This window comes from Sceloporus undulatus, chromosome 7 (assembly GCF_019175285.1).
Source record: "Sceloporus undulatus isolate JIND9_A2432 ecotype Alabama chromosome 7, SceUnd_v1.1, whole genome shotgun sequence".
Taxonomy (NCBI): domain Eukaryota; kingdom Metazoa; phylum Chordata; class Lepidosauria; order Squamata; family Phrynosomatidae; genus Sceloporus; species Sceloporus undulatus.
This window is the reverse complement of record NC_056528.1, coordinates 23,771,134-23,833,262: the sequence shown is the minus strand read 5'-3', so window position 1 is coordinate 23,833,262 and position 62,129 is coordinate 23,771,134. Positions and strand designations below refer to the sequence as shown.

The window sequence follows — 62,129 nt, the reverse complement described above, 5'->3', positions numbered from 1 at the left end:
CCTCTTCCTCTTTGCAAAACTAGTTATCTGTCCCTTTCCTCTTTGCAAAATTAGTTACTTGTCCTCTTCCTCTTTGCAAAACTAGTTATCTGTCCCTTTCCTCTTTGCAAAGGCAGTTACTTGTCCTCTTCCTCTTTGCAAAACTAGTTATCTGTCCCCTTCCTCTTTGCACAACCAGTTCCTTGTCCTTTTCCTCTTTGCAAAGCCAGTTATTTCCCAAGCAGCCCCTGCTTCCTTTGGCCTCCCTTCCTCCTCTCGGCTCAAAGCCCTGGAAGGACTGACAAATCAGGTTGACATATGGAGCCTGTTTTCCGAGCTTTAATGGGGAGGAAGGGAGAGGGATGGCATTGTTTGGTTTGGGTAGCATTCTCCCCGTCGCCGGGCAACCGGCCCCCTGGATACGGGAGTGGACCAGCGTCGCTGGGGCAACCGTTGTTACTGGATAAACAATGCGGTCCAGGCCCCAGTGATTAATGGAACATCTGCAAGATGCGCTCTTCTTCTTGGCCGTTGCCGCCTCCTCCTCCTCTTCCTCCCCAGAAAGAAAACTGGGGAAAGACAGATATTGGTTAAGGTGGTTATCTAAGTGCGCCAGCGCCTGGCTCCAGTCCATCAACTGGAAAGATCCTGGAATAAACAAAAGTTTTTGGGTTTGGTTTCTTTCTGCAGGGCGCATGCATGCTCAGTTTTATTTCTGCAGCCGATAATCCCAGGGCAACGGAGGTCTTTGGAGGATAAGGAAGGATTTGGGGCAAGAGGCAGCGGCGGGGGGGGGGGGGGATTTTGTTTTCTGCTTTTGCAAAGGAAACTTTTGCAAGGAAACTAGATCTCCCCCGAGAAGTTGGGAACCGAACCAGAATCAGAGAAAGAGAAATCCAGTGCAATCCAACTGGGAAAACAAAACTGATAGGATAATACTATTTTCAAAAGAGACTCCAAGAGGTGCTCCCAGCTTTGAAAAGTTTGGGGGAGAAAGATTAAATTCTTTCCTAGTAACTCAGTTCTTTGGGACAGCGGCCTTCTCTTAATGGGTCCAGAGAGGGCCCCTGATCATGTCCAGAGTGCTTTCTCCCTCCAGCAAGGAGTGAACTTCAACACATCCATTACTTTCTCTTCCTTACTCCAGTTTGCTTCAAACCATCTCCGTTTTCAGATATATGCCCAAACCGGAGCCCTTCCTCCATTGTGGACACAGAACTAGGTTTAATCCGAACTGTTTGTGTGTCTTTTTAATTCACGAAAAGCTCCCTCGTATTTAGTTATTTGCTTGATTTCTGTCCTGCCTCTCTCCCAAAACGGGACCCAAGGCAGGTTACAATACATGCTAAACCAAAACCACAGCCATCCAAAAGATCAACAGCAATAAAGCAAGCTTTAAAAATGGGAAAGATTCGCTTCCAACAGTTTTTAGAAGGCAGTGAAACCATGATAAAAACCTCATCGCCATCATCTTCTTTATTTACAGCTGGCCTATATCATCTCCTCCCAAGATAATAACGCATCTCACAACTAGAGAAAGAGTAATCCAGGGTTTCTTGTCGCAATTCCCAAAGACCGAACTGGGGATGGATGCGCGGCAGTCCCAAGTTCGAATCCTCCCTCGGACTGTTCCTTCCTTGACCCAGGCCAGGCGAGGGGCAAACGTTTACAAAAACCAAAGGCTTTGCCTGTTACTGCCGTGAGCCTTCAAGTTGCATCTGATGTACGGATGTATTTCTTGGCATGGTTTGTTCGGAAGGAGGTTTGCTTTCGCCTTCCTCTGAGGCTGAGAGAGCGTGACTTCTCCAGTGGGCTCTTGTGGCTGAGCATGGATTCGAACCCTGGTCTCCACGCCACACTCGCTCAAAGGCTTTGCATGCAGTCTAAAACAAGTTGAGGACACTTCCAGACACACAGAGAGAGCAAGAGACAGGGTTGTAATCCAAACCTCCCTTCTTGGCAGCTTTCAGGGCCCAGGAAATGGGAGATGGAAGTTGTCCCTGGGCCAAAAAGCCATGTTTGATTGTGGGTTGCCTGGGTGAGGAGGCAGACAACACTACCCCAACTTTTCCTCCTCTTCTTCTTCCTTTTCCGAAGCCATTGATATGGAGCCAGTGGACCCCCAGCTCCACCAAGGAACCAAAGAATTGCCACAAACTGCAAGGCCTTCTTGCATTTACGGTGGTGCATTCCCTCTTTCCTTGGAAGGAACCTGGTTGCAGCTTCTTGGACAGGAGGCCATTTCCAAACACTCTCCAAAGGCCGCCCCATGGAGAGCGCATGGCAGCAATCCAAGCAACCAACACAAAGCCAAACTGGGGGTCCTGGGGAACTAAGTTTAACTGTCCAAATGCACTCTGGCTCAAGCCATGGACCCACATCTTCAGGGGGTCCAGCACAGGATGAACCCCAATTCCCCAATCGCCCTTTTAACTGACCAGGAGCACTCCCCACTTGGTCTGGATTCAGCTCCAGTCTGACCGCCTTCATCCAGTCCCTGACGGACGTCAGAAACTGGTTCAGAACAGATGCTTTTGGCTAACGTGGAAAGGAGAGGTGGTAGGTGCATCTACATTGTGGAAATAACACAGTTTGACCCCCCTTCGACGACTGTGGCTCCATCCTACATAACCCTGGGATTTGTAGTTCACGGAGGAGCCAGGACTCTTAGCCAGAGGAGGCTGGAGGCCTTGTAAAAACTACACAAATGTAGGACTTAAAAGTGGGGCCAAACTGCATCACTGACATGCAGCACATGGGGAGCAAACAAAGCCGAGCCAAGAACTTTTGAGATCTTAAGGAAAGTACTTTGGGGCCTAAATACCTTGAAGGCACCAAGTCTTCAGGCCAGCTTGTGCTTGGAAAGGAGTCTGCCAAGGAGGAGCTAGTCCTCTGTTTCGGAGGATGGCCACGGCGGAGCAGCTTTGGCTTTCCCTTGCCTACAAAGGCCTCACGAAACGCATGAGAAAATGTCATTTCCATGGGGTCTGAGGGTCAGTCTGGACAGGAGAGACCACTCAGTTGGGATACAGTCGGCCCTCCGGATCCACGGATTCTGCAGCCACCGGTTCAACCATCCACACCTTGGAAAGATTTCTTTAAAATCCCAAAAGCAACCCTTGATTTTTGCCATTAGAGAAAGGAAACCATTCTACTGCAAGTCCATTGGAGCAAACATGGACTTTGATACCTGCGGGGTTTCTGAAATCATGACGACAACAACAACAACAATAATAATACCCCATCGTATATAATGGGACTTGATCATCGATGGATTCTGGTATCTAAAGGGGTTCCTGGAACCAAACCCCAGCAGATACCAAGGGCCCACTATAATACCTCTACTACTACTAATGATAATAATACCAGTAATAATACCCCATTGTATATAATGGGACTTGAGCATCCATGGGGGTCAAGGAACCAATCCCCAGTTGATTCCAAGGGCCCATAATAATAATAATAACAACAACAACAACCCATTGTATATCATGGGACTGGAGCATTCACAGATTTTGGGAGCCATGGAGGGTCCTGGAGCCAAACCCCAGAGATACCAAGGGCTCACTATAATAATAATATCCCACTGTATTTAATGGGACTGGAGGGGTCCTGGAACCAAGCCCCAGTGGATACCAATGTCCCACTGTAGTACTAATACTAACAGTACTACTAATCATAGTACTCCAAGGGCCTTGGGGGTCCTGGTCCCAAACTGAGGACCCTCTGTCCTCAAATGGGGAATGTAGGCCATCCATTTTCCAAGTCCAGAGGATCAGGCATCCCAAGCCTCCAACTTTCAAAATGTCCCCCAGCAACTAAGTAATGGAAAGTTTCTTGCAGGCTGCATCTACATTGGAGACTTAACCCGGTTTGGCAGCGCTTTTTTGTGTGGGCTCAAGGCTATGGAATTCTGGGAGTTGGAGTTTTTTGTGGGGCCCAGAGCGGAGCCCCACAACAAACCCAACTCCCAGAATTCCATAGCCTTGAGCCAGAAAAGTTAAAGCGGGCCAAACCGGTTCAATTCTCCATGTGGATGCAACCAAAGAGGCTCCCTCCTCTTTCTCCCGGTCCCCTCTAAATCCGGAACGACTCCGCTTTACCTGCCCCGTCCCTTCTCCTTCCTGCTCTGAGGCTGCTGCTGCTGCGGTTGGCAAGGAACCGTCTCCAGGGCTACGTCACTATGGCTCCTCCTCCTCCCGCGCGCGGGTCTCGAGGCAACGGTTGCTATGGCTCCGCGTGACGTCACGCCCGGGCACGCCACGCCCCTCCCGCTGAGGTCAGGAAAGAAGAAAGGCCCTCACTCGGCGCTGATGGGGTACAGCTAAAGGGGGCGTGGTTTAGGGAGATTGCCGCCGGAGAGGAGAGCAAGCCAATGGGGAAGAGTGGGCGTGGCTTCCAAGTGGAAGAGGGAAAAGGAGGGTTCCTGAGCGTGTGCAGAGTGATTTTATATTTTTTACAATTAGACAATTTTGAATTAAATTAATAAAGTTTAAACATTTAGTTTGTTTTAATGTGTTTATATGTATGTCGTTAAATAAACGAATAAATAAATAAAAAGCAATTGGGGGAAAAAAACCCCTACAAAGCAATTAAAGCCATTCATTCCTTGGAAAAACAGCTCAGAACAGTAAGGAAAATCGGATTTCTCTGAAGGAGGCCCATCATCCCCACATTGACAGCAAAGGAAATGCGTATTTTTTGCACCGCTTCAGGGACCCAACTTTGCAAAACGGTCTTTTTTGGGGGGGAAATAATGACCCCCAAAACATGTGAAATGCTCCTATTTTACTCCGAAGCTGCTCCAGAACTGTAATTTTAATCCTGAAAAAATAAGGAACGGAGACCAAAAGCTGTTTGGATCATTTATTTGAATGCTCCTTCTTCCAACAAGCAAAATAGAGCAATCAAACCTTTCATTTCATATCAAATATATTATGGATTTATATTTATTTTTTGGTTTTCATAATATATTAAAGACTACTTTTCCTATCACATCGTTTCCCTCCGGAAAAAAAATAAACACCCATTATTCACGAAATTAGTTCGGGGCAAAAAGCGGCTTCTAAAAGCCACCCCTTCCTGCCATTTAACGGCAAACCACAAACACGCTTCACAAGCCACAATTCCTTCCCTTATTTTTTACATTCCCCTCCATAATTCCGCCCCACTTTTGCTAATAGTCTCTTTGCATGATACAAAACAAGCCCCTCTCAATCCAAGACAAAAAATAGTGCAAATCTCCACCCAAACCTCTATTTGCCCTCTAAAAGTCTTATTTCTTTGCACAAAAGGGGAAGCACATCAGGAAGATTCGAACTGCAGGTGGCTGTTGCGTTTGCAAAACCAGCAGTTCAAACCCTTTAAATATATAATGGTGCATGTATATAGTATATAATTACATTTCTAACAGGAGCACATGGACTGACTTCAGAGAATGAGAGGAGATTCGAACTCTGTTCCCTTGGTGGCCCACTTCCTTCAGTGGAGATGAAAGCAAAGAAGTGGATTAAGGGACCCTTTAACCCTTTGAAAGGTCTCACAGGCAGCGTCAAATTCGCACGCGGTGCCAGAAGCCGGAGAGGAAACCTCAGTTGATCCTGTGAAGACTGTTGCGGAGTTCAGCAAACAGCAAGTCAAACTCACAACCAAACAAGAATTGGACACGCACCACAAGTTGTCGAGTGCACACTTGCGCATGTGTAAAGCGCCGGCATCCATTTTGTGCACATGGGTGAGAGTGCGCATGTGTGGTGTGTGGAATGGCTCTGGCGCGTCCGGAAAGGTGGCAACATTCCTTGGGATATATAGCGCAAAACGGCAACTATGCGTCACTCCCGGGAAAGGAATCCTGTGCATTTCACCCGTTCGTGGTTTATGGTCCACATGTTTCTGTGGCCAAGGATGGAGTGCACCCAGTGAAAGTGAGGTGGGTACTCAGTTTTATTGGGGTCCATACGTGGCTTGATGGACATGGCGCAAGTTCTGGAAAACATTTAGGGGCGAAATATCCCCAAAATCACAACCCCACCACCGTTGTGGAGCATGGCAGGCAAATTCTGGTGGAGGCACAAGACAGTGGCGGAGGATGAATGCGACCGTCTCCAATGGATCCCACGAAGACGGCTGCATCTGTACCCAGATCGTCGGCCACAACGGGTGAACTCGCAACCCATGAAAAGAGCCCTACAATCTTTGAAGGATTATCTGGAAACGCGGAGGATGGAGAGAGCGACAGAACGTGCAAAAGAGAGGGAAGTTTTCACCCTGGAGAGGAAAAGTGGAAAGACAGAAAGCAGAGAGAGAGAGAGAGCGAACTTTAAGGAGCTGCCCTTTATTGAAACCTCGTTTGTCACCGGAAAAGAAGAGTCGATGTTTCTCTTTGGAAGAGGCTCCGTGCAAAACCAGGGTTCGAGAGCGAAAAACAGGGGCTTCTGATAAAGACAGGCTGGAGGTTGGTGTGGATCTGGTTTGCCGTTTCATGTCTCGTTGTAAATCTGGTCTATCTGCTGCTTGTACATCTGCATTACTACCGGTCTCTTCAGCTTCATGGTGGGACCTTTGGAGAAAAGGAAAATGCAAAATAATTGAATAAAGGGAAACTAGAAGTCGGGTGATGGGACGAAGGGTGCGATCGGACGGCTTGGCAGAAATACGGTGCCAGGGTAGATCACTGGATCCTTTCTCCAGGAGAGATTCCTGGAAGGGCTGTGATCCTGCTCTAAATAATCTTAATTTATCTCTGTGTGCCTCCTTGCAAAAGGCAAAGGAAAGAGCAGCTGCTTCCAAAATTGCTTACCGAGCATGCATGAAAAGCCAAATGCAGAGAAAAGAGGAGATAAGCCTGCAAAGAGCCACTGAGGTTTGGGACTAATACTCCGCAAGCCACACTCTCTCAGCCTCAGAGGAAGGCCATAGTGGCCATCCTCTTCTGAATAAATCTTGCCAAGAAAACCCCATTACTGGTCAGCCTGAGAGACAGCCTTAGTTGGAAATGACTGCCACAGCTTAATCCCTATGGGACTTGTAATTTTGTTGTGGCAGCAGAGCTCGCCAACAGAGAAAATGAAATATCCCACAAAGCTGCAAATCCCAGGATGCCATTGCATGGAGACAAGGTGCCAAACTGCTTTATTTCTGCAGTGTGGATGCAGCCCTGGTTGCTTCGTTTCACACGTTTGCGTTAAGCTTTAAATAAAATGTTTGCCAAAACCTGGCTCCTCTTTTTGGGGTGCAGCCTCATGCTGTGCCTGCCTCTGGCGCTCAATTTTGCCATCAAAGGAGGGAGGCATGGGCTTTACTTGCTAGCAGCAAAGGAAGTGAGGCAGCTGCTTCATAGACACTCACCCAACTCTCCCCCAGAGATAGAGAAATCCTTGTCCAGCAGAATCCACTTCTGGATCTTCTGGGCGTTGGAGGTGGCCTGTTCGTTGACGGACATCACCCCTTTCTGGATGGCTGTGTAGACGGCTGGGTCTTTGGTGTGGACGATCTCGGAGACCTTGGTGGCATGGCTGCCCACCTTCCGGCAAAACTCAATCACTTCAGGGGTGAGGTTGTCCTCCGGCTCACCCGAATCCAAGTTCACAGTGCTCTGGAGAAACCAACAACATGATTTTGAAGCAACTGCCTTGGAGACTGCATCCGCACTGCAGAAACAATCCAGTCTGACACCACTTTAACTGCCACAGTTCCATGCTAGGGAATCCTGAGAATTTTTTGAGACATTTAGAAAGGTCTGTGGTGCCTCACCAAACTAGCCACGATTCCCCAGCATTGAACCACAGCTGATAAAGTGTTGCCGAACTGGATTATTTCTGCAGTGCAGATACAACCTGATTTCCAAACAGGAATATACATGTGTGTGTGTGTGTGTGTGTGTGTGTGTTTGAATGACAAAGCTGTGAGTAATTTGCACTTAATGCACGATGCTTCACAGCATCAGTAGGGAACTAGCGACCTCCGGTTTGGGACACGGGATGATGCTAAGCTGGGAAACGTAGTGCCGGTCCTTACCTTGAGTGTCATGAGCATGCTCAGGAATTTGGCTTTGTCTCCCACCAACATGACATTGCTGAGGATGGGGACGGCTTCCTTCACCGCATCCTCGATCGGCACCGGAGGGATGTTCTCTCCGCCCGCGGTGATGATGAGCTCTGCCAAAAAGAAGGCGGCAATTGCAATGCTCAGTCTGTGCTCTTCCCATTCCCCAGACTAGAGATGCAATGCTGTGCTACAGGCTACCCAAAATCCCGTATCTTCCCCATGAGCCGGCCTAAGCCGTCTCTTGAACCTGCCACCTTCGCAGGCTCTTGGGAACGAGGGAGTCAGAGCTTTCTTGGTATCTGCTCCCAGACTTTGGGAATCCTTCTCTAGGGAGATTAGAACGGCTCTTTCTTTGCAGGTGAAGAAATCCTACTTGGTCATAGAAGCTCACTGGGGGACCTTGGGGCCAGTCACACTCTCTCAGCCTCAGAAGAAGGGAGTGGCAAATCCCCTCTGAACAAACCTTGACAAGGAAACTCCATGAAAGGTTGGGTGGCCATAAGTCAGAAATGACTGGGAGACACACAACAACAACAACGAAAACCTTTTTATTCCAACATAACTTTTAGAACTGATTGTCAACCTCGAAAGGAGTAATCCCAACAAGGAGGCCCAATTTGTTCGTTCATACATACCTTTGATTCTCCCCGTAATGTAGAGGAAGCCGTCCACGTCGTGTTTTCCCAGGTCTCCCGAATGGAGCCAGCCGTCGTCATCGATGGCTTCCTTCGTCTTTTCCTCCATGTTTAGGTAGCCCATGAAGACGTGGCGGCCGGCAAAGCAAACCTCTCCGATGCCCTCCTTGTCTGGTTTGAAAAGCATCGTCTTACAGCCAGTGATCTCCTTCCCACAACTGGCAAGAGAAAGAATGGGGCGGATAAGCAAATGAGGGAAGAAGAGAACAGGAAAGGAGGATGACAAAGAAGATGACAAAGAAAAAGAAAGAACAAGAGGAAAGTAAGAAAAAAGCTATGTAAGGAAGAAGACAATAAGGAGGAAGAGGATGAGAAGAACAGGATAAAGAAGAAAATATGATGAAAAGAAGAAGAAAATACATAAGGATGAAAACAATAAGTAGGAAGAGGATAAGAAGAAGCTGATAAAGAAAGAAAGAAAAAGAAGACAGAAGATAAGAAAACAGATGACTAAGGAAGAAGAAAATAAAAATAAGAATAAGAAGATAAAGAAGATAAATAAGAGAGTAAGAAGGAAGAGGGTGAGAAGAATAAAGAAAAAGAAAAAAGGATATGATAAGAAGAAAATAGATAAATAAGGAAGATGACAATAAGCAGAAAGAGGATAAGATAAGAAAGAAAAAAAGATGATAAGAAGAAGATAAAGAAAGAAAAAGAAGACAGAAGATGATGATAAGAATAAAAAGGATAAGATGAAGAAAAAGAAAGAAGATAAATAAAGAACAGTAAGAAGGGAGAGGATAAGAAGGTGATCAACAAATACAGAAAGAAGAAAGATGATGATGAAGACAACAGATAACGAAAAGAACAATAAGGAGGAAAAAAATAAGATAAAACATACCCAAACCTGATACATAAATGAGCAAAAGAAGAAAGAGGAAGATATGAAGACCATAAAGAGGAAAACAGACAGTATGAGCTTGAAAGCTGCCACCAAAAGGACCCTGTCTTGCCAACGCATGTAGCGTGCAGAGAACCCGCAGCACCCATCCGTCCCTTACCTGGTGAGCCTGAACGAATTCGGATGGGAAACGGTATGGGGCCCGGAGCTCTCGCTCATGCCATAGAGTTCGTAGATGGGGATGTCAAGGCTGAGGAAGTACTCCAAGGTGTCCCTGGAGATGGGGGCGGCCGCCGTGTAGCACTTGAAGCAGCGGTCCAGCCCCAGGGCTTTCCGCACCTTCTTGTAGATCAGCGTCCGCGCCAAGCGGTAGTTCAGCGGGAGGTCCGTGGTGCTGGGGGACAAGAGATGGAAAGCGGCCATGAGAAGAAGGGACTGGGATTTCCTTTGCAGGACCCCACCGGATTGTCACAAGAGGGCCAGCTGTCCATGCAGGAGGTGGCCAGTCCCATTAAAAGGCAGCCCTGTGGCAGACAGACCCAAGCCTTTGGAGTGGCATAGGGGCAAAGAGATTGTATGCGTTCAAGTAATTTCTGAGTTATGGCACCCTATCTTGAGGGTTTCTCAGCAGAGGTTTGCCATTGCCATCCCCTGAGGCTGAGAGCATGTGACTTGCCCAAAGCCACCCAATGGGTTTCATGGCCAAGCTGGGATTCGGATTCTGGTCTCCAGAGTCATAGTCCAGCTCTGTGCAAGACCACTGAGCTCCCTTGAAATGTGGCTCTGGAGGAGAGTTTTGCAAACACTCTGGGCAGCTAAAAAGACCCATGGATGGGTCCAAGAGCAAATCTTCCCCTAGAAGCCAAAAAGACTCAATGGAGGCTTTAATACTTTGGAGTGGAGCATAGGGAATCTTGGAGATGTTTAATCTACAGGGTCACCATGGGTCAAGATCAACTCGCGGATGGATAACAACAACAACACTTTGAATATATCAATGAATTAGAAGAGATAATTCTTGGGGGAGTGGAAGGGCGCAGAAGAGGAATATGCCACCAAGGAAGCCTTGAAGGTCCTGAGCTTGCAAGACCTTTGCAGGACTGTGGGTGCCTTGGAGGTCTCCACAAGTTGGAGAGTATGAGGAAAGGCGAAACATGACCCCCAGCGTGCCCACAGTTGCCCACTTCCAGCTCAAAAGACTACTCCCCTCCCCATGCTCTCCAGATCCAGCAAATGGGGCCTTCCAAGTCAGCAGGGTTACAGATCCACTCCAGGGTTTCATTTGAATGCCAAAGGAGTTTTCCAAGGTGCTGCATTTATTTACTACAGTTTCCCCTCCATTCCACAGACTTGATATCTGCGGTTTTGATTATTCACGGAGAGGTGATCTCCATTAAAGTTAATGGTGCATGCACCTGTGACACACGCACATGGCTGCATGCAGGAGCACGTGGCCATTCAAAGCTATGAGGCTGGAATATATGCAAATTTCCAAATTCATGGGGGGGGGGGGCTGGAATGGATCCCCCACAAATTCGGAGAGAGGATTGTATATTGACAAGGGGGCTCAGCACTTTGGAGAGCTCCTTTAATGGCTGCAGTAAAATGTGGGGTGGCTTCCCTGCCAACCACCATCGCCTTTAACAGTCTCAAATCCGCACGCCTAGTCCCCACTTTGTGCATTGCAAGTGAGAGGTTATCCTTACCCTCCCATACGCTTGAGGTTGGTCTCCAGCCCAACAGCTTTGGCCCAGGTGGCAATCCGACGCTTCAGGGCCGAGGACTTAGCCCCGACTGACTTCATTCGCTCCTGCATCTTCTCCCAGACACGGGGGACGCCCAGGAAGGCAGTGGGCCTCGCTTCCTTGAGAGTCTCTACCAAGGTGCCCTGAAAGAGCGGGAGGTCAAGATTGGCATGCTCCAGGAGGCTTCTCCTCTGGGTTTCCTGCACTAGGTCGAATTATGACCCTTTGGGGGGGGTCCCTTTCCCATAGCATAAACCTACATTTTGCACGCAGGAAGTCTCAGATAGGGTGTTTAGATGGAAAGAGCTCCTGAAAATCAATACCAAACAAGGATGGCAACTCTGCAGTTGTGGCTGGACTGCAAATCCCAGCATGCTGGAAGTTACAGTGCAGTCATATGCAGAAGAGAACCAAGCACAGGAACTACAGAGTCTGCTGGATGTGGCTGGACTACAAGTCCCAGCAGCCTGAGTTTGCATTATGATGCTTTATTCTGTTTTAATCTTCTGTACTTTTCACAGAACATGGCTGTTAACGGCAGCATTTTCAATTTCTGCAAGCCTCTTTGTGTGCCTCGGGGTAGGCTGAAATAACAGCAACAACAACAACAACAACAACAAGCCCACCTCTCCCTTCAAATCGAGGTGGGTTCCAAAAAATAGTAGAAATACAATTACATAATGCAATAAATCATAAAAATCAAGGGATATATACATTAAGTAAATCCTTGAAGTCAACTTTCACTTCGAAGATTTCAAGTCAAACTTCTCCTGTGTTTTTCTAGGCCAGATTTATTTGGAGGAAGTTTGCTATTGCTTTCCTCTGAGGCTGAGAGAGTGTGACTTGCCCAAAGGCACATAGTGGGTTTCCATGGCCAAGTGGGAATTCAAACTCTGATCTCCAGAGTCACAGTCCTAACTCAAACCAAAAAACCATGCTGGCTGTGGTTGTTGTGTGCCTTCCAGTCGTTGCTGACTTATGGCAACTCTAAGGCGATCTTATCAAGGGTTTTTCTTGGCAAGATTTGTTCAGAGGAGGTTCGCCATTGCCTTCCCCTGAGGAGGCTGAGAGAGTGTGACTTGCTTTCATGGCCAAGCAGGTAATCGAACTCTGGTCTCCAGAGCCACAGTCCAACACTCAGACCATTATACCACACATTTTCAAAAGGAGAGAGTGTTCTTGTGGTACCTTTAGTGCATCCGGTTGCGCAAAGCATGTTTGCATGCCAAATGTGATAGGCAGCCAAATGTCGATCATCTGGGCAGCGATGTGGCTGAGCGGAAGGTAGCTGACCACCACCTCCTGCTGCTCTGTGGCTGTGGTAACCCCAACAAACTGCCCTCCAGCCCTCGCCGTCCATGTGATCTGGAAGGCCAAGAGACACACAATGTGCTTGATGCAAACACACAAGGACAGAGAGGCTGCGCAGCTGAGCTCCATCTCTGCCCTACAATCCCCATCTTTGTAGGAATTTCCAGTATTAACCTAGCAGTGTTGCTGTGACCGGTTCCCTGCATGGTGAGCCGCTGGGTTTGGGAACTCCCCACCACCGCGCCCGGCGTCTCAACTTACGTTGTCGTGGCTGAGCATGACCCCCTTGGGCTTCCCCGTCGTTCCTGAGGTGTAGATGAGGGTGCAGCACTGGTTGGGGCTCTGAGACTCAATGATGTTGTCGAGCAAGTCGTCCGAGATGCTGCTGCCCAGCGCCATGAACTCGTTCCACTGGGGAAAGACGAGAAAATAAACCATTATTATCGATGGTTATGGGTCATTCTTATGGAGGGCGAAGAGGAGGCACCAAACTCCCCCCCCGTTCTCAAAAATACGGTTGCCTTGGGATGTGTGTCAAGGAATGGCAAAGGATGGGGAAGGAGTCATAATGGGAAAACTCACTGAATAGAGATTTGGTCTTTTCTCCTTGATTTCTTCGCCGTATTGGATGATGGCTTTCAAGAGGGGCAGTTTGCTTTCAACCTAGAACAGAATATCATCAGCATATTATTCTTACTTATATGAATGTCTGCCTTCAGGTTGCCTGTCGACGTTCAGCAACTCCATCAATTCTGGAGGGTTTTCTTCAGCAAGGAAGAACCCAGAATTGGTTTGGCCACTTTCTTCTTCCAAAGTGCAGTTTCAAAATGGTTCTCCTGTACCTATATCTATTATATATCCATCTCTCCTCTATATCTCCCTCTCTTATCTATAGCCCTGCCTAAAATGTCACCAGCATTTGAATATATATACTGTATATTTTATCTATTTGAGCAGGTCTGGGGAAAGATTCAGGTCAGACCAAGGGGCTTAGACACGGTGAATTTTGGCAAAGCTTACAAGACGGCTTTTGCTCACCTCCAAGATTTTCTGGAGCTGCTTGTCGTTCTCCACCACAATGATGTTGGCACCGCAGTTTTCGGCAACATACTGGCAGGCTTCCGGGGAGTTGGTGGTATAAACACCAACAGCAAAGCCCCTGAAAAGTGAAGAAAAAGAGAGGAAATCAGCCACGGAGACCCCCGGCAAAGCCCCTTTAAGCAGACCAATGGCAACCCTCAAGAGAAGCCACCATGGGGAGTGTGTGACTTGCTCAAGAACACCCTGTGGGCTCCATGGCCAAGCAGGGATTCGAACCCTGGTCTTCGGTGTCGTAATCCAACATTCAAAGCACTGTGTCATGCAGCTCTCTGACTCGTTCCTAGCCCTTCTTAAAAATGCCACCAGACTTTGATAATATACACTCATCCCTCCATATCTGTGGCTTTGACTTTTGCGGATTTGATTATTTGTGGATTTTATTAATATGTCCTTTTCAGGAATATCTAGGTCCTCCAGCAGAACTCTATGGTCACCTTTAACAAAAGTTGCACAGAAGGATCTAGAGATTCCTAGAGAGGACACTCCACTAGGCATTTGTAGCTCCTCCAGTGCAATTCTGTGGTCAATATCTGGCAGGTGTTGATCATAGAGTTGCAGTGGAGGACTTAGAAATTCCTAGAGAGGTATTATCTCAGGTTGTTATTTGCGGTTTTTCCACACACATATATAAAACACTTTCATCAACAGATGCAAAATAATTTCAGTGTCGAATGAATTACAGATGACACTAACAGATAGCAATGTAGTTATAAATGTTTTATTCCATCGTAAAGCGCCATGTACATCAATGGCGCTATATAAATAAATGATAACAACAACAGACTCAGGCGTCTGGATAATTTGGTTCACAATTATATTGTTTTGGGTTTTTTATAATTATTTCCTTATCTCTGACTGGATGTATGTGTGTGTGTTTATATATACATACATACATATATTTTAGATGGCACTTCTTCCTTGGCAAAACCCACTGCTTTTGGTCGTTTTACTTGTACATTGATGGCACAATATAAATTAACAATATTTTGGTGGTCACAGGGCAAGGGGACAAACTGGTTTTCTCACCCGGCCAGAATGGCTCCGATGTCCGAGATAAACCACTCCACGGAGTTGAATCCCAGGATGCAAACCCCGTGGAAACGCTCCAGGCCCAACTGGGAACCAAGAATTGAGACCAAACAAAAAGCTAAAGTTAATAAGTTAAAATTTAAAATGTCATTACAAACTGGATTAAACTGACGGAAGTAACCATGAGCTGCTTTCTCCCAAAATCAAGCCTATTAACCCCTGATTTTTAAATTCTAAAAACACAGCTGGAAACCCTGCCAGAGAAGAGAGACTGCTCAAAACCCAGATCCTATTTGTTTGTAAGGAGAAAACTGAACCATTGACCTAACCAGGGTTATACTTTTACTCTTCTGTTGAAGAATTTATGCCCAGGAAAAACATTAACTCTATTCACTAAGAAAACTTGTCCCTGTATATTTAAATACAGAAATGCACCTGTAAAATATTAATTTTACAGAGGGAAATGGGATACATGTCAGGTCAAAAGGATGGAGCCGGTTGACAAGAGGACAAAAGTAAGCCTGCACAAAATTACTTTTTAAGCCAAAAGACTCAAGTTCAGGAACTAAGTCTAGGAAGGGCAAGACTCTCTTCTCCCTCTCCTCCTGAACTGCGTGCAAACTATTTTCCATGCAAAGGTTTATTCAGCAAAACCTTGCCATTGCTTTCTTCTGAAACTGAGAGTGCGAGACTAGTTGTTTGCAAGGATGCGCTCAGCTCTGTTGCACTGAATCAGGGAGTTAAGAGTCCCAGAAAAGGCTACTTTCTAAACCAAGGACTTGCTCTGCTGCCTACTCAGAGCCTCCCACCCGACCCCCAAAATGCCCCGAACCTTCAAGAAGCTTTTTGCAGCCACGCGGCACTCCTCATAGTACTGCCGGAAGGTCAGCCGGCTCCACCGGCCTTGTTTCTTGTAAGCCAACGCGAAGTAGTCCCCATATTGGTTCACGGCGTTCAGGAAGAGCTTGTGCACCGTCAGGGGGGGCTCGCACCCAATGCCGCTTTCGTCCATGCGCAGCTTGACTTGGCCATCGCGTTTGGTGGTCCACAGGCCCACTGGAGGGGGAGCTGGATGGAAGGAAAAGAAAGAAGACCACCTTAAAGTCATAGACTCAAGTGTGGGTCTCCATAGCCGAGCGGGGATTCGAACCCTGGTCTCCAGAGTCTGGCGCTCAGACTATTACATCAAACACATGGCTGCCATCTTATCAGCTCAGTTGGTAGAAAATGAAGGCTACACAGCAGAGAAAGCTCTTGGTTCTTTCTCAGAGGAGTAAAGCATCCCTTTGCATTGATGGACTGGCCCCCCAAACTAATTCTACCCAGACTGTCTCCTATTTGGGGTCAAATTTCCTTGGCTGGCGAAATGGGGAGCCCCAGGATGGTCTTGCAAAGGTCACATCCCTCCAAGGGTGGACGATGGGCTTGCAAAGGTCAGAGAAAGAAAGAAAGTGAATGCATGACCCATTGTTCCCACTTTCCATAGGTATGAGAAATGTACAAAAGAGGGGAGGAATCACTCTCCCAGTTTCTTCCCGACTTTCCTATCTTATATTGCATTGAGAGAATACAATATATTCATATAATATATGAGAACTCAATATCTCGATCCTCTCATTGCTCACATTAGAGCTTTTAAACCATTCCCCAAAATTGACATTTTTGCTCAAAGGATTTGACATATCAAACGGCCAAGTATCTTACGAAGAGAGAGAATTGCAATCTCTTTTTTGATAAAATATCATCTTAGTTCTATTTTGCATATCATGCCAGGCCTATTTTGCACACTTGTATCATTAAATTGATTATATTATTCAAACTGTGTGTGAGTTTATGCTGTTTGTTTTTCCCTTTTACGGTGCAAAAATCTGGCTGGCTAATGCCGAATAAACATGTTGTCCTATCAGAGTCATATATCAGAATCCAACAAGCTGGCTAATACAAACCGACCCTTTCTGTGAGAGCTGTTCAGGCTGGGCCAGGATGCCAACAACGACTCCAAAACCCATCTGCCTCGTCCTCCTTACCTTTGTTGGAGCGAAACATCTCTGGTGCGGATTTCTTGTTGGTCTCAGCTGCCTCCGACGGCTGGTTTTCAATGCTGCAGAAAAGAAAAACAGGTGGACTAGTGAGGTTTTTGCCATCCCTCGGCTCTGGGTTCAAGGCTCCTTAGCCCATCTGCTGCCCTGCAGTGAACCATCCGCCGTGTCCCCTTTTCTCTCTCCACTTAATCTTTTCCAAAAGCTGGATTTTGAGCATCCCTGGCTAAAGAGGCAGGCGGCAAATGGAGAGGATTACATTTTCTCATTTCTCATTTAATTCACTCAAGGCTGAGCCCACTTTGCTGATTCTGACGGAAGGAGACCCTAAAATGACCCTTCAGAGAAAGGAGTCAGCAAAACCCATCTGATCTTGGAAGCTAAGCAGGGTCAAGCCTGCAAGGACTTGAAAGGGAGATCACCAAGGAATCCCAGATGCTGGAGGCTCTGTTTCAGAGGAAGGAACTGGCAAAGCCATCCCTTGCCTAAGAAAACCCTCTGAAACCCATCACTATAAGTCAGCAGGAGACTGGAAGGTATGTAGATACAAAGCAAAGCTGTAATAGGGTTTTGTGGCAAGATTAATTCGGAGAAGCTCGACCCACTCTGCTTTCCTCTGGGGCTGAGACAGTGTGACCCCCAAGTGAGAGATCAACAGTAAAACAATGAAGTAGCCATGCAAAACAACAACATAAAATATTGCAAAAATTCCCTAAATGCTTTCTATGTTGAAGTTGTGGTCTGTCCAACAAACAATTATACGCAATGAAATAATTACTGTATTTGCAACCATTGGTTTTTTTTTTAATTGCAGCATTTTATATTGTTATTTTGCAATGTCATTTTGTTGCTTTCCCACTGATCTATTCTTGGAAGGATATTGGGAGAGGTTTGCCATGGCCTTCCCCTGAGGCTGAGTGTGTGCCTGGACCAGGGTCACCCAGCTGGTTTCATGACCTGGCAGGGAATTGAACTCAGAGTCCTAGTTCAAAGTCCCAAACGCTACGTTACACACCCAGCAATAATAAAAATAATAGCTTGCTAAATGCCCAGCCAATGCCACAGTTACCGTCGCGTCCACAGGGGGGCACCCTGGTGCTGGGGGTGACTCTTTTAGATGGTTGTCTTCTTCTTCTGGTGAAAATGGGGCATCTTTTTTTGGGGGGACAGCAGGTGGTCCTCAGTTTGTTGGGAGTCCCCTCTTTCCTCCTGGAGGCGCCAGTGTTCGGAAGAGGGTCTCCCCCCCCCCCCTTGCAGCCCCTCTGGCCACTCCAGGAGGGCAACTACGTGGCAGCAGTGATCTTCCTGCCTCTGCCAGCCCAAGGGTGGGGCGTGGCCTGCGTTCTAGAACCCTCCGACCTGCTTGTGATGTCATCTGGGATCCAGACCCAAGTTCCACCCGGGTCGGAAGGGCAGAGGATCCACTCCGGGTCTTCCTTTGAACCCTATAGGAGCTCACCGAGGTTCCTGCGGGTCACAGCCAACATGGCGAAGTGCAGATGCTTGTGGTGAGAATCACCAGAGCCGCGTGGCCCCAAAGGCCAAACAAATGCAGGCTAAGCCTCCCTTATCCAAAATGTTGGGCACCCAAAGTGGTTTGGATTGCAGATTTTGGAATATTTGTTGCTGTGTGCCTTCACATCGTTTCCAACTTATGGAGACCATAAGGGGAAGCTATCATGGGGATTTTTTGGCAAGATTTGTTCAGAGGGGTCTGCCATTGCAATACTCCGAGGCTGAGAGAGTGTGACTTGTCCAAGGTGGGTTCCTAGATGTCTTGGAGATGGGACCCACATCTAAGAACAAAATTCATTTATGTTTCGTGTAGACCTAGCCAGAAGGTCAAGCGTGGCGTTGTGGTTTGAACGTTGGACTATGACTCTGGGGAGCAGGGTTCAATTCCTGCTCAGCTATGAAACCCACTGGGCAGAGTGTCTCAGAGGATGGCAATGGCAAACCTCCTCTGACCAGGATAGCTTTGCCTTAGGGTCACTGTAAATCAGAAACGACTTGAAGGCATGCAACAAGAAGGGAAGTCATCCTACAAAAATCCTGAGATTTGTAGTTTGGTGAGGAACACGGCCGCTCCGACAGTCCCTGCCGAATACCTCACCAAACTACAAATCCCAGGGTTCTGTCGGATGGAGTCAGGGCAGTCAAAGTGGTGTCAAATATTGTGTATTTTATTGTATTATGTATTGCACTGTGTATTGAACTGCATTCTGTAACCCACTGCGATCTGTAGGGAGAGGCGGGATATAATTGTTTTATTATTACATTATTAAACTGCTTTAATTCTGCAGTGTGGATGCTCCCCTAGTCACTGGGAAATCAGATGTATAATCCCTGCACCACACTTCACCTGTCGAACCAGTAGGAAGAAAAGGAGAATAACAATAACTATTATTATTACTATTATTATTATTATTATTATTATTTCTTATCCACCTCTCCTTGTGGCTCAAGGCAACGAAGCAGCTTTTAACAAAGCAGCTTTTAACGACAACCAGTTGGATGTGTTTGCAGAGTTTCCAAAGACAATAGAGGAGGAAATGAAAAGCCTGGTTTATTGAGACACAAAAGACAGAACAAACAAGAAGGGGAAGAATTCAGGAAATGGGGGAAGAAAAGGACTTTCCCTCTGCCTTCAGCACTTCCTGAAACTTTACACCTTTTCTCTTTTCATTGTCTTTTGGTTCAAGCGTTTTTTTTTCCAGCTCCTGAGAGGCTGAGAGAGTGGCACCTTTGCTTTCTGGTGGCTCAGGGTACACAAACTTTGCTTCATGCACAAAATTAGTACAAAATATAGGTTGAGCCCCCCCTTATCCAGAATCCTGAAATTCAAAATGGTTTACATGGGTCTCTGAGACACCTTTCCTTTCTGATGCTCCAAGTGTGGACAAACTTTGTTTCATGCTCACAATTATTAAGAATATTGTGCACAAAATTACCTTTGGGCTAAGTGCATAAGATGCATATGAAACATAACATGAACTTTGTGTTTGGGCTCAGGTATCCGATCTAAGATCTCTCTCCTTATATCGATGCAAAACAGACCAAAGTCCAAAACAACTCCCAAATCCAAAACGCTTCTGGTCCCAAGCCTTTCAGATAAGGGAGATATCAGTTTGCACTTAGCTTGAAACTGGTTGAAATCTTGCAAAAGAACTTAAAGCTATTTAATAAATAAACCATTTACAATGTTAAAAACATTTTAACTATTCCTGACTGGTGTAGGAACTGGAGCCAGCATGGTTTAGTGGTTTGAGTGTTGGACTATGGAGATCAGGGTTTGAATCCTGCCTCGGCCATGGACACTCACTGCGTGACTTGGAGCAAGTCACTCTCTCTCAGCCCCAGAAGATGGCAATGGCAATCCTCTTCTGAATAAACATGCCAAGGAAACTCTGTGATAAGAGTCACCATAAGTCGGAAATGACTTTAGGGCATGCAACAACAACTATGTTTCACACTTCAGCCACATTCCCAAATGCAAAAATGGGAGGGAATGCAAGTCGTTCTTTGTGTCTGGGAGAGAAGATTTCACCAACCTGGGCAAAGTGGTTACTGAAACCTCGTCCAGTGAAATCTGGTTTGGTTCTGGAGGAGGAGGAGAAGGTGGAACCGGGTTCTCCATGGAGGAATCCGCCATCGCCACCACTGCTGCCATCTTGCCCCGATTCTCCCTAAACCACAAAGACAAGAAATTCAGATTAAGGGAAACAATGGCACAAATGTGGAGTGTGTAACTCCAGCTGTCCCAGTCTGGCATGGAAAGTCCTATTTACTCCTCTGCCGTCTCACTTTCTCAGCTGCTTTTAAAATGTCCCGGTTTCTCTCCTCTCCTCCTGCATTCCCCTTTTGTCCTCAATTGCTGCAAAGTGCAAAAGATGTGTTGTTGTGTGCCTTCTGACTTATGGTGACCCTAATGCAAACATATAATGGGGTTTTCTTTGCAAGATCTCTTCAGTGGAGGTTTGCCATCGCCTTTCCAGAGGCTGAGAGAGTATGACTTGCCCCAAACCACAGTGGGTTTCATGGCTAAGCAGGGATTTGAACTCTGGTCTCCAACACTTGAGTAGTCCAACACTCAAAACATTACTCCTGCATTCTTATTATTCTTAGAACCAGCATGGTCTATGACTCTGGAGACCAGGGTTTGAATCCCCGCTTGGCCATGGAAACCCATTGGGTGAACTTGGGCGAATCACACTCTCGCAGCCTCAGAGGAAGGCAAGCTCCCTCTGAACAAACCTTGCCAAGAAAACCCCATGATAGGTTCTCCTTAGGGTTGCCATAAGTTTGGAACAACCTGAAATAATGCCAGAGATAAAGATGTAGTATTAATAATATCGTCGTCATCATCCTAACACACTTGAAGTTACATACATGGATATAAGTGTCTCAATGAGTAAAAACAATCCTGTGCTGGCCTTAAACAAGGGTTTTCCTCACCTTTGGAAAAGCTGCTTCAGCAGCCGGTGAACTTTGCAGCATTTCCTGTCTCAGTTCTTTTTCAAAAACTGCGCTCGCTGGGGAGTGCCTCTTGCATCATGCGCCTTCCCAGCCCCGCTATTGGAGAGATGCGCTCACCCCACACAACCGCTGTCTGCTTTTGGCACCGCAACCCTCCGCCCCCCTTTCTCCGGCTATTTTCAACTTCTCATCTTCCTCTCCGCTTCCAGAAATCGATTTATTTTATCTTTTCGGGGGCTCTGCCGAGAAGGCAGCTGCCGGAGTGGGAAAGTTTCACAACTGCATGGCTTTTCCGGTGTGCAGACACACAAGCCCTAAGTGTGTTATGTGTCAAGTTGACTTATGGCAGCCCCACAAATTGCACTTGCACAAGGTTTTCTTAGGTCAGAAATCCCCAAGAAGTGGTTTTGCCAGCTCCTTCCCTTGAAATATCACCTACAGTTCGTTCGTGGTCTCCCAACCAAGTACCAACCAGGGCTGGCCCTGCTTAGCTTCAAAGATGAGACAAAATCTGGTGTTTTGAGGGCATTTAGGCCAAAGGTGAAGCATTCACATGCAAAATCCTCTTGCATCAGCGTTTTAAAGATAAGAGACTAAAAAATTTTCCAAGGTATTTTTAAAGCAAAGGTTGGGTACCTGATTGACCACCCAGGCTGCATCCACACTGCAGAAGTAATCCAGTTTGGCACCACTTTAACTGCCATGGCTCAATGCTGTGGAATCCTGGGAATGGTAGTGCTGCCAGACATCTAGCCTTCTCTGTTGGAGAGCACAACGAACTACACACCCCAGGTCTCCTTAGTATGGAGTGATGGAAAGTGGTGTTAAACTGGATTATTTCTGCAGTGCGGATGCAGCCCCGGCCCTAGCTTTTGGAGCTGCAATGGAGATGAATGGACTCATTCCATTTAAAATAAAGAAAAGAAAGGCTACACCTTCAGACCAGAAGCCTGAGAAATCCACAATTCTCAAGGGAAGCAGATGAAGGAAAGAGAGGAGAATCACTTATTTCGTTTCATGATGTGCCTCTTTGGATTAAAAACCACCCGAGGTTTCGAACGAACTGTTCCTGCCTCTGGAAGCTCCACTGGGCCAACAGCTGCAGATACAGAGACCGCTCCCCTAAAGGAAACTCAGTGGGAGCAAGCCATGAACAAATCCAGCCACATCAATGCCCTGTTTCCAAGAGAGGCCAGAAACCTAGCCGAAACTAAGACAAAATGTTGTTAACAAACGACCCTAGCAATGCATTTCAAGCAGAGAAGTGGGATTTAATCTCGTCTGATTTGTCTTTTCTCTCGGCTTTCTGTCTCCACACAAAGATGGAAAAATTCCAGATTGCTTTTGTGCATCTAGAAAAGTGTGTGCTGTTCTGCATTGAATCCAACAATTCGATTGCAATAAAAGCCACCTCAGTTTGCCATACCTCTTCCCATCACTGTCATCCCCCACATGCTCAGGGTTCGAACCCAAGCCTTGTCCCTCTTTCATCAGGAGGGACTATTTACACACAGTGATCAGCAATGTTTGGGGTGTGAAGAAAGAGAGGATGGCAAGAACCCAGACCTCGCAGAGATCAGAGAGAAGCACAGAAACCCAGTTAATACGAGAAGCAAGCAAAAAGCTGGGTCAGTGTTTCCCAACAGAGACCTAGTTTCTGCTTTAAGCAAGCGCTTTTCTAGACCTCAGGGCTGGGAAGGGAAGCAGGACTAAGGATCTTGTGTAAAGTTTCACCAAGGATGAAAAAGGAAGAAGTGGATCCAGCGAATTCGGGGGTGACTTGAACACAATCCCTTCTTGAACAATCGTTTCAGCCACAAAAAAACTGGCTTTGGGTGGTTGCCCCCCACAATGCAAAAAATCTCCCTAGATGACTTAAGTTGGGAAAAATAAAAGATTTGCTCTTTCTCCAATGAAATGGGAAGATATCTGTGGGGTGCATCAACTGCAAAAGTGTCTCTCAAGGGGGCAAAAGATTTCCTAGAGTTTGCAAAAGTTCCTCTTCCGAAAGGCCGAGGCCACTGCGACCTGGTTTTGCAAGACTATAATATTGGCCCAGGGTTAAAAATTACCTTGCCCGCCTTGGGTCCGAGGTTAATACAACCTTGTGCAAACATTCAGTGGTGACCCCAAAGTTTCAACAAGGCTGTTTGAAATTACAAAACTGCACCTGTGGATTAGCTGCCGGGACAAATATCCAAAGGGAATGCGATTTTATATATGGACGCAAAGGCAAGACTTGGGTAAAGCATGAAAAACTGCGGATCATGTAAACGGGGCAGTTGAGATTTGATTGTTCTGGTGGCCTGACCTGAACTCAGGACAAGAGGCTTTAAGAAAGCCAAAAAGCCAGATGATTTGCAGAGCTTTCAAGGAGTGGATGAAGACCTCAGAAGGGGCAAAGGCTTTCCATTCCTCATCCGTCCAAATGGAGACTTGAATGCAAGATTTATAAAAGAATTCCTGGGCAAATGCAAACAAACAGGGCTTGAGAAAGTAACTTTTCTTTGACTACCAACCCCAGAATCCCCCTCTCTGCCAAGCTGATGCCTGGCCAAGGATGATGGCTATTATCACAACCCGAAAAGAATTTAGAGAGCAATGGATGACAAAGTGGGTAATTCCTTCATTTTCTCTGGATGCTTAAGGTTTCCCAAAATGGTAATAACTTGGAATATGTTTAGGGGAGTGTGCTTGGGGTTAGGACCAGAAAAATGGACTGCAGAGTGGGATGGAGGGAGGTGGAAAGGGCTCAGGCCATGGTGATCCTGACCTGGACCAAAGTTACCTGAAAAGGGGTCCTGTAACCTTGGACTGGAATGGAGTTTAGCCAGAAAGGGACACAGGGGGTTGTAATGCTGGATAGGAATGGAGTATTCTGGGAAAGGGGCCAGCCCTGGAATGGAGTATCTGGCCAAAAAGGACAAACCATTGCACTCTTGGACTGGAATAACGTTACCTTTGAATGGGACAGAGATTGCCGAGACTATGAACAGGCATGAAGTGTTTTGGGAAAGGAGCCAGGACACTGTGCCTTCCCAGAGCTGCCACATTTCGTTGCAGGCAAACTGGAAGGAGCAGGGATGGTTTACCAGCTTAGCAGCCCACAATCTGTTTACTCCAACCGGAGCCCAGTCTGTCGTGAAGGGACCTGCTCCTGAGATGCTCTGGGTTTTGGTTGCAGCCAAAGAAGCATCTGGGCTAAGTTTTGGGCTTCGGGCTGACGCTACAAAGGCAGAAAATGTGAAATTGCACCCCATTGCTCAACCCCAAACAAGGGCAGCATTGCACCTGCTGCTCTGGGCCGCATCAGGTGCCGCATGGATCATGCCAGGCCTCTCCTCCAATGGGAGCAGGGCAAGGTGCAGTCATCCCAGCAGCACCATCACGTGAAAAACAGATCCCTGGGGGCCCAGAGGAGGTTACCAGAGTGCATTCACCAGCCTGGGATCTGGCCTCTTCTCCATCTGCTCTGAGTCAGATGGGAAGCCAGATGGAGATCAGGCTCTGCTCTCCTACACCAAGAAGGGAAAGGAAGAAAGACCCGGGCCTAGGCTGAAACACAGGGATGGAAGGGACCCCCAAGGGGCATCCAACCCCGCTCTGCCATGCAGGAATACATAGAATCCTAAAGTTGGAAGGAACCCCAAGGGGCAATCCATTCTAAACTCCTTCTGCCATGCTGGAATACAGAGGATCCTAGAGTTGGAAGGGAACTCCAAGGGGCCTCCACTCCAACCCACTTCTGCCATGCAGGAATAAAGAGACTCCTAGAAGGGAACCTAAAGGGGCATCCAGTTCAAACCCTTTCTGCCATGCAGGAATACACCATCCAAGCCCTGTCTGGGAAAGATGGCCACCCAGCCTCTGTTTACAATCCTCCAAAGAAGGGATTGGACAGCCCTTGCCTTCGGGAAGTCGTTCCTAAAGTTTAGGTGGACCCTCTTTGCCCACCTGCCCCAAAAAGTGGGCATGTGCCAGCATCACCAACAGAGTCCTCTCTATTGCACCTTTGGTGCGAACGATGGACATCTTTCCATGCCCAGCGCATGGAAAGATGCAGGAAGGATGCATTTCCCAGGAGCCCCTTATGATATGGGTTCGAAACAGGTATTCACATAGAACTGGAAGGGGGACCTCCACCTCTTTTAAGGTCCTGAAATTTTATAATTCAGTTCTCCATTTGGGGAGAAGCACAAGGGGCTGGGATTTATGGGGAAAGCACCCAAAGGGCAAATAATAGGGTGAATTCAAAGTATCCCATGCATTCAGCTCTCTGTTTCTCTAAGAAAAAGACATCTCAAGGTGAGGAAAATGGTGGTTTTTGGAGGAGAGGGAAAACGAAAGGAAAAGAGAAAGGAGACACACAGCAGCACACCATGCGCTGGAGAGCAAAAGCTAAAAATGAGTCACCTTTGCTGGAAAATGGGCAGAAAAAAAGATGAACCGACAGCCAGGTTCTGGAGAGAGAGAGAGAGACTGGCAGGTTTTAGAGAAAACAGCCTCCAATCCAACCAATTTGGGTGGCTTTTTATATTATTTTTGCAAAATCCGTGGGTGTGTTTACTTGGGACAGTATCTGCATACGGAAGCACCTGTTCCTGTTCTTTATAACATTATGCGCTTGCATATGGCAACGCCGTCCTACATAAAATATTATACAAACAGACATTACCAGAGAAGTGACAGACAGGCGCATCAACAGGAACAAGGTCCAAAGGGCCAGTCGGTCTTGCCAGAAGTCCTACCAGACAAATGGGAAAACTCAGAGAAATTAGGAGAGGAATAGGCCAATGTAGGGGACCTCAAGCTTTCCTTCTCAGAATGAGCTCCCGTCAATCCCCAAAAGCCAGCAGTGGGAGTTGTAGTCCTCCAACAAAGGTTACAATGACTGTGGCTTGGTTTTAGGGGGGGTTGGGTGGATAAAGTTCAGTCAAGGGCTTGCAATGGGCTTTTTGCAAATCATACAGGGAAATATTTCTGTGCATATGCATAAACACATCCTCCAAATACATACACACACACATATATATATACTGTATAGTCAAACACCATCAATAAATTCATTCTTTACAACAAGAGTGACAATAAAAGTCACCCCTTACCAATGCTCTCCCTTTTGGTTAAGACAGAGAAGCCAACATATATTATTATTTTTAATAATAATAATAATAATAATAATAATAATAATAATAATAATAATAATAATAATATCCTGGCTACTGAGCCTTGGGCTGGCTCTGCTTCCACTTTGGGCACTCTGTGCATGCTCAGAGGCACCCTGCTCTCGGTGCAACCTAGAAACCACGCAGCTGGCTCTGCCCAAAGGGGAACCACAAACCCCAGGGCTTTGTAATAGGCTTTGTAGTCTCCTCAGCTGGAAAAAGAGGAAAGGAAGAGGCTGAGGGAGGAGGAAAACACCAGGCTCCCTTTTCTCCCATGGCTGCCTCTTCCTTCCTCTTGGGAGAAAGCCACTTAAAACACATTTTTAAAAATTGGGGGGGGGGTCTTTGCACCCTCCAACTTCACCCAACCCCTTCCCAGAATACATACATATAAACATATACATATAATGCCCCCACTCACCTGAAAGAGACAGAAGAATTCTGCTTGCTGCAACCTGGCTTAGTTCCTTTTAAAGAAGGGAGGGGCCCCTGGGCGTGGCCTGAAGAGGAGGGGCGTGGCCATCTTCCTCCCTCCCCGCCCACTGCGCCTTCATTCATTGGCGGGTGGGCGTGGCCATCCCGGAAAGGTTCCTTCCCATTCATTCATCTATTCTTCCCTCCCTCCGAGAGTCCTTGCCTGCGCATGCGCAGCGCCCAACCACTAACCCTCGGTCATTGACCTCCTGTGTTTCTGAATGAGTGAGTGAATGAATGAATGGGGAGCATTTCTACGTGATCCGGCGGCAGGAAAGGGGCAAAGCTTTTTTGGGAGGGGAGGGGGGTTAGGCAGGTCACACTCTCTCAGCCTCTGAACAAAACTTGCCAGGAAAAACCCCAGGATGGTTTCAAGACATGGCTTGAAAGCACACAGCAACAGCATAGAAAGGGATGGAACAGTAAAAAAACATGAATTCTTATATATGAATTTTATATTTAATTATTGTTCTACGTATTGTAATATAAACATTGCATAGATCTCTTAATATGTGTATTTTATGCAGCTTAATATGTATATTTTACATAACGATTGTGTTTTAACTATGTTGTAACATGCCTCGAGTTGTGAGGAGAGGCAGGAAAGAAATACTGTAAAATTATTATTATTATTATTGAGATGTTTTATAAAAAGCTTCCTGTGGAACTCTTTGCCACTGGATGGGGGAAATAGTGCAACAAAATGGATGCCTGTGTTGCATCCTGTGTCTTTGGGCCCACTTTTGTTGACCTCTTTCTGGGGCTGAGAGAGTGTGGGTTTCCATGGTCCAGCCGGAAGTAGAACCCTCTTCTCCGAGACTCAAACCACGGCGCCAGGATGGCTCCCCTATTGATTAGTACTGCTCCACAATATTGTGTTTATGATAAGCAGAATATGAATGTTGGCAAATTTAAAAAAACCACCGTGTCCCTGACAAGCTCTTGGCTCGAACTCAAAACCCGTCTCCGAGAGAGAAGGGCGGACACCCGCTTTGCAGCGAACGATGACAAGGCATGACGATGAGGCACACCTTCATTCAGAAGCAGGTCCTCCTCGGTTCATGGAGGCCTCTGATGCTGGAGTTGAGCAACCCAAGGAACGCATTAAGTGCTATGCCTTTACACTGAAGGAGCTCCAAGACACACAGATGGGCTCAGCAAGGATTCGAACCTGGGTCTCCCCCATTCCCAACGTCATCCGTTTTGCTGAACAGCCAAATTGAGCCTCCAGTGGCCGCAGCAGTCTATCTACAAACAGAGAAAGACCTGTTTTGAGGGGCCTTTGAGGACAGATCCTTCGGGCGGGACGGGCCTAGCATGGTGCAATGGGTTTCCTATGTATTTTTGTTGGGCTGCTGTAGATTTTATTAAATATAATTTAACTTTTGTATTTTGACAATTGTAACAGTGTAATTTTTAAAAATCTGTTGCCAGCCGCCTTGAATTGCCCCAAAACATATATAGTGGTCCCTCCACATTTGCTGGGGTTCGGGATGAAGGACCCTCATGAATGTGGATAACCACAAATACAAAACCACTATTCTCTTTACCTGACCTCTCTAGGCATCTCCAGGTCCTCCAGTGCAACTCTGTGGTCAGCATCTGTCAGAGGTTGCTCACTGAACCACACTGGAGGACCTACAAATGCCTAGAGAAGTGTTTTCTCTAGGAATCTCTAAGTTCTCCAGCACAACTCTATGATCAATGTCCAGCAGAATTGCGTTGGAGGACTGAGAGATTCCTAGAGAGGACACATTAATCAAATCTGTAAAAGAAAAAGCCGCAAATGCAGAGGGCCGACTACGTTCAGTGATTCCCATACTCTGGTTCTCCAGATGTTTTTGGACTTCAGCTCCCAGAGTCCTCAATCATCTTGGCCAATGCTTTGGGATTCTGGGAGCTGAAGTCCAAAACACCTGGAAGGCCAGAGTTTGGGAATCCTATACGCAAAATAGTGGCTGTTTTGTGGGGTGGGAATTAGGGCAAGAGTGGCAGGGCTGACTCCATGGGTCCAAAGCTCAGGGACTCCTCCTTTGCCTCAAGTAAGGCTTGTGGGTCGGACTGGGAGGCCTTCCAGCCCCAGGCCCCTGCGGCCTCCAACCTCCCAAGAGAAAACAGCCACCAAACAAACCATCCTCTTGTGACTCTCGCACCTTTATTTCAATTTTTTTCTGTTTTTTCTTTTCCCTATAAAACTCCTCCATAAATCTCACAAGTTTTTAACAAAAAGAAGAAGTAGAAGAAGAGGTTTTAAGTCAGGACAAAAAAAGGCAAAAACAATCCCATAACTTATTACAAACACTTCCCCTGCCGCCACCCTCCACAACACCATCCCCAACACCCCCCTTTTTCTCCTTTTCAGGTTTGGTTTCGGGATCCCAGGCTGGGCCAGCTCCTTGCAAAAACCCCAATGGTCCCGTCCCGAAAAGAGAAAGAAAGAAACCCCCTCCCCATGTACAACGTATACTGTATATTTTTTTCATATCCTCTCATCCATGGTATTTAATACCTTCGTTTCTGGCAGGAAAAAAGTACAAGCAGGCAAGAGGATTCTAAGTACTTGTTCGCTTCCTTCCAAGAGTGCAAACTCTTTTTGTTCTCAAGGCCCGACATGCACAGGAACGCGCATGCACCCTCGCACTCGCGCCCTCAAGGGCTGCCAATTAAGTGTCATTACCGTTTCCAGGAGTCGTGAACACTCAGCATTTTCAAACAAGGACAAGAAAAAGAGGGTCTGAACACTGTAACTTATATAGATCTGCATTTCCAACCAGGGCGACCCTCCCCAAAAACGTCCCCAAATTTCCAATATTGCAGAGAGTGAGATACCACAGACGGTTCGCACCCACAACGCTCCTGTGTTTGCCGTTTTCTTCGTCACTTTGCTGTCCCCTTTTCTTTGGATGCCTGAGCTGTACAACTAACAGAGCTCCTGGCAAAGAAGCCCCTTCCTATAAAGTCTTGTTATGCCCACCCAGCCCTGTTTCTTCCTCGTCCTCCATTTAGCTGCAGGCTTTTATGTTTCAGCAGCATCAGCACTGGGAGGAGGGCAAAGGAGGAGAGCTGGAGAAACAGAGTTTGGGCGTCAGGTTGCAGCAAACCCTGCAAGTTCCAGATACTTCTCTTAAATCATGAGCAGCAAATGGTTGGCTCTGGGGAAAGACCCACCAGACCTTGCAAAACTTCCCTGTCTGAAAGCCTTTTGGACAAGGCAAGCCCCCTGTTTTGGCACCTGGCTCAGGACCTTGCAAAGCTGCTCCTAACACTGAGAATGTCTGACTCGATCCTTGGAATACAAAATGGAAAGACTGAACAATTATACCAAGCTGTACTATGCTGGGCGCCAAAGGGTGCACCAAGCTTCGCTTTTTTCAAGGGGCATTATTGCATTTGCATATATATATATATACCCACAATAGCTCACCTCAGATTTTACCCTAATGAACTCATTTCAAAAACACCAAACATAAAAACACTGCTTTTGCCTCCTCCCTTCAAAGAAGCTTTAAAGCTTCAAAGCTTTTGCTTACTACAAGATGAGGGCGTGCCGATATCTTTTCTCAGTTTTGCATGAAGACTGGCCCAAACAGAACACTGTCCATCTCAGCATGGCTCAAATGGGCCTTTTTAAATACCGAACGGAAAGAGAAGAGAGTCAAGATCCAAACAGGTCCCAGGAAGAAAAGAGGAAGGAGGGAGGTTGCAGAAAAGGCATCTGCTGGGAAGAACAACTCCGTTCCCTGAAACCTGCAGCAGGATCCTTAAAGACAGATCCTTTCCATGGAAAGAGGCCTAGCGCTACCCATCATCTCATCTGTTTTACAGAGGTGTTCCGGTTCAAGGAAAGACACAAAGATCAACACAATGGACTCACAAAGCATACTGTCTGGCATTAAGGAAGAAACCACGGAAAGGAGGCGAAAGGAGGGCTGGAGTGGGGAAGCGGAGAGGGCGGCCCCCAGCCAGGATTCCTCCCAACTTGACAGCCTTAAAGGCATTCTTTGCAAAACGGAAAGGCGAAAGAGGACAGAAAAGGACCAGAGCCCCAATGAGGTGACCCAAACACAGCGATGGGGAAAAGCGGCAGCCGAGGCAACAACTGTGCTCAGAATAGGATTGAGAGAGACAGGATGACAGTGGAAGGCTGCTGGGAGTTTTGAAAAGGACACGGTCTACATAATGCCTTTTCCAAATTAAAGCTGAAGCTGAACCGCTCTCACAGTTCGTTCTTCCCACCACCTTCCTTGCAGTACCAGAAATACAAATCTAAAATTACACTGGTGCAAGAAGGGATGATCCAGCTGTGCCTCTCGTCTCTCCTCCCAATACTGGGGGAACAACACTCCTCAAAACGGGGCAGTGACAAAACCGTTTCTTCCGCTCCAGGGCTTCCTTTGCAAAGGTGTTTGTGAGGCTAGGAGCCTACTGAGCAGATATAAGAGCCACACAGAGCAGCCGCAAGAGGAGCAGAGAAACCTCGGAGCTGGGCATCATCACAGTATACAGACACAAGCCAGAGACAAAAAGTGAGGAAGGGGAGATTCAGACAGGGCTGATGACCCCAGCGCAAACGTCCGCCACTCGGTGAGAACAGACGGAGGCAATCTAGAGAATAAGAGGGGCAAAGGTTTCTTTCCAGAAATCATAGAGTTGGAAGAGGCCACAAGGGCCACTCAGTCCAATCCCATTCTGCCATGCAGGAACAGAGACCCCCTCCCCAAGGATGACCCAATAGGAGAGAGGAATCCCTCTCCTCTTGCCCAAGCACCCATTGCAGGACTCTTAAGGAAGTTCAAGGATCTCCTGCCACATCAAGCCACAGCCCACTCACCACCTGGATCAGCAGCCCTGAGACATTTGGCAAAAGTGGGGAGGCTGCATATCCCTATCCAACTCACTTCCCATGGGACTTACTTTCCTCCAAATAGATATGTAGATTGCACTGTAAGGAAACCTCCCCAGAAAATGCTCAGGGGCAGGTGTTTCTGCATATTTTCAAAAGCAGCCCACACCTGCTTTGATATGCCCATGATACTGAGACTGGCCAAGGTTGGAATACTGGCAAATATTCCAATTAGTGTTGTCTGGAAGAGTTTTAAAACTCTTGAGAATTTACATGGGTTATTTATTTTATTTTCTTAAAGGAGAAAGTTAGGAGCCCCGAGAGAAATGCTCTCTGGATGCAGCTCACCTTTCTCTCATGCCTAGGCAAGGAAAGGTCTTACTCGCTTCAAAAAACACAAGACAGCAAAAGGGAAGAGGTCATTTTGGCAAAATCGTTGAGTTATCTGAACACTGACAGCGAAGTGGAAAATTTTTTACAAAAAAAAAAAAAAAAAAAGAGCTGTCCGTTTCAGAGCATAGTACGAAAGGCATGGTTGGACTTCCAGACACTAGTGCCTTCCAAACACTCAGAAAACGAAATCCTGAACAACTGAACAACCAACCAACTGGTCAGCCTTGTCCTTCCAACTTGTACGCTTTTAAAAAAGACGTTATCAAGGCCCCTCCCGCCCCAGCCCATCCTCTGAGACCTCAAGACCCAATTAGGCCTTTTTTACACCGTACATAATATATATTATATATATGTATAATATATATATATATATATATATATATATATATATATATATATATATATATAGACAGCATACAATAACGTAGTCCTTACAATTAAAGCAGATCAAAATGAAAAAAAGAGGGGGGAGGACAAAGAGGGCGGCTTTCAGGACCTGAATCCAGAGCTGTCTTGAAAGCCTCAAGTGCAAGATGGCTGCAGGTGCGCCTGTGGGAGTGCGAGGCACCTGCAGAAATTGAGTCCATGTGCCTGCCATCCTGTGCTCCAAGCATGGACCATCCTTGCCCTGGGAAGATTTTTGGACAAGAAAGCAGCTGCTGAATAACGTCGGCCCCGTGGATATGTCCCCCTGTTCCTAGCATTCAGGACGAACGTCTCTGCCCAATCATGTGGTTCAGTCTCACCAATGGTAGGTAGGGGAATACCCCTCTGCGAAGCTTTGGGGGGTGAAAGAAGCACAGACAGTGGGGGAGACCCACACCTTACAGACAGGCTGATCACATCCATCAGAACGTCCACATGGATCCTCTGCTGAAGGGAAGGCCTCGGCATCATGTGCTTAGAAAGACAGACATGTACACACACTTGTGGAGAGTCCTCTTCTAAAACCAGAAAGCTGAGACTTGTCTTTTGTTTAAAAGCATGAGCAACTGAACCAAGAAGAACCTGGGAGTGCAACCAGGACCAGACTCGACCAGTCTCCAAGAAAGGGAACAGTGGATCTCCCAGTCAAGCGACTGGCTGGAGCCCAAAAGGAGAAGCTGGCAGCATCAGTGTGTGGCGAGAGCGTGGCTGGCCCCTACGGCAGTGCTTTGGGTGGATCAGGAGAGTAAGGTGGTGCCCAAGGCCCATGGGTCCATTTTCTGGTGCCAAAGGGATGGGAATCCTGACGAGTGTGTGGTGTGGCTGTTGTGTTTTTGTCTCATTTTTTTAAAAAAAGAAGGTCCCATATCCAAGACCGACGGTCACGTGGCCACCGCTTCCAGGTAACTCTGCAGCTTGCGGACGGTGGTCTCATCCAAGGAGAACAAGTCAAAGTCGAAGGTAGTGTTGGTGACATTGAAATGCCCTGTCTCCTCAATGAGGTTGACAATCTGGAGCAAGGAAAAGAGTCAATGTTAAGATATGGAGACTAGGCTGCCGAATCAGCAGCAGGCAGTTTCAGGGGTGTAGTTTGAGTGGGCTGGGAGGGAAGGAGAGCTTTGGACATTCAGGATGACACCATCATCCTGGCAACATCAGGGTTCTCTGTGTTGCCATTCACTTTATAACTGCTGCTGCCTGATATTTCCTGTGTGCGGTGTCATTTCCAACTAGACAGACTGTACAGCTGGTCCCAAATCTCTAAGATTATATTCCCTAACTTTACAGTAGTGGATTGTGCTCTAAGAAAACCTTACATTTTTAATACGTCTTTTCGGGGGTGTAGCTATGGCAAAATTAAGGCCCTGCTCTCCAAACAATCCTGATTTCTCCCAAATGAAAAGTTCCTTTCAGTTCCCGCCATTTTGAGCACTGCAGTAATCTTCAAATGACTTGAAGGCAAACGCAATGACAACAATCACCCCCTCTTAATTACTTTGTAATGATGTCGATTGTTTTTAGTGGAAAAACAGGATACAGATGTAAGAAACCACCCAAACAGGATTAACAAGAAGATGCCCTGTAGCAGCACAGAATTGTTTGACTGAGAAAACCAAACTGTCACTCTGCCCTGCCTTCTGCCCCCCCAGTGAAGCCCAACTGGTGCCCACTCTCCAGCTGAAGCTGTTACCTGCTGAAGAACGTTCCGCTCCCGTAAGGCCATCAGTCTTCGGTGGAGCTCCACCAGCTCATCCGTGTAGGCCTGGGTGGGGAAGGAAGGCAGTTGGTGAGGAGAACTCCAGAGCCATCTAAAAGGCTGGGTGGGGTAGGACCAACATTATGGGGTCCCTCTGAAAAAAGGCCCAGCCATGTTGGCTGTGCTGGGAGAGGGCCAACAGATGCTTCAGAAGCCGAGACATCCCGAGGGCCACTGCAGGAGCCAAAAACACCAGAAGGGCAGGATGGGTGGCATGACAATTCAAGTGGGCAGCAAGAGAACTGGGACTTCTTAGATGTTTTGTTCTGATTGCTGGGGCAGCAGAGGAGACAAGACTTGGCTAGAGAGTCTCCTGGTCTGTATCTTCAGAAGGCAGCTTCTCCTAAGCAGCCAAGGGCTCCTCCTGGAGGCAGCCTCCCTCCTCCAATGGGTCACAAACTCCCCACTGACAGAAGCTTGTGTGTGTTACCTTGTCATAGGTTCCTTTCTTCAACATCTTCTCCGGCTTGCTGCAAGACTCTGGACTCTTTCTTCCAGATACCTGGAAGTAGTTAGAATGGGGAGACACAGACAAATCAGTTCAGAAGATGAAGAAAACAAATAAAATACAGACAGAGGAAAAGAAAGACAGACTTTTGGGCGTATGCCACTCAACAGAGGCAGAGAGAGTTCTGTTCTGAATATAGAACAATGAAGTAGGAACAATAAATGGGTGAGCTGGAACCGTACTCCCAGTGCTTATATTTTTTGTTTCCATTAAGGGGTGGGGGAGAATATTCTTAGAAACCACCAAGAAATGCTATGCACATTTGAAAATAATATGTCTTCCAACCTTGTTTCCTTGAAAAAACTATGTTTTGTTTTTTTTAAAAGGAAGCAGGATTCCTAGGGATGGGAGGAAAATATGAGGCTGATGTCAACCACGTCTTTTACCAAGCTTTGCTGTGGTCCATCATGCAAACAAGGATTAAAAATTATAGTGTTCTTTCTGGAATTACTGAATTATGTTGTTGTTTCCAACTTATGGAGATCCTTAGGAGGGATTTTCTTAGCAAGATTTGTTCAGAGGGGGGGGCCTTTGCCTCCAAGGCTGAGACAATGTGCCTTGAGCCTTGTTACCTTGTTATTGGAAGGGGGCAGTTTCTGGCTGGGAAGCGTCTCTCGACTCGGAAGGCATGAGTCTGCACTGTTGTCACTGTCGCTGTCACTGTGGCTGAGTCTGGAGAGCAAAGAGAAGACATTAGGAAGGCCAAAGAAGGCTCAGATTCTCATTTTCAGGGAACGTCCGTCTTGAAGAACTGTCTCTCCCCCTCAGAGAAAATGCAGAGCCCCCCCCCCCAGCAGAGGAGACCCCTCACCGAGCATCCCGGCTGACGGGGGTGGCTTTGACAGCCATCTCCTCCCCAGAAGAGCTGTCATCATCATCGGACTCCTCTGACTGTAGGTCCTCGACCATGGAGCGGAGTGGCCCTGGAGAAGAGGGTTTAAACCAGCACGTGAGAAAAAAGCCACCGCCAGCTGTGGCAGAGTTGTGTTTTTGGGGTGTTTGCCTCTGGGGCTGGGTTCAGCCCCAGTCCCCTTGCCAAAAATACCTGTATCAATAACAAGAGGTCTACAACCAGAAGCTTGCCAGGCTGGGCATGGCCCAATGGGCAGTAGGACAGGCTGCAGGCAAGCAGGGCGCCTTCCCCATCCCCACTCCCTTCCCATCCTCCCAGGACACCCTCTCCAGTCCATTTCAAGACAACACCTTTATGGTAACTCATTTCAAAGAAAGCAAACGTTCCAAACATTTCAGAAGAAGAAAAAGAGCATTCCAAGAGGATTCTTTCTTACCCAAACTGGCCCTTTTGCCCCATCAAACTAGACTGAGTAAAATGTTTCACCCCTGTGTTTCCCATCCTCTTGTGGGAGAATCCCCTAGTAATGTCACAGACTCAGAAGGGGGATTTCAGTGCCTGTTCTATTATAGTACTGCAGCCAAGACAGAGCTGTGAACACAGTCTGTCTAGTCTCTGCCATTAACTTGTAAGATGACCGGTTTGTAATAGTAATATTTGTAATAATAGTCCCACTCTTCCAGCCATTCCACAAATCTCTCAATTTCCCAGAAATGGGAGCTTTTGGCCTACACTGCAAGGCCAGACAAGGGCTAGCCTAGAGATAACCTGCCAAAGGCTTTAAGAAGGGCCTTGTTGTTGTGTGCCATCAAGTCACTTCCAACTTATGGCAACCCTATCACAGGGTTTCCTTGACAAGATTTCTTCAGAGGAGGTCTGCCATCACAGCCGTCCTTGGCAACAGAGAGTGTGTGACTTGTGGCCAAGATCCCTGAGTAGATTTACATAGCTGAGCAGGGATTTGAATCCTGGCCTCCCACTCCTAGGCCATCACTCCAGCCCCAACACTGGCTCCATAAAGGGCTACAGAGAAACATGCATGTTAGCCTCCTCCGAATATTCAGATCCTTCTCACTCTCACTAGCAACTGGCAAGGAGATAAATTTTGCCATGTGGAGAGGTGGCCTATGCAGATCTGCAGCTCCTAAGGAGCAAGCTTAAAAGTCACATCCTGCTGGACCAACTACAGGCAAACCTTTCCCCCCTGGCACTTGGTTGGCTCATCTGCGACACAGGGACAGCAATGCTGGCCAGCCTACCTCCCAGGGTTGTGGAGAGGGCTGTCGACAACACAGGAGCACTTCTGAGCGCCCACAAGAGCAACGCAAAGAGTTCAACTTAGCAGTCATTATTACGACTATCAATGAGGTCATACTCAGACACAGTTATGCTTAATGGACATCAAGACTCACGTGGGATTTCCAAACAGCAACGCACCTTGGCTGTGGTTCTGAGAGGGCTCGAAATCAGAGTCTGAGCTGGAGTCCGAGCTGGAGCTGGAGTTGGAAGGACTAGATGGGGCAGACTTCAGATTCCACAGGGAAAAGGGAACAAGTAGAGAAAGAGAGAAAGAAAGGTAGAGAAAAATCTTAGCCTCATTGGTTCATGTGTCAGAGAGAAAGATAGGGTGCTGCCCACTTCCCTCCTATCCTCCTCTCTATATTCCTCAGTGTGAGACTTTGTTATTGTTGCATGTCTTCAAGTCATTTCTGATTTATGATCAACTCTATCAAGAGGTTTCCCTGGTAAGATTTGTTCAAAGGAGGTTTGCCATAGCCTTCTTCTGAGGCTGAGAGAGTGGGACTTGACCATGGTTCACCCAGTGGGTTTTCATGGCTGAGAACAAGGATTTGCATCCTGGTTTACCAAAGCCCTAGTCCAACACTCAGATGATATAGAGACCCCAAACAGTCTCCATTAACAAATAAAATTAGAACCGACAACTTCACCCCTGAGTAGAGAAGCTTAGGTTCTCTCAGATTATCCCTCTCCCCAAGGGAAGCAGGGTCTGATGCTGGCTGCTGGGTGGGGTGAGGGGACCCTCACCTCTGATTTCAGAGAGGCATCCTCTTCCGAATTGGACTCCTCCACCACCTCAGGAGGCTTCTTGAGGGCTTTAGACTCAGTCTCTGGCTTGGCCTTCTCCACTTTAGCTCCGGGCTTCTCCTTGCCTGGCTTCTTCTCAGCGTATGAGGCTCGAGGAGAGGTGGCAGGGACAGTCTTGGCAGCTTTGGAGCTGCTCTTCTTGGGCTTTTTGGCACTGGGCTTGGGAGACTCCACCGTGGGGGGCCTCTTGCTAGGGGGCTTGACATCTGGCTGCGGGGGCCCCCCTCCTCCACCGCCACCACTGCCTTTGGGGGAGGCATTCTCCAGCTTGGGTTCCTTCAGGGCCAGCTTGGGTTCCTTGAAGGCCGCTTTCGGGAGAGGCTTCTCCTCCTTGGGGGCTTTGTTCTCGGAGGGCTTCCTGGAGGCATCCTTGGGTGGCTTGCCCGGTTCCCTCTCCAAGTCCCGAGAAGAGTTCTTACCCTCCATCTCTTTCCTGGGCCTCTCACGATGTTCCCGGGTGACCTTGTGGGGCTTGGAAGCCTTGCCGCCATCTCGGTTCGCTTTCTGAATGTCAGTAAAAGGGAGAGATGGAAGTGGTCACGTCCAAAACTCAGAGCCAAGAAGGAAAAAGGTTGCAGCACAAATATGGGGGTGATTACTGATAAAAAATATCCCCAACTTGTTTTAGTTAAAGAAAATGCACCCTTGAAGCCCCTTTCCCCCCTTCTCTCTTCTGCTACAGATTCCCCTAATCTCCTCCAACCTGCCTGGGGAGGACTGCAATTGTTATTCAACACATCAAGAGAACAATAACTTGGGGAAGGCTAAATTAATCCAAACTGTGTGTATCTGCATTCAGTGCTTTATTTATGCTTACACCATTTCTCTTTCCATGTTATTTCTGCTACTGGTTTGAAATTTTCTGCTGCAGAAATAACATCTACTCTGTTACGTTTTAAAATACCTCTCCCCAAATGACTCACCTTCGACCCATGGGATGGTTTGGTCTTCTTAGGATCAGAAAAGGCAGAGAGAGGGATTGTGGGTAACATGGGGTAGTCAGGACTGGGCCGGGACACCGTTTCTGCACCTTCTGGCATCACCATCACCTGAGAGAGAGAAGGAAGGTCAGTTGTGAAGACCAGGAGCTCTGAATGTGGAAGGGACAGTTCTTATCAAAAGCTGTAAAAAGAACTTGTTCAAAACTCTCTCACTGCAGTTGGAGCAGATGGATTAAGGATTTGAATGAAATGGCCTTCAACAGGAATTCAAGAGGAATTTTAAGTGGCTGAAATGCTAGAAATGGGGACTGAAGTAACATTTCATGGAGGGGAGAGAACTCTTATTTGGGAGGGGGCAATAGGGCCAATTTGAGGGGACCCCCCATAATTAACCCCTTGTACCGACATCTGGAGGACCACAGCTTTCCCCTGCATGGCTCCACAGTCTTGGGCACTTTAATCAACTCCCCAGTCTTAGACTCAAAACAAATAAAAGCCAAGCTGAATTCATCAGAAACATCAGTAAAAAGTGTTAACAGCACTTTGCAAAGCCCCACGTCAGCCCAAATCTCAGAGTGCTGCTGCCTATCTTCCCATGGATGGCCCCCTCAGACCCAAAATGTCTGGGGCACTCACCCCTCCAGCCTTGATGAGTTTGCGTTGGAAATCCTTGGTGGGGTTGTTGAAGGTGAGCTTTTCACAGCGCAAGTGGTTGACGGGTGGGTTTCCCTCCAGGTTCAGGAAAAGGTCGTAGGTGAAACAGACCTTCTTCGGCTCCTCCTGAAAAGCCAAAAGGGCAAAAGGCTTCACAAAGAGGTTTGTGCAACACTACACCACCACCATTACCATTCTTACCTTTAACCACAACCTATGTTGGCTTTCAATCAATCCTATTTTTCAAAATCTTAGGATCAGTGCCAGAGAACAGAAGACAGTGGAGAAAGAAATGAAGCAGTGAAGACTCCAAAACTTTAAGGACTGCTAGGAGTCAGCCAGAAAACCAGCAGCCAACAAACAGGGAGGCAGCCTGGGTGCCACCTCCAAGCAGACCCTGTCCTTGTTATGTATTTATTTCCAAATATTTTTCCTCTGTCCTCCATTCCATGGTGCCAGGCCAGCTTAGAAAACATACTAAACAACTAGCAGCCGGCCCAGTAATAGTAACAACAACAAACCACAAACCATAACTACATCAGATGACAGCAAACTTGACAGGAAACCTACAATTAGACAGCTGAAAACATTAGGTTATGCGAAGCAACATGAAATGACTAAGCCAACAAATCCTTTTTGACCTGGCCCTCAGAAGATAAAAGCAGTCTGCCTCACCTGAGACTAACCTTCAAGCAGGTTCATACAGACGCAACTGAGTCTTTTGACCAACCTGGATTCGGACAATTATGGGTTTCAGAGGCTACAAGAGGCACCTGGAAGTGCTTCCACAAACCCAGAGGGAAGATCGGGAAGGACTGGCAAGGACGTTACACGCTCCACTGATTCCTGTTGGCAGTTTGGCTGCTGCGGCACCAACCAACTGAATTTTGGTAGGGTTTTTAAGAGGCAGACACATGTTCAATGCCAGGAATGAGCGTACATGTGTGTTTGTGCCTCCAGGTTCACCAAAGCGACCCCATGGGGTTTTCCCCTTAGGCAAGGAATCTTAAGAAGTGGCTTGCCATGGTGTGCCTCTTAGGTTTAGCCTACAGCCCCTGCTAATCTCACCCATCCAAGTATTAACCAGGGCTGACCCTGCTTAAATTCCAGGATCAGATGAGATCTGGTGCCTTCAGGGTATTTAAGCCTTTCTAAAGCAGCAAAGAGTGCAAATAAAATGGAACAAGAGGTTATAATGTTAAAAGGCAGCTCCACAGCTAGCCGAGTTATGTCTGCAAGTTGGTTCTGTTCAAATGAGAGGGCTGGGGACAGAGCTTTTTAAATACAGTTACATATTGCTATTCTCTTACTTTTAAAACAAGGTTAAGGACTGTTGCTGTCACATTGCATGTCCTTCCGGCCTCTAGGCATTGGTCCAAGGATCAGCCCCACCCAGCTACCCTTTTGCTCCAATTGTGGATGATGAACACAGAGTGGGATGAGAATGGAAAATGCATTTGGAAAAATACTACAGCTAACATTTGGCTTTCCACAATGTCCACATTAACATTTTGCACAATGCCTACGCAAGGCATTCACATTCTATACTACGTGTGGTCAGAGCCGGTGGTTTTAGAAGCACGTTTTTTCAAAACCTGAGCAAATTAGAGATCCAAGGATCGGCTGAGGTTGCTTCTAAGGCAACCACTGAAAGTGCCTTGAGAACGGAAAGGGGTTGGGGGCAAGAAGGAAACGGTACCTTGTTTATGAAGTAGACCTCAATGGGCATAATGAAGCCAGCGTAGCCGGACTCTTCCACCTTGTAAGGCGGTTCTTTGCAGACTTGGAAGGGAAAAGAGAGACAGAAACACACGAAAGCCATAAATGAATAATACATTTCTCTCTCTGCTCTGTACTGTTTACCCCACTGTGCTCAAGCCCTGCTTCTGGCCATGGGAAACAGCATCCCGGGCTGCACACACATACAGGCTGCCAGCGACAAGACCCACACCTTTGTGCGCTCACCTCGTTTTGGCTTTGGGAAGCTCTGGTGCAGCCGGAAGACTACCTTCTCCACAAAGTGCTGGATCTCAAACTGCTCCGGCCCACGCACAAAGACCATCCAGTCGTGGGTGAACCCTTCGGTGGTTGGCTTCTTGCGCAGCTGGGCACGGTGCCCCAGCTCCAGCTTCACTTGGACAGTGCACTGGAGGGAAAGCAGGGGCAGCGGGGTTAGAGGCCCAAGGGCCAACGGACGGACTCAGCCAACGCAGCCAGGGCCACTCTCCTCATCAACGATACACAACATTTCAAGTATGCAAAGCACTTTGTCTATGTCCTAAACCTTTTATACCAGGTCAATACTGCTTTACAACTGCATGGAGCTATTTCATATCTTGTTACACAGACATCGCTGCCTGTCGTTACTAGACACACTGCTTCCACGAATAAGTACAGACACGACACATGAATAAAAAGGCACAAAGTGGAACCCGGCACAACCTCTGAAACTAACAGGGGAAAAGACATCTCTGCGCTCCTTCCGGAGAGTTATGCCATTGTCTTCCTCTGGAGCAAAGCATGACTTGTTGAGGTTCATGCAGTGGCTTTCCAGGGCTGGTCAGGATTTGAACCCCGGCCTCCCTGGGTCCAAACCACGACACGACGCTGGCTTTCAGCCATATTGCTATTATGGATATCGGGACACAGACGCTTCTGCAACATTCAAAGCAGAGAGGCAGGCGAGCCCACCAGTGCCTTCCTTGCCCTCTCTGGGACTACAACTCCCATACTCCCCAAAGGTCACAAAGGGTCCGAAACCCCCAGAGGACCCCAAGCTGCCTGTTCTCAAGCCATAGGTAGATGGCAGAAGCAGCCCTGACTCCTCCACATTGACAGAAGCCCCTCCCACTCCACTTAAGCCCCTCCCCTCCCAGTTTCTCCTGAGGCTGAAAGTGGCTCCAGCAAACCTCCCCACCCCTTGGCCCCGCCCCAAACCCAACCCAGACCCCGCCCACTCCCCACATGCCAAATCTGGGAGACGGGAAGGGGGCGTGTCCATTGGAGAAGGGAAAGAACCAGGCCCCGCCCCTAGTAGGACTGGGGCGTGGCCTGGCAGCATTCCCACAGAGCAGAGCCCCGCCCTTTGCGCGTGAGAGGGGTTAAGGGGGCGTGGCCTCTCTATCCGTCCAATCGGTTTAGGGCCAGCAGGAAGGCCACGCCCACTCTCCATGCGCGGGAAGGGGCGTGGCCCCAGGAACCCTCCTGTTTGGTAAAAGCCCCGCCCCGACCTGGTAGTGGGCGTGGCGTGGGCAGCGGTCCAATAGGCGGCCCTGTCTTCGGAGGGCAGCGAGGCCTCACCTGGTTGTCCATGGCTGGGCCAGGCCCGCCTCGCCGCCGCTGCTGCCCGTCCCGCTCCGGGGCTCCTGGGGCCTAGCGAGGCCACTGCAGCCGCGCCTGCCTTGGCCCTGGCTCCCGCTCAGGGCCGCGGCTCCTCCGGCTGCCCCTCGCCCTCGCGCCGCCACCGCCTCCCCATGGCTCAGGCCCGACTGGATGGCGCCCCTCACGGATAGGCAGACTGGCAGGCTCCCTTCTCCTCCTCCTCCTCCTCCTCCTCTTCCACACCGGAACCGGAAGTGACTCCTGCGCCTCCCCCTCCTCCTCGTCCAGACTGCTGCGACGAAAGGAGGGAGAGAAGACAAGCGGCCGCCGCAAGCCAATAGGAGCCCGCCAGTGCCGCCAATGGAGGCGCGCGCTGAGGGGAATGGGGCGGGACTAACGGCCGCCGGTCGGGCCAGCCAATGGGTGGGGCGGGAGGAGGAGGGGGCGGGGCTTCGGGAGCGTTGCCAGGGAGACGGGGAGGGAGCGGATGGGAGGCGGAGAGCGCATAGTGCGCACGCGCAGAGACGGCTGCCTTCTAAGTTCTAACGGCTGCTGCTTCTGGCGGAAGAAGAATTCGAGAATCGAAGGCGCCAGTCCTCAGAGAGAGAGATCTGTGTGATTTGTGGGTGTATTTATGCACACTGCTCCCTCCCTATTGGCTGGGGTTAGGGCACAAAAGCCCCCCCAATGTGGAAAAACATTCCACAATAACAAAAACGCCACGTTTTTACCTAAGAACGCCTCTCTAGGAATCTCTAGGTCCTCCAGCGCAACTCTGTGGCCAGCACTGCCAGACATTGACCATAGAGTTGCACTGGAGGAGCTATAGATACCCAGAGGAATGTTCTGTCTAGGAACCTCTGGGTCCTTCAGTGACACTTTGGGTTAAAGTTGGCCACAGAGTTGTGCTGGAGGACCTAGAGATTCCTAGAGAGGACATATTAGTCAAGTCCATGAATAATGAAAGCCGCAAATATGGAGGGATGAGTGTATATATTTACCTCATATGTATGCCTCATACACACACACACATATACACATCTTTATACACCATTGTGTGTGTGTGTCTCTGTCATGTATGCCTCATATACTGTACATATATATATATATATAAAACATACATATATACATCTCATTTTTATACACTTCATGTGTGTCTTTGTGTGTATATATATATAAAATATATAAATAAATACACTTCACATGGGGGTGTGCTTATATATATATACACACACACAGAGACACACGTATATATATACCTACAGATGCCTGTGTTCTCTCTGTCTCTTAGGTCTGGGTGATTTCAGAAGGGAAAGGCGAAAGGGAAGCATGTCCTTGGGTTCCCTCCATGAGGAAAGAAGAACCCCTCTTCCGTTATTAGGGCGAAGAGATGTACTCTTTACATGCCTCCCAGTAAATAGACTTTGGGGAAAAGAAAGGGGGTCTCTCAGATGATAAAAGGTCACTGATGTGTGTCTGCCCAGCCCTTCCTCCTCTTTATCCCTCACAACAACAACAACAGCCCTGTGAGGGAGGGCACTTGGATGGAGAGGCCCTGGACTCTGCTGCAGTCAGAAAATGGGTCTCCTGAGGTGTTTCCAGCCTGGTCTCCCCAGCCATGGCATCCTGGATTTCTAGATGCGGGGAGCTGCTTTTGCTTCTTGGAAGAAGCTGCTGGAGAAGGAGCTCACGGACCCTTTTTTCTGATGATTTCTCTTTTGCTCTTGAGGAATTCTCCTGGACTGGAGAGAAGAAACAACCCGACGGCGGACCTTCTCTTGCATCCAACAAGACAAAGACACAAGCGAACAAACACACATTCCCTGCACCTTTTATCCGGACGTCACATGTTTTGTTTTGATATTTGCCACCGTCTGGCTCTTGCACATTTTAAACTGCATGTTCCCTAGCGCCTCTTGTTTGCACTTCTGCCTCAGTTTGGATGTCACACATTGCATCCGCATATCCACCGGTTTTGAGACCTTTCCGTTTCCAACCACAAGTTTCCTGGTGTCTGGACGTTGTACCTCTTGAGTGTGTGTCCACCAATGTCCATATTGTGACCGGACACTTACCAGTCTCTCTAGACCTTGCTGCTTTTAACCGCACGTTTCCCTGTGTCTGGACGTTGCATTTTTGAGGCCATGGTCACCAGTGCCTGGACGTTGCACGTTGTAACTAGACATGCGCCAGTGCCTGGACATTGCCCATTTTGAGTGCATGTTAACCAGTGCATGGATGCTGAATACTTTAACTATTCACCATTGCCTGGGCTTTGCATGCTTTTCAACTCCAAGTACGAATCAGGGCTGATTCTGCTCAGCTTTCAAGATCCAATGGGATCCAGCACCTCTGGGCTATTTACGCAGAGAAGATTTGGAGTGCCATGTACCACACTTCAAGATATTGGCAAGCTGGAAGTGTGTCCAGAGGAGGGCAACTGAAATGGCGGAAGGTCTGGAAACCCCCAAGTCCTATGAAAGGTGGGTTAGGGAGCTGGGTAGGTTTAGCCTGGAGAAGAGAAGGTTAAGAGATGATATGATGTCCCTGTTTAAATATTTGAAGGGATGTCATATTGAGGAAGGAGAAAGCTTATTTCCTGCTGCCCCAGAGAATAAGGACATAGAGCAATAGATTCAAACTACAAGAAAAGGGATCCTCCTAAACATCAGGAAGACCTTCCTGAGGGTAAGAGCTGCTCTACAGAGGAAGACACTTCCTTGGAGCGTGGTTGAGATTCCTTCTTTGGAGGCTTTCAAACAGAGGCTGGATGGCTTGCTCTGGCAATGCCGCATGGCAGAAGTGTGTCTTCCTGCATGGCAGAAGTGGGTTGGACTGGATTGCCCTTTGGGGTCCCTTCCAACTCCAGGATCCTGTGACTGAAACCGGGAACCGCTTCACCTCCACCACCCCATATAGACAAAAGCAGTCACTGTCTGTGGGGTCTGAGTTTGCTTCAGATTTACACCTGGAAGAATTAATCCAGATGTTCCTCCCAAGGAAAGAGAGGAGGATGTGGGCAGAACTACCTACAAAGACAAAGAAGGAGGACAGAGAAGAGAAGAGGGGTGACTGTCCCGCCTTGCGGGGCTGTCCGGCCTGAATGGAGGGATTGTCTTCCCCAAACTGTGACCCTCTTTCAGCGTGTGAGAAACAGCCTCTGCTGATGGGCCTCTGATGGTCTGAGAAGTCGCTGCGCATGAAAATGTGCATTTTTTTCCAAAACAGATGACGAAGCTCTGCAAAAAGAGGAAAGAAAGGCCTTTCTTTTTGCGGCCAACCCACTGGACGCTTCTCTCTCGGCCCAAAATGTCAAAGGGTGACATCCATGGTGGAGAGGATAAGAGAACCATGGCTTTTCTCTTCCCCTGAAGGCAAGTCTTCCTCCAATCTAGTGGCTGCTATTGGGAGTAAAGGGAAGAGCGTGGGAAGCTGCAAAAAGCAGGATGGGCTTCCTTCCCTCAGTCAAACTTCAGCTGGGTCTTCAGGTTTCTTCACAAGAGGTTTGCCTTTGCCATCCTCTGAGGCTGAGAGGATTCGAACCCTGGTCTCTCCGGGTCCTAGTCCGACACTCAGACCATGATACCCCACTTATCTCCATGAGTTGGCTGTGCCTTAGGGTTTTCTTGGCCAGACTTCTTGGCACCTTTCTTCCTCTGAGGCTGAGAGAGTGGGACTTGCCCAAGGCCTCCCAGTGAATTTCCATGGCTGATCAGCGATTTGAACCCAGGCCTCCTGGATCGCCCTGCAGCACTCCCAGCACTTCTGGCCTTCCAAAGCAACAAACAGGCGCAGGCACACACCTTTCCAGCAGGGAAATGCAAAGTTCCAGCTGGATTTGCACTGGAATTGGGGAAGGGGGGCGTCTAGTACTCCCAGAGCCCCTCCCCTTCCCAAATTCCTCCCATTAAGCTCCTCCCCTCCCTTGTCAATCGCCCAGATGTTCTCCAAGGCTGTCTCTTGAATCCGGAGTCACTCCGGACACTGCAAGAAAGAAAGAAAAGGAAAAGAGAAGGAAAGGAAAGGGAGGAAGGAGAGGGTCTCCATTTGCAGCCCTAAAATTTGAGGTCTGTTTTGGGGTTTTTTGGGGGGTGGATGGGTTGGTTGCTCTCCTCCAGAATAGACCCATTGCCCCTGCTGTCAGTCCCCCCTGGATCAAATGGGTCTCCTCTACTGGCAGAGATGGGGGGCTTCCCAGCCCCTTTCCTCTCCTAGCAAGACCGGGTGCATCTACACTGTGGGAATAATGCGATTTGGCCTTATTAGAAGAGCCCTGGCCCCCTCCTGCAGAAATTCTGGGATGTGTAGTTTTGGGGGGCTTCTCTTGTAGTCCCCTTCCTCTAAAAGAATCCTTTCAGGATGTGTTGCTCTAAAGCTTTTGCAATGTTTTGTATTTTGAAGTGCATTTGGTTCTAGGTCATCTTGTGAGCTGCCCTGGATGGGAATAAGGCAGGTGGCTGAGCAGGGATTCGAACCCTGGCCTTCTAGAATCCCAGGCCAGCACTGTAACCACTACAACACTCTGGCTCTTGGGTGCTGGACTGCAGCTGCCATCATCCCCAGCTGAGGGATTCTGGAACTGTAGAGCCCCAAGGTCTGGAGTCAGTTGCCTTTTCCCCCAGGATCTTTCTCCACCCTTTTCTCTTCTTTCTGACTCATGGGGAAAGGGAAACAGGGGCTTCCTTTCAGACCCCATCCCTCAAAGCTGATAGGAATCAGAGTTTATTGCTCAGGGAAAGGAATGAAGTCATGGAATCAGAAGATAAATCTGCCTTTGTCAAGAGAGAGCCCCCCTCCTTCTTTGAACTTGGGTTTCCCACACTCCCAGATTGGCACCAAAAGGACTCCGCTTCCCATCAGCGATCCATTTTTGAAAAATAAAATAAAAAGAACATTTCATCCCTCTAGCATTTCTCATTCCAGAATAGCTTCCAGCACAAAGGCTAATCTGTACCAACTCTGAATGTACAATGAATCCTCAATGAGCTCGAAGGAACATCAGAGGTCACCTAGACCAACCCAGCTACTACAGTACTCTTCAGAGTCCATCATCCCCGACAGGCAGCAGTCTAATAGCCAGTACAGCAATCCTCAGAGTGCATTATCCCTGACAGGTAGCTGTCTAGTGGTCAGTATAGCACTCTTCAGGGTCCATCATCCCCGACAGGCACCTGCCGTAGTCATCGATTGCTCAGTTCAGGTCTTGCAAAGTCAAGACAGCAGCCAAGGCTTCTTGGACAGTGTCTATCCTCCTGTTATGGGGTCTCCCTCTTTTCCTGCTGCTTTCCACTTTGTTGTTGTTGTTGTTGTTGTTGTGTGCCTCCATTTGCACTTTGCAGCAACTGAGGCCAAAGGGGGAACGGGGACCTTTTAAAAGCAGCAGAGACAGTGGGAAGGCAGAGGATGGATGGGGATGGTCCTTGCCCAACTTGGACAGTGGGAAGGTATGTGTTCTATATGGCAGCCTTCCAGGCAGGTCTCCATGCCTTTTGGCCAATCTGTCCCACTGATGATAAAGGCGTGTGCCAGCCGTTTCCTTCCCTTTCCAGGAAGCCAGGCGGCTGCTTTTGGCCCTTGGCCCGCTGAGTCCAAACAATGGCTTTTTCTCTCCAGCCGGATGGGCCTCCCTGGTCATTTCCTTCCCCTCCAAGGGGGAAGTGTGGCTCCTCATCACCTTGGTGCATGGCTTCCCAATCCAGCCATGTCAGAATGACATTCAAGGGGAAATCCTCCCATTCCACCTATTCTAGGGGTTGCAATTCAACTCAGCAGGAACAGGAGGTGGCACATGGATGTTGCAATCCTCACTCATAAAAAAAAAGATCTGGGGCTTCAGCCCTGCTAGGCTTGACTACACCACCAAGAGTTGAACTGATGGTCTGGCTGCTTTGGACTGTAGCTCCCATCAGCCAGTGGTGCAGGCCGATGGGCCTTGCAGTTGCAAGCCTTGGGTGCATGCTCATTGGCTCCTCTTATTTGAAGAGCCAATGCTGGAAGGAATGCTTCATCTTTTGGATGTTTGTTTTGGCTTCTTTGCAGGAAGCACAAAAGAGGAGGGGAAATGATAAGACAATGGGAGTTTGCTTTGGTGCATTTCCACTTGTAAATTCCCATTTTTCCTTGGCTTCTAGCCCAAGGGAGAGTCTTTCCCCTTTCCCACCCTCAGTGCTTTGCCTTAGGAAGGGCTAAGTCAGGGATGGGACTCCAATGCCCAGCAGCCCCAGCCAATGGAGGAGGAAAGGAATGGATTACTTTCCTTATTATGCACTCCCAGGTCAACCAAAAAAGGGATTCAACTAGCAAGAAGTTGACGCAATTTTGTCTTGATATTCAAGAGACAGAGCCTTCTCAGTGCCAGTCTGACAATGGTTCCCAAGCTTTGGTCTTCCGGATGTTTTGGACGTCAACTACCAGAATTCCTCACTGTTGGTCAAACAGACTGGGGCTTCTTGGAGTTGAAATCCAAAGCACCTGGAGGACCAAAGTTTGGGAATCATTGATGGATCTCCGTGGGTCTGTCAGATATAATAAGGGCAGCTGCCTTTTATCCCTATGTTGAGGATCCCAGGTTCAACTAGGGAAAATTGGGAAGGAATCACACCTGAAACCCAGGAGAGGGGATGCTGCTGCCAGTCAGAGTGGACAATGCCAGGCTAATAGTTCGGCCCAGTATGTAAGGAGCTTCCTTTGCCTCTGTTTCTTGATGGGATCCCAGCTTGGACTGGGAAGCCTGAAGCCCAAGAGAGGCACAGCTGCCAGTCAGAGTGGACAGTATTGATCTAGATGGAGGCCTCCCTCCTCCATGTCAACACTGGAGGGGAATATCTACTCCTTGCCTGTTCTCCCTTGGGACCAGGCTGGTCAAGAGGGAGGATGGAGACAAACAACTCTGTTTCTGGACCTCCTGTTTTGCTTGGCTGCCCAGATGACTGTCACGAGGCACCCGATAAGGTGGGAATGTTTCTCACATCTGGTTTCTCTCCATTTCTTGTCATTGGGTGCCTCCTAGTCGCTCCTGACTTATGGTGAACCTAAGGAAAACTTATCACAGGGTTTTCTTGGCAAGGTTTGTTTAGAGGGGGTTCCTCTGAGGCTGAGAGAGTGTGACTTGCCCCAATCCATTCCATGGGTTTATGTGGCTGAACAATAGTAATTATTGGTGTGTGCCTTCGAGTCTTGCCTGACTTATGCAGCCTTCTGGCAAACCTATCACAGGGTTTTCTTGGCAAAGTTTGTCCAGAATTGGGTTTGCCCTTGCCTTCTTAGGAGGCAGAGTGGGTTTCTGGGACTGAGGAGGGATTTGAAGCCGACACTCAAAATACTGCACCATTTTGGCTGCCTAAAAGATGGACTCCAAGTAGAGTTGCCACCAGTGCCCTCTGAGCGGGTGCAACTTGCCCAACGCCAACCAGTGGGTTTTCATGACCAAGTGGGGATTCAAACCTTGGTCTCAGTGCAGTTTCTCTCCATAGGAATCTGCATTCCACCCCCCAATGACTTTTCCTACTCCACTCATGAGGCTGGAGAGGGTGGCTCCTTTTTCTCACACTCGCCTCTGTGGGAAAACGTGCCCCGGGTCAGAGGTCCGGCAGATGCGCCACCTGTTTGGCCAGCCCCAGACAATGGCCTCTTGAGCGAAGCCTCCCTTGGGGCCCATGGAGTCATTGCCTGGCCCCCTTCCAAGCCTGGGGTCCAGATCCCGACCATTTCCTCTGCTTCCTGAACCCTGGAGCCCCACTGACTCTTTCCAGTCTGAAAAGGAGAGCAAGGGGCAGAATAGTTTAAAACACAATTCTGGATTTTGTATCTAAGACAGGGCTCTGTCTGCAACGTTTCGGTCTAAAAACCAAATCCGGTCCTCTTTGGACACAGGACTCTAGGGGTAGGTATTTAATATATTTTTGTGTTGTGCTGTGTGACTTGCTGCTTCTGACTTATGGCGACCCTAAAGCAAACCGATAATGGGAGAGAGAGCCAGTGTGGCCCAGAGGTTTGAGTGTTGGACTGTTCGGTTCCCATCTTGGCCATGAAACCCACTGGGTAACCTTGGGCAAAGTCACACTCTCTCAGCCTCAGGGGAGGGCGATGGCAAACCTCCTCTGAACAAATCTTGCTATGACAGGTTCGCCTTTGGGTTGTTATAAGTCAGAAACAACTTGACATGCAGTAAGAACAACAAAAGCAGACCTATAATGGGTTTTTATTGGAAAACAGGAAAAAGAGGACGATGAGGAAGAATTCTTCCTGGAAGTGTGTCAGAGGAGTCTCCTCCTTTGGAGGTTTTTAAGTGGAGGCTGAATGGCCATCCATCAGAAGGCTTTGATGGTGAGTTCCTGCATGGCAGAAGGGGGTTGGGCTGAATAGCCGCTTGGCATCCCTCCCAACTCTAAGGTTCTATGAGATCCTCTGGATCTGGATCTCAGTCTAGACATGATCCCATGGGAAGCCAGGTAGGTCATAGCCAACACTTTGAGCTGTGCCTTGGGACAAACCTGATGATTTTGTCCAGGGGAGCCAGGGGTTAACCAGCTCCTCTCCTTCCCTTCCTTTGCTGCGTTTGGGCCTCATTTCGAAACATTTCATTCCCATTCAAGGGGAAAGAAGAGCTGGCCAGGAGGAGGAGAAGGCGGCAGGTCGGCCCTTTCCTCTTGGCTAATTTTAGAAGGTGCCATTGATGGGTTTCACCTTCTCCTTGGCCAAAACAGCCTCTCCGACGTATCCGGAAAACGGTCCTAGAAGTTGCCTAGGAAGACATAGAGAGCCGTCTCCTTTTTTGCGCCGGTATCCCAAGCACGTCTGTCCGCCTGATTCATGCGCGGGGCATGTTTTTTTTCTGTGTCATAAAAATAAAAATCCTCATCTGTTGCCTCTGCACTGAAAAGGCCTCCACCCTTCGGCCACATTCACATTCTTAAGCTCTGATTTGTCCTCAGGCGCATGGAGTGCGCTTTTTTCTTCCCCCTACAAAAGGAAAACCACTGAAATGGCATATTTATAGCTTCCAAGTTCCAAGACAAATGCAGAGTTTGGTAAAGCTGAGGCAGAAAGATTTGGGGGAGCTGGGGAGAACCCCCAAACTGCTTGGCAGAGGAGCGAAAGAACCAATTCTTTAATAATCGGAGCCAATTCAGAGATGCTTCCCAGAGGAATTAAATGAAAAGTGAGTTATTCTTGCGCGGACAAGTCAAGACTGGTGGGATTTTGCCATGTCTTAAAGGTGGGATGTTCCTGAGAATTGCCCATGTGAAGAAGGTAAAGCTTTTAGTCAGAAGAGAGAAGGCACTCTGTACATGTGCAAAAGCACTGCTGTTGTTGCCCACTGTCTTTAACATTTCTCTTTTCTCTGCCCAATAGGTGTGCGCTGTCCCTGTCAGCCATTCTGGAAAGAGGCAGCTGAAGAAAATGGCCCAACCGGCCTCCCTTGACCGAAATCTCCCAGGTGAGCGCCATTCTGCAGGTGGCCTCCTGTAAGATCCAGCCTGAAAGAAGGGAAGGTTGTTCATGGTTTTTCTCCTCCTCCTCCCACTTTTCCTCTTTTGCCCCCAGTTGTCCAAGATTAAAAGTGCAAAAGTGGTTTGCACTCAGCTAACTCAGCAGCAGGAGAAGCAGCAGTTAGAGGCTTTCCTTTCCTAAATTTAGGACGACATAAATGCCAGGCTTTCTCTGCATAAAACAGTTTTGTTGCTCTTCCTTATTAATAATTTTGGCTCCTTCTTGCCACTTGTTGGTGCAGCTCAGCCACACATGTCCTGTGAAACATTGAAGGGTGTGCAAGACACTCTTGAGCATTTCCACTTATATATTGTGAAATAAGTCTTCACTCATCTATGTTTAATAATTCCATTTTTTGTGCTGCTTGCTTTTCAGACTTGGGGGGTCCCTTCTTGTACCGCAACCAGGATCGGGACGGAGAGAAGGCCCCCTACTCTTTAGAGACTCCCTATGGCTTCCTCTTGGACCTGGATTTCCTCAAGTACGTGGACGACATCGAGAGAGGCCAAACCCTCCGGAAGCTTCCGCTGCAGCGCAAGACCAAAGGATCCAAGCAGGGACTGAGCTCATCCCACGGCCGAACCGGTGGCTGGACCTCCACAGAGTCTCTCTCGTCGGTGACCAGCGAGGACGGAAAACCCGCCTTCTCTCCCCGGACCAAACTGTGGGCCAGTTCCTCTGAAATCAGGGAGCCCACAAGCAAACAAGCCTCCCTCCCGCTGTCCCCCGCCCTTCAGCTACTTCCTCCTCCGTCACCCAAATCACGGGTAGAGAAGACTTTGTTGGAGACAAGCAAAAGACTGGAAGAAGAGCAGCGAAGTGTCACAGCGAGAGGGACCCCGTCCGCCTTTGAGACCCCCTCTAGCCCTTCCAAAGTCAACGCAAGCTGGACTTATGCTTCAGGGGAGAGTCACATCGACCCCAGCGTCCCCATAAAAATGAGTCCCTCCAATTCAGGCAGAAGCACGCCAGCTGCGGCTGTCAGTCCCGCGCACCTCCACCACGTCCGCGAGCAAATGGCGGCCGCCCTCAAACAACTGAAGGAGTTGGAAGAGCAAGTGAAGGTCATCCCTGTCTTGGAGCTACAGATTTGCAAACTGAAGAAGGAGAAGGAAGAGCTGGTGTCCGGCACATGGGGTAAACGGGAGTCCGATGTGGGCGAAGGTGAGATCTTCTGCTTCCCTCCAAGATCGCCCAAAGGAGGCACCATTGGCATGGATGGAGGAGGATGCCAGGACATCCATGAGGAGCACGCTGAGGCAGAAAACATGGATGGGCCTCCAAAGCCAAGGACGAGCAAAATTGCGGGGTTAAAGAAACTGACTGAGAAATTGTCCGGTTCGGAGAGAGCCGGGAAAATGGGAAGAGGATCAACCCGTCCTTCAAAAGCCGAAGAGTCTTTGCACAAATCTGTTGCCGTTGGAGAAGAGGTGGACATGAACGAGGCCGTCTTCTATTACCGGTGCCAAAGGTCACAGCGAGAGGTGGCTGTCGGCCGAGAGCTGGAGACCCAAGACGCAGAGGTGTGGGTGATGGAGTCCTTGCTTGGGGTCTCGTCTGAGGCAGAGAAGGAGCTCCAATTCCTTCAGCAGACTGTCCAGCACCAAAGGGAGGTCATTGCCATGCTGGAGGGACACTTGAAGGAAGCCACGGATGAACTGGAAGAGCTGAGGATAGAGGTTTGTGCCAGGATGCCAAGGAACCAGCTCGACAAGGAGACCATGGCGCGGCCGGAGACAGTGGAGGCATGCGTGGATGCCGTTCCGGTCATGCAATGCCAAGCTGTGGGCAGACACACGGAAATGGTGGACAAAGGTGTCCACTGTTCCCCACATGTTGCTTGTGTTGGCGTGGGCTGTGACTTGCAACAGGAATGTCTCACATCTCTCCGTTGCTGCGATAAAGCAACGCAGATGGAAACGGAGAGGGAATATGGAGCTTCTGGAGGTCACATTTGTGGTCAAGAACCAGGTATGGACACGGATGCTCCAGAAGATGGAAAACTCAGAAAGCCATCCCAGTCTCTTGAGAGGGAATCTGCCAAACAGACTCTGCAGATGGAGATTTCAGGACTGGATCAGGAACTGTGTTTGATCTCAGAGCCCTCAGGAAAGGATGAAGAGACTGTGCTTGTCATACAAAGAAAGACAGAAAAGAGTTCGGAACACATTACAGGAGCGGGTGAGCTACCGATTGCAAATATGGTTTCTGAGGCCACGTTGCTATCCACTAAAAGCAGAATGGTCCCATTATATAGCGAGGGCTTAAAGTTGAGTTTGGGCACCCATGGCTTAGTTCCTGGATCTGTTTTCGGTGCCCTCTGTGCATGGGCAGTGAGCGCTTCCTTCCCCAGTGGGAAAGAATATACCATTGAGTTTCGGAGCTGGTTGTTAAGTGTGTGAGGGGAAGGTCTCAAGCAAAGAAACTGACGCTAACTTTTGAGAGAGAAACCGGGACATTTGAAAAACAGCTGCGATAGTGGGGTGGCAGGGGATTAATGGGGACTGTCCCTGTCAAAAGCATAGTTGAGGGGTATGGAAGGGATTTCCTCACATCTTGTGCCACTCATTGTTCCTGTTTCCTTTCCAGGAGGCCTCAGATCGATCATGAAGAAGCAGGACAGCCTGGCCAAGATGGAAGCAGGAACTGGGCGGAAGACCCTGCAGTTTGTGGGAGTACTGAATGGCGAGTACGAAGCCTTCCATTTTCTCCTCTTCGGTGTCTGGGAGGTGGGGAAGGTTGATGGAGTGCCTCCAATGCCAGTGGGAGTGCTGAATCAGCTCTGTGTTATTAGTACGAACTTTACAATGGTTTTTATTTGAGGGGCTGAACTTCCCCCTCCAAAAAGAAAAAGAAAAAAAGATAGGTTTAGTAGATTTCAAAAATTTTCCCAACAAAAACTTTAATTTATTGAATTACTGCAGAAATGCTGTTGCAAAACCTTCTGGTCCTAAGCATTTTGGATAAGGGACACTCCACCTGCAGCTGTATTTAAATAACAATTATTACTATTAATTATTGAACTATACTGAATAATATCAGGGACTGATCTGGTTGCAGTCGAACTGTAGGGCAGAGTTGTAAGACATAAATATTAGCTCTGAAAAAGGGGAGAAAAAGGAAGGAGTATGGCAAGCCTAGATAAGTTCTTAATTGTGATTTCTTTTATTGCACTGGCTTGTTCAATGTGTTTTTAGACTGGGGTGGGATTCACATATGTCTCTAGATCAGGAATGGTCTGGGGGGGGCACATGTGGCCCCTGGACCACAATTTTGAAGGCCCTAAAGCCCCCCACCAGTCCTCCCCAAACCCGTTCCTGCAACCTAAATTAAACTGCAGTGGGACCAAATGTACAGCTGCCCTGTAGAAATAATGCATTTAACTGCTTTAACTGCCATGGTTCTATCCTACAGAACTGTGGGATTGGTAGTTCGAAGAGGCACTAGAGCTCTTGGGCAGAGAAGGCTAAAGACCCTGTAAAACTGCAAATCCCAGGGTTATGTAGGATGTAGCCAATGCACTTAACAGTGGTGTCAAACTGTCTTATTGCTACCGTGTGGATGCACCCTTAGACCTGAGTGCAAGACTGTGGCAATAATGATGATGATGATGATGATGATGATGATGATGATGATGATGATGATTTATTTATAGCCCACCCAATCACAAGGAATCCGGGCGGGTTACAGCAATAAAAATACAGAGAATACAACAAAATAAAATACAATAAAACAAGATAAAAGAGAGCAACGTTAGTCACAGAATTCACAGCTAGACCTGATGGATTTGGGCCTGTCTTTTTCACTTCCTCCCAGGTCTGATGATGACAGTTGGCATGGAGGGAGGGCTCTTCTTCTTGAGGCAGGAATTTAATTTTAATTAATTTTAATTTAATTCTTCTCATTAAATTTAAGAGAATTGGTGAACAGAGTGACGTGAGTCACAGTAAACGGGGAGGGGAACTAAGTAGGGAAGGCCTGCCGGAAGAGATCAGTCTTAAGAGCCTTCTTAAAGGCTGCAAGAGTAGAAATGTGGTGGATCTCCTTTGGCAGGTCATTCCATAGCTTTGGAGCAGCAGTGGAGAAGGCCCTCTGGGTAACTGAGGTTAGTCTAGATTTTTTTGGCTGAAGTAGATTCTTCCCTGAGGACCTTAGAGTGCAGAATGCAGACAGTACAGAAGAAGGCATTCCTTTAAGTATTCTAGCAAGGGATAAGAGCACCGCCGAGTCTGCTCTGGGGGCTGCCTGACCTCCCCCAATCTCTCATGGCAGGTATGAAAGCACCTCAAGTGAGGAAGAGGAGGAGGAGGAAGAAGAAGAGGAGGATGTGGAAACGAAGAAGCGGTCCCCTCTCAGCTCTGAGACAGACACGGATGGCAGCACCGACTCCTCTGATGGAGATTTTGCCACCCGCACAGGTGGCCCCAGCAATTGTGACCCAGGCAGCACCTATCTGGATCAGGGAAAGCTGGGCTGCGATCCGGAGGAAGCAGCAGAAGGTGGAAAGAACCCCGTTGGAGTGGCCGACCCCACTGTGAAAGAGAAGTAAGTCTGGCAGTTTGTGTTCTTTGCCATTGGGGCCATTCCAGTCAAAACACCTGAACTGAATTGCTGTTAAGGAGGTAGGATCACAACACACAGGCCTGTTACAGACTGTCAAAATAAAGCTGCTTCGGGTCTCTTTGGAGGTATGCTGTTTAAATGATGCATGCATCCTAAGAATCCAGAAGCTGCACCAAAGCCGCACTCCAGTGCTTAGGAATGGAGTGTGGCTTTGGCGCGACCTCTGGACTCTTAGGACCCATGCATCATTTAAATAGCATACCTCCAAAGAGACCTGAAGCAGCTTTATTTTGGCAGTCTGTAACAGGCCACAGTTACACAAAGCGATGCTCCTTGGAGCATGCTGCCTTGTCTGATGGGACTTCGCTGGGGCCTAGTTGCTTGCAAAGAATCAAAATCAACAAGGGAGGAAAACTCCAGTCCGTCAGAGTCACAGTAGAATGTAAAATGGAGGAGGAAGGGAATAATTATATTATCATATTAACATGTTATATGATATGATAGTCTTCTCTTCAACAAACTAAACATTCCCAGCTCTCCAAATTGTTCTTCGCAGGTCTCAGTTTCCTATTGTGTATGCATTTGTACAGTATATCCCTACTGCTGCACACAAAATTCATTCGTATGTCTGACTCTGGGCTGCTCTCCTCTGGCAGATTTGAACTCAGTCCCCGGATGAGAGAAGCCTGTCTCCTATTGCGGAGCCATCTTAGCCGTGGCGGAGCTGCCCCCAAGAGCAAAGAGATGGTGAGTAAATGGGGCAGAGAGGGGAAGGAGACTGAAATACCCCAGGCATGGGGCATAGAAATTGCACAGTGGGACCAGCTCTGTCCAGCAGTCTATGGGGCATTCCAAACTTGAGCTTGACAAAGCTCCTTTTTTAGACTACAACTTCTGGAATCCAAATAGTGGTTTGAGTGGCAGATTAGGACTCTGGGAGACCAGGGTTAAAATCCCTGCTCATCTCCCACCCTGAGTGATCTTGGGCAAGCCACACTCTCTCAGCCTCAGAGGAAAGCAATGGCAAATCCCCTCTAAAGAAATCTGGCCAAGACAGCTCTAGGAGGGGAATGCCATAAGTCAGAGCCAACTGGAAGTAACATCACAATGGAGACAGTGTGGTGTCATGCTTTGAGTGTTGGTCTAGGACTCCAGAGGACCAAGGTTCGAATCCCTGCTCAGTCATGGGTATCCCCTGGGTGATCTTGGGCAAGTCCCCTCATGCAATTTGCAGGAAAGCTTTCAGGAAGGGATTATAAAATCTTGAGTGTTGCATGGTTTCTCCAGTTGAATCTATGGAGGCTCATGGTTTTTGGGTTCCGTTTTCGGTCTCCAGCTCTCTGCCACAGGCCTTGTACTTCAGGAGTGGTTCCGGGTCTCCAGCCAGAAGGCCTCATTGGCGGATGAGGTTGCCGACCACCTCCTGGCTTTTGCTGAAATCTCGCCGGCCCTGCTGTCCCACGTGATCAACCTCTCCGACGGGAATGGGAACACAGCCCTCCATTACAGCGTCTCCCACTCCAACTTTGACATTGTCCAGCTTCTACTGGACACTGGTAAGCGGCTGGTCTTGGAAGGAACGGGTTAAATATGATGTCATTACAAGCTTGGATGTAATGCCAGACAAAAATACTGCATTGCCTCTTCTCAGGGATAAGTCCATAACAAGGTCACATTCCCAAAATGACATAATTAGCTGTTATAACGCTATCTTCTTTGTGTTAAACAATTGTATTTATTAACTTTTCTTTATTGAAATAGTTATATGTGTCTGTGCATTCAAGTCACCTCTCGACCCATGGCAACCGCATGAATTTCAGAGGGTTTTCTTAGTCAAGGAATCTTCAGCGGTGGGTTTTGCCAGTTCCTTCCTCTGAAAGGCTCCAGCATCTAGTGTCTCTCATCCAAGTACTAGCCAGGGCAGAACCTGCTTAGCTTCCAAGATCAGAAAGGATCTGATGCCTTGAGGATATTTGAAAAAGTACATAGCACTGCAGTATTTACCCCACATTGGAAATAAAGGAAGCCCCTCCCCATCATGTGGCTGGTTTGGGAAATCAGAGGAACGCACCTGACTGAATTTCTGCCTTTGTCCCAACCTTTCAGGAGTGTGTAACGTCAACCATCAGAACAAAGCTGGCTATACTGCCCTGATGTTGGCCGCCTTGGCATCAGTGGAGCAAGAAGCCGACATGGCCATCGTCCAGAGACTTTTCAGCATGGGCAACGTCAATGCCAAAGCCAGTCAAGTGAGATATGTCTGGGGCTAGAGGGAGGGAATAAACTTGCCCTTATAACAACCGGTAGCTCTGCTTTGCTGGGAGACCATCCTGCCATATGGAGGGGGGAGAAAAACAGTACTGAAGCTGGGAAACTGACCCATGAGGAGGGCCAGATTTGGCACCACTTCTAGAAATCTTAAATTTGGACCCCCGTTTTTCTTTCACTTTGTGGTGCATGTTTTCCAGGCCGGTCAAACAGCCCTGATGCTCGCCGTGAGCCACGGGCGGCAGGAGATGGTGGAGGTCCTCTTGGCGTGTGGGGCGGACACCAACCTCCAAGACGAGGAGGGCTCCACTGCGCTCATGTGCGCCTGTGAACACGGGAGGGCAGGAACGGTTCGGCTGCTTTTGTCCCAGCCGGCTTGCGACGTCTCCATCGTGGATCATGTAAGCCAGGGGGAATGTTTTTGCAGGCCCTGGAACCCCACAAGCCTCAATTTTCAACTCATCTTTGCCTCAAAACGTTCTTGCTCCCTTTCACTCCAGGACGGTAATGATGCCGTTTCCATCGCTCTGGAGGCTGGTCACCGGGACATAGCTGCTCTGATCTCCACCCGCCTCACACACTCGCTTGCACTGACCCTGGTGAGTCAATCCCATTCCCCCAGGAATTCTGGTTTTACTGGGAATTGCTTGGCTGAATTTCATCAGCAGCAAAACCTGGGCTGCGGAGACTTCAATAAGTGTCTAGATCTGATTTAATTTATATACTAGACTCAAGTTATCTCACAACACAATTAGAACAAGGTGCAGCTTTAAAAAAACTAGTTATACTTTAAACCTTTATAAGGTATCTGCTAAAAACAGGATCTGTTTAAGTGTAAGGCTTGGCACTTACATTTCAAAAAAGGCCATACATATTTGCACATTTTAGTTGAATACAGTCAGTTGGTGTACTGATTCAAGCACTGGAGTAGGACTCTGGGAGATCAGGGTTCATATCCCCTCGGCCATGGAAATCGACTGGATCATCCACAAGTCCATCTGGGCAACACACCTTGCCCAGAAAACCCCATGGCAGGTTCTCCTTAGGGTCGCCAGCAGTCCAAGTGTGTTCTTTCCACATTGCAAATTTTGAACACATTTCTATGTTGGTTGGCCAATGGCCATACATATGTCACAGTTTTCATCTACAGAATGTCAGAGGGTATGAAATATGTTCTAAAATAAGTACTTATTTCCCTCCCTCTGCTTGCAGGATGACAACGGGAAGAGTCCTTGCAGTGACAACAGACCACTTTAAAGCCTGGGCCAGAAAGTGATTTGAACGACGGATACTCACATCAGAATTTTATATTTCACTATACTTCCTTGGACTCTCAGCATTAATGGATCTCTTTACTAGTCCTTCTCTATGGAGGACAAAGGAGGCAGCTATATTTCTCCTTCCTCCTCTACAACCCCAGAAGCTACACTTTCCACTAAGGCCTTAAGTCCTCATTGAGGTCCGTCAACATTACCAATTCAGACTGGACAGGAAGGCCTCTCCTCCTACTGTTTTGCCACCAAAAACACCTTGTGTCGCAAACTAGAGTTGGTGGGAGATCAGAGACTTTGGTTAGAACAGCGAAAAGAGTAAGGATGCAACCCTACAGAACCCAAAAGAACAGCAATACATGTTTTAGCAAACTTTAATTCAAAACTAAGATGATGCCCATGTGAAATGAAGCAACCAGGTCAAGTAAGCCTTGCAGAAGTAAACAAAGGCACGTCGAACCCTCCTTAGACCTCCTGAAGGCTTCTTCCAAAATGGATCCAGGGATGCTTTTTCCTTCCCCCATTCTCTACTTTTCTTTCTATTTCAATTATAGTCAATAGAACTATGTTTTTTTAAAGGGGGGGGGGCTGGTAAGGCAGGCTAATTTGCTTCCCTCTTTTCTCAGTTTAGATGTTCACAAATGTCAAGGAGAACTCTGGTTAAAAAGAGGTTACACAAAGAAACCAAGCACAAGGGATCAGGCACGATGCCGGTTTTTGTATTTATATATAAATTGACTCAATTTATTATTTCACAGAATAAAAAGCTCTAACACTTGAAATGTTTCTTGTGAAATTCCAACTTTAAGGAGACAGGGAGACAAGTTTGTCCCTTAGTCCCTCAACTTAGTTGGGGGAAGAGGCCAAGGAGGGTATATGAATGTTCAGTATTTGGCTTATCCCCTCCTGCCTTTTTCCCAAGGTGTGATCCAAGGCAAGCTGCTGCAGGCTCTCCTGGCTTGTGTGTCCTTTCTCATTCCCACCTTTTGCCATTCAGAGGCTGGCCACAAATCTTAGGTCCAAAACACACTGCAGAAATAATCCAGTTTGAGATTATTGTAGTTTATCGTGGCACCAGAGCTCTCTGACAGGTGGCCAGATGTCTCAGGAAACTACAGTTCCCATAATCCCCTAGCATTGAGCCACGGCAATTAAAGCCAACGATGGGAATTACAGTTTTCTGAGATATTTAGCCTTCTCTATCAGACTGTTCTGGTACCACAATAAACTACAATTCCCAGGATTCCCTAGCACTGAGCCACGACAATTAAAGCTGTCTCAAACTGGATTATTTCTGCTGTGTGTTTTGGACCTAAATTGGCCTGATAGCTATTTAGGCAGAAATATAGGATGAGTGACACTGATGGCATTCATGCAGAACAGATCCAGGGGTCCCAGTAGATCACACACCCAACACAAATCAACAGTCAAATAGGAAAAATTCTTCCATCACAAGAGCTGGACAGTGGTAGAATACACTGCCTTGGAGGGCAGTAAACTCCTCCGTTGGGAGTTTTAAACAGTGGTTGGGTGGCCTGCATTACCTGTATACTCCTCCCTGGCAGGGGTTAGACTATATAGCCATTGCGGTCCCTTCAAACTGTAGGATCCTACAACTAAAGCCTGACATCACTCCACTGACACAAAATCCACCAGCTCTTTCTAACTACAACTCTGGAATACTCCAACCAGCACCACCACTGAAACCATCGTAAAACATGGGTGACTGGGACTATGTAAATCATCCCCAAATGGCTCTGTCTTGGCAAATCACGCACCACACACCAGAATTGTGTTAAGAGAGCCAAACCAACTTTATTTCAGTCACATCCA

The 62,129-nt window shown here is 48.0% G+C and overlaps 4 protein-coding genes across 6 annotated transcripts in view; 1 reads left to right on the top strand and 3 right to left on the bottom strand.

Annotated features, from left to right (window-relative positions):
• Positions 1–6,293: 6,293 nt before the first annotated feature.
• Positions 6,294–20,471, bottom strand: ACSBG2 (acyl-CoA synthetase bubblegum family member 2). Its single transcript, XM_042480425.1, has 14 exons — positions 20,338–20,471; positions 16,775–16,848; positions 15,580–15,815; positions 14,745–14,833; positions 13,656–13,776; positions 13,200–13,280; positions 12,879–13,028; positions 12,495–12,671; positions 11,268–11,449; positions 9,722–9,955; positions 8,661–8,878; positions 7,996–8,135; positions 7,327–7,573; positions 6,294–6,538 (listed from the first exon to the last, which is right to left on the bottom strand). The coding sequence occupies exons 1-14, from the start codon at positions 20,454–20,456 to the stop codon at positions 6,459–6,461; spliced, it is 2,148 nt and encodes a 715-aa protein (XP_042336359.1). The 5' UTR covers positions 20,457–20,471; the 3' UTR covers positions 6,294–6,458.
• Positions 20,472–32,531: 12,060 nt separating this feature from the next.
• On the bottom strand, positions 32,532–42,951 carry MLLT1 (MLLT1 super elongation complex subunit). Its single transcript, XM_042480467.1, has 12 exons — positions 42,682–42,951; positions 41,347–41,527; positions 41,081–41,163; positions 39,364–39,507; positions 38,710–38,835; positions 37,727–38,290; positions 37,118–37,205; positions 35,639–35,750; positions 35,400–35,499; positions 34,750–34,821; positions 34,254–34,325; positions 32,532–33,573 (listed from the first exon to the last, which is right to left on the bottom strand). Exons 1-12 carry the CDS (start codon positions 42,691–42,693, stop codon positions 33,445–33,447), a joined length of 1,683 nt encoding a protein of 560 aa, XP_042336401.1. The 5' UTR covers positions 42,694–42,951; the 3' UTR covers positions 32,532–33,444.
• Positions 42,952–45,315: 2,364 nt separating this feature from the next.
• KANK3 (KN motif and ankyrin repeat domains 3) lies at positions 45,316–61,280 on the top strand. 3 transcript variants are annotated; one of them, XM_042480029.1, is made up of 11 exons: positions 45,316–46,769; positions 52,057–52,141; positions 52,570–54,375; positions 54,784–54,883; positions 56,467–56,739; positions 57,414–57,504; positions 58,094–58,313; positions 58,864–59,006; positions 59,226–59,426; positions 59,526–59,624; positions 60,238–61,280. In XM_042480029.1, the coding sequence occupies exons 2-11, from the start codon at positions 52,105–52,107 to the stop codon at positions 60,280–60,282; spliced, it is 3,015 nt and encodes a 1,004-aa protein (XP_042335963.1). In that variant the 5' UTR covers positions 45,316–46,769; positions 52,057–52,104; the 3' UTR covers positions 60,283–61,280. The 3 variants fall into 3 exon arrangements, with proteins under 3 accessions (XP_042335963.1, XP_042335960.1, XP_042335961.1); XM_042480026.1 differs by lacking the exon at positions 45,316–46,769 and adding an exon at positions 48,106–49,653; XM_042480027.1 differs by lacking the exon at positions 45,316–46,769 and adding an exon at positions 50,986–51,027.
• An 806-nt stretch (positions 61,281–62,086) lies between these two features.
• The window catches only part of RPS28 (ribosomal protein S28), a 2,515-nt gene continuing 2,472 nt past the window's right edge, over positions 62,087–62,129 (bottom strand). The window contains exon 3 of the mRNA XM_042477815.1: positions 62,087–62,129. This exon is cut by the window's right edge and continues 60 nt beyond it. The gene's annotated coding sequence lies outside the window, so the exon portion shown is untranslated.

Excerpts from the sequence above, each read along its gene's own strand:
- ACSBG2 (XM_042480425.1), bottom strand. The coding sequence starts at position 20,456 with ATGGCAGCAGTGGTGGCGATGGCGGATTCCTCCATGGAGAACCCGGTT. Across the intron at positions 15,816-16,774 it reads GATGTTTCGCTCCAACAAAG|CTCCCCCTCCAGTGGGCCTG; the intron begins GTAAGGAGGACG and ends CCTTCCATCCAG. Across the intron at positions 13,029-13,199 it reads AAAGACCAAATCTCTATTCA|TGGAACGAGTTCATGGCGCT; the intron begins GTGAGTTTTCCC and ends GTCTTTCCCCAG.
- MLLT1 (XM_042480467.1), bottom strand. Across the intron at positions 35,751-37,117 it reads CTCTCAGAACCACAGCCAAG|GGCCACTCCGCTCCATGGTC; the intron begins GTGCGTTGCTGT and ends CCTCTTCTCCAG. Across the intron at positions 34,822-35,399 it reads TGCCCCCTTCCAATAACAAG|GTATCTGGAAGAAAGAGTCC; the intron begins GTAACAAGGCTC and ends AACTACTTCCAG.
- KANK3 (XM_042480026.1), top strand. The coding sequence starts at position 49,486 with ATGGAGGCCTCCCTCCTCCATGTCAACACTGGAGGGGAATATCTACTC. Across the intron at positions 52,142-52,569 it reads CCTTGACCGAAATCTCCCAG|ACTTGGGGGGTCCCTTCTTG; the intron begins GTGAGCGCCATT and ends CTTGCTTTTCAG. Across the intron at positions 54,376-54,783 it reads GGAACACATTACAGGAGCGG|GAGGCCTCAGATCGATCATG; the intron begins GTGAGCTACCGA and ends TTTCCTTTCCAG.